The 72,089-nt window shown below is 35.9% G+C and overlaps 4 protein-coding genes and 1 pseudogene across 4 annotated transcripts; 2 read left to right on the forward strand and 3 right to left on the reverse strand.

Annotated features, from left to right (window-relative positions):
- Window positions 1-5,732: 5,732 nt before the first annotated feature.
- Window positions 5,733-14,733, reverse strand: LOC129017008 (olfactory receptor 10R2). Its single transcript, XM_054456979.1, has 2 exons — window positions 14,600-14,733; window positions 5,733-6,726 (listed from the first exon to the last, which is right to left on the reverse strand). The coding sequence occupies exons 1-2, from the start codon at window positions 14,624-14,626 to the stop codon at window positions 5,782-5,784; spliced, it is 972 nt and encodes a 323-aa protein (XP_054312954.1). The 5' UTR covers window positions 14,627-14,733; the 3' UTR covers window positions 5,733-5,781.
- A 3,454-nt stretch (window positions 14,734-18,187) lies between these two features.
- LOC129017408 (olfactory receptor 10K1) lies at window positions 18,188-23,855 on the reverse strand. The gene is made up of 2 exons (XM_054457967.1): window positions 23,785-23,855; window positions 18,188-20,236 (listed from the first exon to the last, which is right to left on the reverse strand). Exon 2 carries the CDS (start codon window positions 20,078-20,080, stop codon window positions 19,067-19,069), a length of 1,014 nt encoding a protein of 337 aa, XP_054313942.1. The 5' UTR covers window positions 20,081-20,236; window positions 23,785-23,855; the 3' UTR covers window positions 18,188-19,066.
- Window positions 23,856-31,950: 8,095 nt separating this feature from the next.
- On the reverse strand, window positions 31,951-32,990 carry LOC129011456 (etoposide-induced protein 2.4 homolog; annotated as a pseudogene).
- Window positions 32,991-41,820: 8,830 nt separating this feature from the next.
- LOC129034034 (olfactory receptor 10T2-like) lies at window positions 41,821-42,765 on the forward strand. The gene has a single exon (XM_054483411.1). The coding sequence runs from the start codon at window positions 41,821-41,823 to the stop codon at window positions 42,763-42,765; it is 945 nt and encodes a 314-aa protein (XP_054339386.1).
- Window positions 42,766-61,601: 18,836 nt separating this feature from the next.
- LOC129015712 (olfactory receptor 10K2) lies at window positions 61,602-69,654 on the forward strand. Its single transcript, XM_054454186.1, has 2 exons — window positions 61,602-61,906; window positions 66,936-69,654. Exon 2 carries the CDS (start codon window positions 66,997-66,999, stop codon window positions 67,933-67,935), a length of 939 nt encoding a protein of 312 aa, XP_054310161.1. The 5' UTR covers window positions 61,602-61,906; window positions 66,936-66,996; the 3' UTR covers window positions 67,936-69,654.
- Window positions 69,655-72,089: the final 2,435 nt, after the last annotated feature.

Here is a 72,089-nt window from a genome sequence, read left to right on the forward strand (position 1 = left end):
TAAAGAATAGAGGATAGAATATTAGAATGGCAGAATCTTTCAGATACATTAGAAACAGGTTTGCTTCTGGAATATAATGTGAATTTGGTAAATATTCCCTCAGTATATGAATACGGTTTGGGTTATAGAGAAAAGTGTGACAGTGCCTTCATGTAGGTTTTCACAAAGCGCATCAGCTTTCTCCCCGTTTCAGCTCACATATCGATTCTTTCTGACAGTGAGTCCATCCACTTGGGCTGGAAATAGGTCAAATGCTAGACACGCATGGACGTCTTTCTGAGGTGCTCACGTGAACTGCTCTTGTATAAGTCAGGTCCCGCATGTTCTCACTTATAAGTCAGAGCTGAACAATGAGAATGCATGGACACAGGGAGGGGAATAACACATACTGGGGCCTGTGGTTGGGGGGCAGGGGAAGGGAGAGCATCAGGATAAATAGCTAATGCAGCTGGGCTTAATACCTAGGTGATGAGTTGATGGGTGCAGCACACCACCATGGCACATGTTTACCTATGTAACAAACCTGCACATCCTGCACATGGATCCCAGAACTTTAAATTAAATTAAATTTTTTTTAAAAAAAAGATGCTGCAGGGATGAGAAAACAAGAGAAAAGCCCAAGTAATTAACCCAGACAGGCACTTTTGGTGGCTTCCTCCTTCCCCTGAATCCAGATAGGAAGAGTGACTACTTTGACCAATAAATTATAATAAATGTAAGACTGTATCCGTTTATTAACCCTAGTCTCTAAAGTCTTGTAGCTGCTACTTATAGAGTGTTGAATCATCCACTTTTGTACCCTAGTAACCATGTTTTGAGGAAGCCCAAGCAGCCCTTGGAGAATCTATATGGTAAAAAACCAAGGCTCCTGGCCAATAGCCCCAGCTGAGCAAACAGCCAATAGCTAACATGAATAAAACAGGCACATACGTGAGCAGTCTTGAAAGTAAATCCTTCAGCCCCAGTTGAATCATCCAACCTGATGGCACAAAGAACAGATTCCAGCTGTCCCCACTGAGCCCTGCCAAAATTGCAGACTTGTGTGCAAAATAATTACAGCTCATTTAAGCAACTAAAGTTGTAGATAGTTGATTATGCAGCAGTAAATAATGAGAACAGAATTTGGTATCTAAAGGCAGGGTGCTGTTATAATCAACATTTAAAACATTTGGCATTAATTTTGCAATTAGTGGTATAAATAATCCATAAGGGCTTAAGGAGTCTCTTACCAAAAGGTGAAAGGATCATGAGGCAACTCTTGGTAAGGCTTTGAAGCACAGAGAGAAAAATATTTGAAGGACAGAGAGGAAACTGCTATCATAGTTAGGTAAAACATGGATACTTTTTATCCACTGCTGGAAAGTTTGGCAGCAGGGCCACATGCTACAGCCTGGAAAATAGACTATTTAGTAATCTCATTATCTTCCTGGGTAAATTTCTAGTAAGATTATAGAAAATTCCAACCAATGATAAAATATGAAAAGAGAGTAGAAAGCAGGATACTAGAGGAAGGGAAGAGTAAAGAAAAGGGAAGGATAGGTGGAGATTTGCTAAAGGATACAAAATTACAGCTAGATAAAGGAATAAGTTACAGTGTTCTATACCACTGTAGGATGACTATAGTTAACAATAATATATAGATTCAAATTGCCAGAAGGAGGGTGTTGAACATTCCCAACACGAAGAAATGATAAATGTTTGAGATGATGATATACTAATTACCTTGATCTGATCCCTATAACATTATTTATATCAAAATATTACTATGCACCTAAGGAATATGCACAATTACTATTTGTCAATTAAAAAGTACATAATTTTTTTAAAATTTCTTAAGTTTCTGAGAATTTAGAAGAAACAGAAAGAGCGAGTTAATGGGTACAGCACACCAGCATGGCACATGTATACATATGTAACTAACCTGCACATTGTGCACATGTACCCTAAAACTTAAAGTATAATAATAATAAAAAAAAAACTTGTTGGGTTTGCAAATAAAGATGTTTCTCATGCACAGTCTCTCTCAACAAAGACTCTCAAGGTACAAAATGGCTTCAAGGAAGAAATCAAATCCAAGGTGCTATCAGGAAACCAATGCCTCAGGGTAAACCTCTTAAGAATGTAGCTGTAATACTTTTTGTTAGAACTCAGAAATATTTTAGGCTATACCCAACAAGATTTATAAATATCTTAAGGGCCTGAATCCTTAAAGTTAAGCAATAAGTCTTTTTAAGAATCTTAAGGGAATTGCCATACAGCAATTATTAATACTGCTACCTCACAAGTGACCCATAATAAAGAAATGAATATGGATGTGACTTTTATCTAATGGAATTAATTTATAAACTGAAACATGAGAAACCCACCAAGTTTTTAAAAGGCATTCTGTCAACATGCGCTAAAGGCCACAGAGCAAACAGAAATGAATAGACCTTTAGACCCTCAACTTCTTCCATGGAGGTATCAGACTGAGGAACGACATGTCTGCAAATTGTAGCTATGTCTTGCAGATAAAAAAGGATGATCAGAAAGTGGGGAAATGGCATCACAGGTTAGATCTAAGAGTCGTGAAATTCATTCCCAGAAAATAGGACTGGCAACATGTCTCCAGATGAATTTCAGAATTTCTATGGACCAATGACTGCGATGTGTCTAATTTCCTCCTTTTTCACAAGGGAATGTCCATTGCTATTTCTATGCCCATCACATCATCGTCTTTTTGAGTGTCAGGAGCAGACAACCTGCGGGTATTATGCCTTAAAAGACTAGCAGCTTCCTCTTTCTGTTTCTTGGAATATTTAGTGTTTGAAACCAGTCATGATGTTGTGAGAAAGTGTATAGAACCCCATGGAAAGGGCCACATGGAGAGAAACTGACTCTCACAACCTATAGCCATGACTCAGCTCCACCACAAATCAGCATCATTTTGCCAGCCGTGTAAATGAGCCAAATGGAAGTGGGTCCCTCAATTCTAGTTGAGCAGCTCAGTTGACATTGTATGGAGTTGAGACAAGCCAATCTTATAAGCCCTCTCCCATTTAAGAGATTAATGAGCAAAATAAATTATCATTGTCATTGTTATTTTTAATTACTGTTATGGGGGACATAAATATTGCTACACTTTCATGTGTAGTTTCAGATGTTTTACTTAGCTAGACCAAGCAGTCATTTATTCAATTAAAGTTAAGAGACATGTATTAGTTATCTACTGAATGTCAGGGATATAGAAGACATTTAGGAGGAGTTAATGTATCGGTATAATAAATTACTTCCTTTCACATTGTTGATTGTCATTAGAGAAAATAAGATACGTACATAATCAGCTCAATATGTCAGAACTCAGTAAGAAGTATAAGTAAAGCTTACATTGCTATGGTGTTTTGAAGAATGGAAATCAGGTAATACTTCATGAAATAGGTTAAAATAAAAAAAAAATTTGATGGTAGACATCGGACAAAGAAGGAGATAATCTTTTCATATAAGATTTTTTTTATTCTTAGTCCAGTACAGGACCATTCTCCATAGGATCCCACTTTATAAGCTGTAAGTAAAGGAATGTGGTGCACAGAATGGCAAATGTAGGTTTATCTTCTACTGCCTTTTTAATTAATGATGGCTATAGTATGATGATGGCAAACAAGGCCTTTTTGTCATTGCAAATTATTTTCCTGTAGAAGTATTATTCTACTGTTTATACTACCTTTTAAACGTAATTTTAACTCTTTCTTGTTTCTAATAATAAAAAAAGGAATTCAGGAGACCTATATGCCAGGATGGTAGGAAGCTAGAGCCATATAGTAGATAGAAAAAAATGTTTTGAATCACATTCATGTCGGCATGCTGCAGAAAATATTCTATACATTAGTGTTGGACACAAAAATCAGCTACTTTTTATGAAAGTTGATCAAGATGTTAAGTGTAGTTTATTTCTGAAACTTCCTGCTTACTTTTAATTTCTTTTCACGGTATAGAGTTTAGTTTTCCTAACGTATACATATTCTGTATTTAAAAACCTCAAATGTTAGACCACACAGTACCTTCTCCTAAATTTTTAATGAATGTGACATAAAATAGCAATACTCTAGTTAATTGAATATGCTATCTTGACCAGGATAGTTTCTCTGCTTACCTTGTGGTAAATTTTTCTGCAATTTGATATTAAAAAGGAAATTAAATCCATTAAAGGGATCTAGAAGATAGCAGCAGGGATGTCTATTAGTCTATTCTGCTGTTATAATAAAATTATAAAACATGTAAACTCTGTGACATGATGATATAAATAATCTTTCAATCAGGTAAAAAAAGTTACAACAAATTGTTAAAAGTAAAAAAGAAAAGATAAAATGATGAAAGCAAATTTAAATGGATTATATGACTTTGGCCATGAACAAGTACTCCCATGAATTGGATTTAGGGATGGACTTTGTATACTATGTAAACTCCTTAGATTGTAAGCAAGTTTTTTTTTCCTGTATCTGTGCATGAGGAGAGTTTCATGTATTAGATACACAGCTTTCAACAGATTCTCAAAAAACCATGTGCTGCAAAATGTGATCTAGAGTGATTAAGGTGATTATTTATGGCTATACCACTGGTCAGGCCAACTACTTGACTCTGTATACATATAGTAACTTTATGAACTAAATATTTACCAATCAACACCATCATAACACCTTAAACTATAGGAAAAACATGCAGCAATGTCATAAAAGGCAGTTTTTCTTAGTTTCAGTTGAGGCACAAAAGCTGAGAGAATAAAATATGTGAACTTCTCTTAAAAAATAAAAATTTTGAGAAAAAAGGGGAGAAAAATATAATCTTTGGAGGAAGCTCTTGACTTTCTTAATGTTTTATCTCTCCCCAAGAGTAGAAAACTGCTTCAAGATATTGATATATATCTGCTGGAGGTAAAGGAACACAGTGGATTGGTATCTGAGCTCACCTGAGAAATCTGAATGTAGAAATCTGCAGTTATGGCCTGAAATACCAGTACACAGAGAAAGATGTCAGCACTTCAACTGACTATGGGTAGCAAGGATTGTCAAAATTTTCTTTTGGATCACATATTGACCATTTAGGAGAAATTGTCATTGTGGAATCACTTAAAAATAACATTTTGTCCAATAAGACCTTTAAAAAACATGGGACCCAGATAAATGTTGAAACCTCAGAATTAAGAGGAAAATTTACAAGCTGTCAGCTAGAGGCAGATTCAACCATATCACAGGAAATGTGGTAGAAGTTCTGAGTAAGGAATTGTTTCAGCAGCCATGAAAGCTCCCTGCATAAGAAAGACTCAGTGTGCAACATCTGAAAGCACTATTGCCAGAGCATGACTATGGCAATGAAGCAAGACGTTCCCTCCACCTATCCCTCCCTCCCCAGTATAATGCTTGAAGGGACAGTCACTGAAATAAGTAGAGAGAAAAGTGTTTGCCGAAAGAGCTAATACATAAGTCAACCTTCACTGGTACCAATGAAGGCTTCCCAATTCAAAATTCAACACCCAGAAAAGGCAGAAATTTTAGCTTTAAATTAAGTTTAAATTTTCAGTTATCACAGTGGACTAGGCATTTAAATTTGAGGAGTTCCCTGAGATTCCATATGAGAAAATGAAAAACATTAGCCTGTGGATTAAATTTAAAGAGACTCTAAGGAGAAAAACATATTTTATGACATGCATCTTAAGGACTCCTATTATTTCAATGAATTTGTTACAGTTACAATATGCATGTGATAAAAAGGCATTATTTATTGAGAAATCTAAAATGTAATAATATTTCAGTTATATAGTTTTAGAGAACCTTTCTTGCCCAACACTTTTCTGATAGCAAGTTGGACATCCTTGTTTCTGAGGCTATAAACCATGGAGTTTAATAATGGAGTGACAATCGTGTATGTCACCGTCACCAGCCTGTCTTTGTTGGACACATAGTTTGCTGTAGGCCTCAGGTAGATGAAGGATGCACAGCCATAATGAACAATAACAACAGTGAGGTGAGAGGCGCAGGTGGAAAACGCTTTCCGTCTGCCTTCAGCTGAGGGAATCTTCAGGATAGTCCTCAGAATGCAGAGATAAGAAACACAGATAAACAGAAAGGGAACCACAAGTACAAGAACCCCACAAATGAATATCACAAATTCGTTAACATCTGTGTTGGTACAAGCCAGACAAATGACTGGTGAGATGTCACAGAAGTAATGGTTGACCTTGTTGGCGCTACAAAAAGGGAGGCGGAAAACTAAGTTTACTACTGTAAGAGAGGCCAAGAAGCCACCAATTGCACAGGCAGCTACCAGTTTTCCACACACCTGCCAGCTCATAAGAATGGGGTAATGCAGAGGGTGACAAATGGCAGCATAGCGATCATAACCCATCACACCCAATAGCAGGCAGTTGGTAATGGCAAAACCAAGGAAGAACATTTGAGGAGCACAACAGGTGAAGGAGATTGTCCTGGCCACAGAAAGTAGATTGATGAGCATCTTGGGTAGAATGACAAAGGTGTAGAAGGTCTCAGATGTTGAGAGAATGCCAAGGAAGAGGTACATTGGTGTGTGGAGGCTTTTATCCAGGTGGATGACACTGATAATGGTGACATTGCCACTAAGAATGACTAGATACAGAAAAAGAAAAACTACAAAGAGGGCCAGTTGAATCTCACCAAGGCTGGAAAAACCTAGCAACAGGAATTCAGTGACCATGGTGAGGTTTTCTGCCAAGATCTGCAAAGGGGGAAAGAAGTAAAACATATTCAGGTATGTGAATATAAGAATTTGGGGCATGCACTCCTTTGTTCCTTTCAGGTGGTGACAAAGAAGAATCTTGCCTTTTATTTGCCTTTTCCGGTTCCTAACTACCTCTCATGTTCATTGTTTCATGGTCCCCTTCTTCCATCTTCAAAGTCAACAAAGTTACATCTCTTTCTCTGACTTTCTGATTCTCTCTCCCAATTTTAAGAACCCTTATGATTACTTTGGGCCCACCAGAATAACACAGGATAATATCTCTATTTTATTGTCAGTTGACTTTTCCTTCTGCAGCCTTAATTCCTCTTGCTTGTATAATCTAACATATTCTCAGGTTCCATGATTAAAACATAGACATCTTTGGGAGCTCATTATTTGGCCTACTACAACAAGCAACAAACAATCTAAAAATGATATTAAGAAAACAATTCAATTCACAATATCATAAAAAAGCTTAGTGTCAGATTTAACAAAAAAGTGTGAGACATATACAGAGAAATCTCTCAAATATTGCTGGGTTAAATTATAAAATATATGACTAAGTGAAGAACACACATGTTCATGAGTTTAAAGACGTAATAAAATAAAGAGCAATTCTGACCAAATTGGTCTACGTAGTCAACATAATTCTTAACAAATCCCAGCAGGCTTTTCTTCTAAAGATTGATAAGATGATTATAAAATTTATATGAAAAGAAATCAGAATTGCCCAAATGTGTCTAGTTTAATCACTAAATAGAGGCCTTTGGAGCATTGTGATCCATTTAATTGTCACCATTTTAGTCCTACTCTAGGATCTTTAAGTGTTTCTGGAACACATCACAGCTCTTTGAAGATTGTTGATAGAAATAATTGTAAGCTGATTATTTGCATGCTCAGGCTGATAAAGTTTACCACTCTAGTAATGCCCAGTTATGTTTGTAATAATAATTAAAATAACCATAAACACATTTTACAAAAGAAGATATTATATACCTGAACAGAGGGTTGGGAGATAGGTTCTGTTGAGCTCAATATTGATGGATTGAATTAGGTTAATATCACTTATTCCCCACTTTGAACAACAATAACGTAGACATTTAAGAAAAATAAGCAAACAGATTGTGACTAATTATCTGTATTTATATGCAGAATAAGTATTTTCTGAAGTGACTAGAATTATCCTTATCACCTTCCTTCTTTCCTTACCCATCATCTTTATCTATAGACACACATGGAGTCCAGCATGCCTTAAATAAAACATGGTCCATTGTAGAGTCATTGAATTCTGATACATAAACTGCTTTTAGGAAAAACTTTGTGTATGGTTTATGAAAAAATGAAAATTGGGGTTTAAAACTTACAATAGTTTTTTTCTGCAGTAAATAGTCAAAGCAATGTAGTATACCTTTGATTTTCTAGTAACAGTTAATTAAATCTTAGTATAAGAGAAGACAAGAATACTTTTTAGTCAGGTAGAATCCCATTAAATAAAATTAGCTTATATGAAATTTATTCTAATTACTGCACGTAAACCTCCCTTCAGGTTCTAACAAGTAGAAATAGGAATCTCTTCTCTCTGTCAATAGTTTCTTTTGCTGTGCAGAAGCTCTAGTTTAATTAGCTCCCACTTATGAATTTTTGTTTTTGCTGCAATTGCTTTTGGGAACTTAACCAAAAATTCTTTGCCAAGGCTGATATTGAGAATAGTATTCCCCAGGTTTTCGTCTAGGATTTTTAGAGTTTGAGGTTTTACATTTAAATTTTTAATCCACTTTGAGTTAATCTTTGTATATGGTGAAATGTGAGGGTCCAGTTTCCCTCTTCTGCAGATGGCTAGCCAGCTATTCCCGCACCATTTATTGAATAGGGAGTCCTTGTTCCATTGTTTGCTTTTGTCAGCCTTGTTGAAGATCAGATGATTGTAGGTATGCAGCTTGCTTTCTACGTTTTTCATTATGTTCCTTTGGTCTATGTGTCTGTTTCTGCACCAGAACCATGCTGTTTGGGTTACTGTAACATTATAGTATAGTTTGAAGTTGGCTAGTATGATGCTTCTCTCTGGCTTTGTTCTTTTTCTTTAGGGTTACTTGGGCTATTTGAGTGCTTTTTTGGTTTCATATGAATTTTATAATAGTTTTGCTAATTCTGATAAAATTACATTGGTAGTTTGATAGGAATAGCATTGAATCTGTAAATTGCTTTGAACAGTGTGGCCATTTTAACAATATTGATTATTCCAGTTCATGAGCATGGAATGTTTTTCCATTTATTTGTGTTATCTCTGATTTCTTTGAGCAGTGTTTTTTAGTTCTCCTTGTAGAGACCTTTCTCCTCTTTTATTAGGTACATTTCTAGATATTTTATTTTCTTTGTGGTTATTGAAATATAATTGTGTTCTTGATTTGACCCTCAGTCTGGACATTACTGATGTATAGAAATACTATCAATTTTTTAAGATTTATTTTGTATCCTAAAATTTTACTAAAGTCATTTATCAGTTCTAGGAGCCTTTTGGCAGAGTCTTTAAATTAGTCTTCTAGATATGGAATAATATCAACAATGGAGACAAATAGTTTGACATTTTCTTCCTATTTGGATGCCTTTAATTTCTTTCTCTTGCCTTGAATAGGAGTGGTAAGAATGGGTATCCTTGTGTTGTTTCAGTTCTCAAGAATAGTTCCAGCTTTTGCTTGTTGAATATGATGTTGGCTGTGGATTTGTCACAGATGGCTCTTATTATTTTGAGATCTGTTCCTTAAAGCCTAGTCTGTTGAGGGTTTTTATCATGAACGGATGTTAGATTTTACTGAAAATTTTCTTCATCTATTGAGATGATCATATGAATTTCATTTCTAATTGTTTATGTCATGAATTACATTTACTGATTTTCATATATTGAACCAGACAACCTACAGAATGGGAGAAAATATTCAAACTGTGCATCAGACAAAGGCCTAATATTCAGAATCTTTAAGAAACTTAAACAAATCAAGCAAAAAACAATCAACCCCATTTTAAAATGTGCAAAGGATATGAACAGACACCTCTCAAAATAAGACACACAAGCAGCCATGAAACTTGTGAAAAATGCTCATCATCAACAATCATCAGAGAAATGCAAATCAAAACCACAATGAGATACCATTTCACACCAGTCAGAATGCTATGAAATAAAAGACTTGTATCTATACATTGAAATGATCCATCACCCTTTCATCTTATTCATATTCATGACTACCCAAGTGCTCACAAACATTGATCAAAAACTGTAAAGACTAAAATGTATCTTACACATTTATCCTATATATTTAAAGAAGCATTAATTAAAACATTAATTTTTTAAGTTTAATTATTTAAATTTTTTTCCTTTTTTTTTTTTTTTTTTGAGATGTAGTCTCACTCTGTCACCCAGGCTGGAGTGCAGTGGCATGATCTCGGCTCACTGCAAACTCTGCCTCCCAGGTTCAAGCAATTCTCCTGCCTCAGCCTCCTGAGTAGCTGGGACTACAGTCACCTGCCACCACGCTCAGCTAGTTTTTTTGTACTTTTAGTAGAGACGGGCTTTCACTGTGTTAGCCAGGATGGTCTCGATCTCCTGACCTCATGATCTGCCCACCTCAGACTCCCAAAGTGCTGGGGTTACAGGCATGAACCACCGCGACCGGCCTACTTAAAATTTTTTAATTTTAATTTTTTTAAAAATATAGAAAACTTATCTGTACATTTGAGCAAAACCATTGATCAGTAACAATAAAAATAAAAACATATGAAAATTATATTTTTGAAAGCTCTTCCCTATGATAATTTGAAAATACTATTAAACAAGTGTTGGGTCAAAGGGAAAATATAATGTAAAATAAAATAAGTTCTAGAAAATAATGTCAGCTATATATATTAGACTATATGGCTAAATTTAAAGCAGTTATCAGAAGAAAGTTTATACCTTAATTCTTTACCTAAACAAAAATTTAATTATTTTTAAAATATAAAACATCTCAATGCCATCTAAACTGTTTCTGACATATAATAGTAACTTAATAAATACATCTTTAATACATTTTAAATATCAGTTTAAATTTTCAATGCATACATTCAAAATTTATTTTATATGTTAATAAAATACAAAAAAAATGTAAAGGATTAGAAAACATTGTATTACTGGACAGAAAATTTGAAAAGCCAAACTTAAACAATAATGAGATATTATCAAAGAGTATTAAGCAACAATTTGTATAAAATAAAATATTTATTTACAGAAAGGCACAATTAGAAATAATAGGAAGCAAACAACAAATGGAAAACTACCAAAAATATTCTTCAGATGTTAATATTAATAAAAAATGTATTACAAGCCGATGGAGAAAATAACAAACTTTGAAGAAGAAAACAGATAAAAGCATACAGTTTATAAAATAGAAGTAGAATGCATCAAACATATAAAAATTTATGTTAAAAATATATTTTAACTTGAAGTGTATTTCAAATAAAGTAAGGTAGAGATGTTATTTACACTCATCAAATTAGCTGTGGTGGTGTTATATGACTAGTAACAAAAAATTTACTAATAAGATTATAATTTGGTTTTGTTTATGCCAAGAAATTTAGCAAAATATATCAACATCCTTAAATATATTTATCTAATTTATTCCAATATTCTATTTCTTAAAAGTTGCCTATAGAAATTTATATATAAAAATGTATTTTTAATAAGGAAAAATTGAAAATCATAACACAAACTAATAGTACTTGTTTTAAGAAAGGCAGGATTATTGTGTAATGAATGACAGTATGGAATCTAGAGGAAGGTAACTTGGCTTTGGGTCCCAGTTCTTCCATTGGGTGACTGTAACCTTAGACAATTTATTTAACCTCGCTATATTGTAGTTGTCTCATCTATGAAACAGGCTGTGATTAATATTAAATGTATTAATTTATATAAAGTGCTGAGAACAGCACCTGCTACATAATAAGTGCTCTATCTAGTGGTATTATTTTCTTAACTATTATTAATTTTTTATGGCTGGTCTCTTTGTCTTGTAGACAAATATGTTTTAAGACAGTGATTTTGAAACTTTATGTTTATTACATCACTGAGGTTATAGAATCAAATTAGGGTTCAACCCCAGCAGTTTTTAAATTTAAATGGAGAGCAGATATAAGAAGAGAAGATTAGAATGAAGCATATCCGGTCTGAATAGCCCTTATTTAAAGCGAATATTTTATTTCAATTTGTGTATGTGGGCATGAATACTAGGTGTCAATTAAAATACATTTGTACTTTTTCTTGCAGACAGAACTATGAAAACAGAATACACACTCAATGGGCTGACCAACTGATTCATAACATCTTTATTGGAGAATGAACTTTCTTTTTCTCTCCAGGCCCCCCGTAACCCATATCTGGTGTTTTCTACATGACTGATTCCTCTCTAGAGCCAGAACTATGGAATCTGAAGAGAATCTGTATTTCTTTAAAAAGAATAAATATCTTATGACACTCTTTATTTTTGTTTGCCTTTCCTCTCTTGTATCCAGCCTGAAGGGAGAAATTAGAAGAAACAAATTTATTCAAAGTAGGAAGCTACCGGGTTTTGTTTGTTTCATTCTGTTTTTCATTTTTACCTCCACTCCTGTTGACTTGGGAAAGGCAATTGGAGGAGATTATTTTCCAGAGTGATTTGGGCAGCAGAGATATAGGGACCTGAGAATAGGAGGCATGGCATTGCGAACACAGAGAACAGCTGGGAGAAGATGGGAGAGGATAGGAGAATAAATGGTAAGGTGGGTGTTGAAACAGTTCAACTCAGAAGAAGCAGCAATCACAGAGACATTTAAATTTACATTTAACCAAGTACCTTCTTACTCAGAACCCTATAATAATCCCTGCAAACGTTGTAAAATTCCAATTTTCTTAGAAAGAAAGAAAGAAGAAAGAAAGGAAGAAAGGAAGAAAGGGAGAAAGGAAGAAAGAGAAAAAAAGAAAGAAAGAAAGAAAGAAAAGAAAGAAAGAGAAAGGAAGGAAGGATGGAACAAAGAAAGAAAGAAAGAAAAAGAAAGAGAGAGAAAGGAAGGAAGGAAGGATGGAACAAAGAAAGAAAGAAAGAAAGAGAAAGGAAGGAAGGAAGGATGGAACAAAGAAAGAAAGAAAGAAAGAGAAAGGAAGGAAGGAAGGATGGAACAAAGAAAGAAAGAAAGAAAAAGAAAGAGAGAGAAAGGAAGGAAGGAAGGATGGAACAAAGAAAGAAAGAAAGAAAGAAAAGAAAAAGAAAGAGAGAGAAAGGAAGGAAGGAAGGATGGAACAAAGAAAGAAAGAAAGGGGGGAGGGAGGGAGAGGGAGGGAGGGAAGGAAGGAAGCAGAGAGGGAAAGAGAGAAGGAGGGAGGAAGGAAGCAGAGAGGGAAAGAGAGAAGGAGGGAGGAAGGAAGGAAGGAGGGAGGGAGGGAGGAAGGAAGGAAAGAAGGACGGAAAAAGAAAGGGAGGGAAAGGGAAGGAAAGAAAAGGAAGAAAAAGGGAAGGAAAGACAAGGAAAAAGGCTGTTAGATCTCTCACAACACTGAAAACATTTATTCCAGTTCCCAGATTTTATCCCAATGTTTTAATCATATGGAACTTCTTAGTTCATTGAACATGCAAAGAGCCATGTCTTATAACAACAATGCCTTTTCCTGTGTTAGGGCAGATCCTCTAATCTTTCAAATCACTTCCCTGTAAGTCAGGTTTCCAAGCAAAGTTTCAATTTAAAAACTATTTATTGTATACATTACTAAATCTGAGACACCTTATTTGGTGTTTGAGATACAACAGTGAACAAACCAAAGATCTTTACCCTTGTGAAACATACATGAACTTCTTACATTTTAGATCATTCTATACAATGATCATTCTTACCTGGTACAATTTAAGCTCTTAGAATCAAAGACTATGTTGTTCATTTGACAAAAGTTTCTATACCATGCACCAAACATTTATATACATCTCTCTAACCACATCAGCATCAGAGTTTCTAGCAAGAACAAATATTCAAAATCTGACAAAATTATAATTAAACAAATTAATACCTAAATAAATCATTGCAACTAATTTGTAGGTATTTTTCATGTAGTTGGTAAAGATACTTCCAGCAAGTGATCAAGGGAGCTAGATAAAAATTTATGTTATGAAGAAAGCATTCAAGATGGAGTTCACATTCTTATTTCAGCATTTTCTTTGAGCAAATAAATTAATCCTCCTGAATCTTAGTTTTCTCTTCTGTAATATGGGATATTATAAAGATGAATGGACAACATAAGTAAAAAACGTAGCCCAGAATTGTAAGAGGCCCTAATTAAATATTTCCTTCCTTTCTTCCATCATTCCTTCTTAAGGCTGGTGCCAGGGATAGCCTTTTTGACCATTCTGTAATATCTCTAATGTTCTTTTTTCTTGACCTTAAGACCTCAACCTGAGCATTATTTTGTCTCCCCATCCAGCTACTTTTCCTATTACCACCTTCCAATCCTTTGCTGTCATGTATTTGTAGATTGCAATTTGAAGAAAATCTCAACAATTTCTGAATTAAACATAAGATAAAAGGCATAACTAGCTAACATCTTTGAAATGACATAAATATGTCCTAAGATGGTAGATAATTTAATTTCTGCAAGCCATCTATGGAATAAAGACCAAATCTCCAATTTGAAAGAGTTTCACATTCTTTAAAATACGAATTCTGGGGGTACAGAGGAATGCAGTTGCCCTATATCTTAATCATGGCCCAGGCCGTTTAAGGAAAAGTCTAAGTAATTCACCAAAACTAGCATGTTCCCAATATATTACACATCTTCCTGCTAGTCTCTTAAAATTTTTCAAGACAGCAACAAATGACTTACTACTTCGCTCCCCAGAACAGTGGTCATTGTGCCTCTTCTATATGGGCTGGATCAGCTATAGCCCTAATGAGTATAATTAATGAGCTTTTTTTTCTGGTTCACATTAGCATCAATGCCTGCTTGGTAATTTTACTATCTAGCACCCTAGGGAGCCATGACCACATTGCTTCTGACACATTCTGTCCTCCCTCAATTAGCAACTACGATCCAAAGGGAAAACGCTCCTCAAGGCTTTTTTGCCAGATAGATAAACTACGTAATAGACTCAGGAAATTAGTTGGTTTCCTATTTTAGATTCTTTCGTGAAGTGACTCATTAAAAATTGAGAAGCTACTGGAAACACAATCAGCAGAAAAACTTCCCATGGGCTTCCTCCTATAGTTTCTGATTTTTGCCCTTTTGCTGGAGACAAGAATGTTCACTCCTTAAGTCAAGCATCTATTTCAAGGGAAGGAATATATTTTGAGAAATGGCAGAGCAATGGACTGACAGGTGCTTGTAGATCTAGCAGTGACAGCAGCAAGGAGCAAATATGGGAGATGAGGCAGAGTGTGGGAGAACTCAGTTATAGTGCCCAGAGACAGAATTGATGTATTTATTTATTACAACGTTTAGTTTCAGTCATGAACTGTGTTATGTTTAGGCGATCTAAGCTCAAATAATTGGTAGTTTTTACCTTAAGAAATTAACCCTCCAGCCAGGCACAGTAGCTCATGCCTCTAATCCCAGCACTTTGAGAGGCCGAGGCAGGCAGATCACCTGAGATCAGGAGTTCGAGACCAGCCAGGCCAACATGGTGAAACCCCGTCTCTACTAAAAATACAAAAATTAGCCGGTCGTGGTGGCAGGCACGGGTAGCTGTAATCCCAGCTACCTGGGAGGCTGAGGCAGGAGAATCACTTGAACCCGGGAGGTGGAGGTTGCAGTGAGCCGAGACTGCACCATTGCACTCCAGCCTGGGTGACAGAGTGAGTCCATCTCAAAAGAAAAAAAAAGAAAACATTAACTCCCAGAGGAGGAAACATAGAAAGCAGTGACTGCTGCACATTTCGATGGGGGATTATGAGAGCTATGCATATGTCACTATAAACAAATATGGAAAATAAATACAAATTGGATTATGGAGGTCAATAACTACTTAGAGGTGGTTATGCTTGAGTGAAGTTTTGAAATCTGAGTAGTGGGTAGAAAATAATAAGAAATCATAAATTTTGGGAAAATACACGTAAAGGTAAAGAGGCATGAAACAATGCATTTTATTGGAACAACAAGTACTTTGTAGAATTTTTAACAGAGTTAAAATGTACCTTCAGATCTGCTAGGAACTATTGAAAGTTTTATAACCTGGGACATTATTTAATTAGATTTTTATTTTAGAAAGATGATGACGACCATGATAATAAAAATCAACATTAAAATAGTGCTCGGTATATGCCAGACAACTGTTGTTAAGTGTTTAACACATATTTTCTAATTTAACCATCACAACAACCCTAAGACTTCCCTGGCAGCAGTGTGAAGAATGGACTGGGGACAACAGGACTTAAAGTTTTTACAGTAATCCAGAGAAGACAGGATGATCTTGTAAAAATAGAAAAGGAATGTGATTGAGGAACTTTTAGCCAGTGGAATCCATAAGACACAATGGGTGGTATGAGGATTAGAAAACAAAGTGGTGAAGATGACTTCCATGTGCTTGGCTTGGTTGCTAGGATGGATGGAATTAATATTCACCAAGATAAGGCATGAAGGTGGCGGAGCAAGATTGGGGGGGCATAAAATTGCAGGATGGTCATGGCCATTCATAAAACAGATATTTCTGTTATGCCAGGCACCATACCAGGAACTGGGTCAACAAAGTTGTGTCTGATACATAAACCCATGCTGTCAGTAAATTCAAATTCATTCCAGAGAGAAAGCAGAAAAAGAATTCATACCCCAAAAGCTCAGGTAATTGAAGCCAAAATAGACAAATGTGATTACATCAAACCAAAAACCTTCTGCACAGAAAAAGTAACAATCAAAAGAATAAAGAGACAGCGTATGTAATGAGAGAAAATATTTGCAAACCATATATCTGATAATGGGTTAACATTCACAATATCTAAAGAACTTTAAAAACTCAATAGTAAAATAACAAATAACCCAATTAGAAATGGGCAAAGAATCTGAATAGACATTTCCCAAGACATATAAATGGACAGTAGGTAGATGAAAAAATGCTCAACCCCACCATTCATCAGAAAATGCATATTAAAACCACAATGGGATACCACCTCACACCTGTTAGAATGGCTATTATCAAAAAGACAAAAGATGTAAAGTGTTAGGGAGGATTTGGAGAAAAGGGAACCCCTACACACTGTTGACAGTTGTAAATTAGTACAGCCATTATGGAACTCAGTAAGGGGTTTCTCAAAAAACTGAAAATATAACTACCATATGATCTTGTAATTCCACTACTTGATGTATAGTGATATAAAGTCAGAATGTCAAAGAGATAGCTGCACTCCCATGTTTATGTAGCATTATTCACAATAGTCAAGGTGTGGAATCAACCTAAGTGTCTATTAATGGACCAATGTATTAGGTTGGTGCAAAAGTTATTGCAGTTTTTGCCATTGAAAGTAATGGCAAAAAAAACCACAATTACTTTTGCACCAACCTAATATAAGAAAATGTGGTATACATACACAATAAAATATTATTCAGCCATATAAAGAAAGAAGTCCTGTTTGCAATAAGATGGATGAACCTGGATGATATTACGCTAAGCGAAATAAGCCAGGCACAGAAAGACAAACACTGTGTGATCTCACACATATGTGGAATCTAAAAAAGTCAAACTCATAAAAGCAGAGAGTAGAATGTTGGTTACCAGAGGCTGAAATTGGGTGAGCAGTTGAAGGGAGAGTTTTGAAGATGTTTATCAAAGGATACAAAATTTCAGTTAGATAGGAGAAATAATTTTAAAAGCTCTATTGCATATCTTTGTGACTATAGTTAAAAACAATGTATTATATACTTGAAAATTGCTAACAGTAGATTGTAAGTGTTCTCACCACAAAAAAATAAGTACATGAGCTAAAGGTATATGTTAATTAACTTTAGCCATTCTACAATACATATGTATATCAAAATATCATGTTTTACACCATAAATATATATAATTTTGTCAATTAAAAAGCATTTTTAAAACAGCATTTATACATGCCTTCTTTGCTTGTCTCCAACTCATCCAGTTCTTGCTTCAGGGGTTTTGTACACATTGTTTCTTCTGTCCTAAAGGATATCCCCTTTACCTGAAGACTTTTACTTACCCTTCAGGTTACATGGAGATTAACTCTCAGTTTCTCTGGGGAACCAACCCTATGTTATTCGATCTAAATTAGGTTTATCTTAGTATTCTCTCCTCTATCCCCTGCATGCACTTTTTCTTCAGAGAATCAACTTAAACTGGTAAAGTATTTTCCCTCATTTTTATGTTTACTGGGACTATCTTGAACCAGACAATAAGGTCTATGAGGGCAGAGACCACATTTACTTTGTTCATCACATTTATTTGTTTTAAAACAAGCAAATAGTTGGTTAGCTTCAGAGTGTACAAGAAGGCATATAGAAAATGGAGAATAACAAAATTAGAACTGATAATACTGAAGAGGTAGGTGGAAACTAGATGATAGATTCATGACAATGAAGGACTCTTGGCATTATCTTGTAGGGCAAAGGGAGTCACTGGAGGGTTTTCCATGAGTTTTCTGGTCATTCTAGGAATCTAGCCTTCTATTAATATTAACTCAAGCCCTTTGCTTGGAATTACTTGAGATATTTCAGCAAGTAGGCAATGCTAGTAGCTTCCTTGAAGAGAGCAAATTAGTATGGTGTTTCAGGAACAAATGTGGGGGCTAAGACACACGAGTATGTGAAGGACATACATGTGCATCAGGAAGAGAACCATAAAGTGGCTCCACCTCAAACAAAGGAAGAAAAAAACAACCCCAAGTAAAGGCAAAGATATTTCAATATGTAGGTTAAGGAAATGAATTGGGGACAAAAACGACCACCAAGATTTGTAGCAGAATGTGTGGGACCAAAGTTTTCTGTTGTCTTTAGGAAAAGAAAAGTACAGATAGATGGATTTCCTGCTTTTTTTCCTTTCTTTTCTTTTTCTTTCTTTTTTTTTTTTTTGGATACATCTTTTCTTTCCTGATGTATCCAAGCTGTCTACTTCAAGACACAGCTCTCATCAGTTTAGATGCATCTTTGCTCTCATATTGGTTTTTAAATTAGCAATATTTAAAGCAGTAAAATATAATTAAATTTGTTATCAAACTGTGTGCTCTGTTCACATATCTGATTAGTCTCATTAAAGTATCGTGGACAGTAGAAAGCCAGACTGTCTTAACTTCTGTAAGTCTCATTCTTTTCATATGTAAAATGTTCTTATGTTACAGTGGAGCTGGACAATTAAATGAAAAAAAATGTATAAAACACACATTTTGCCTGGCAAGTACTAGGCATTAGCAGTTTAAAAAATGGCTCTTTAATTAAGAGGATACAATGTTTGGCTGATCTTTGTAGGGCTGATTTGAATTCCTTATTTCTCCGACTATAAATCATTGGATTTAACAATGGGGTAAGGATGGTATATGACACAGATATTAGGGTGTCTTGGCTTGAAGTGTAAATGGTCTTGGGCCTTAAGTAGATGAAAGAGGCACAACTGTAGTGAACAGTTACCACAATGAGATGGGAGGCACAGATGGAGAAGGTCTTGTATCTTCCAATGGAGGAAGGGATTTTTAGAGTGGCAGAGATGATGCGGATGTAGGAGACTAGGATAAGTAGCAGAGGAATGACCAAGGCAAATACACCAAGCATGAATATGACCAGCTGACTGAAGCCGGAGTGCTGAGATGCCAGTTTAAGGACAGGGGAGATGTCACAGAAGAAGTGATGGAGATGGTTGGAGGAGTAGAAAGGCAGATGAAATACTAGGGAGGTGGTGACCAGGGAGACAGTGAAGCCACAGGCACAGGCAGCAGCCACTAGTCCCATACACACCCCATGTCCCATGAGCACTGAGTAGCGCAGTGGGTTACAGATGGCCATGTAGCGATCATAGCCCATGGCTGCCAGCAGGAAGGAGTGAGAGCAGCCAAGGAAGAGGAAGGAAAACATTTGGATGGCACAGCCCAGGAAAGAAACGGTCTTCTTCTGGGACAGCAGGTCAACCAGCATCTTGGGTACAATGACAAAGGTGTAGCAAGTCTCAGAGCAAGAGAGGATGGCAAGGAAGAAGTACATAGGAGTACGAAGGGCTCTGTCCAGCACAATGGTGGAATTGATGATTGCATTTGTGCCCAGTGTGAACAGGTAGAGGAGCAGGAAGATAACAAAGAGCAGCTGCTGCAGCCTGGCCAGGGATGAGAAGCCGAGGAAGACGAACTCTCTCACCACAGTCTCATTGACCCACTCCATGGAGAGCACTTCTACACAGAAGAGTCAGGGACAGAAGTAGAAATCAAGATCCAGAAAGGAGAGTGGAAATGTACAGGAAATTTCACACAAAGTTTGCAGGTGGCAGGCATTTCCAGATATTTGATGGAATTCTTCATTCCCCCATTAAAATGCCTGCTGAAAGAAGAATTAGGCAAAATATGCAAAAGAATAACTGATAGCCAGTTTGGAGGCCTTCTCTAATGTGAAGAACAGGTTATCTCTCTGTCCAAGAATTAGGAAACTTGCTAATAGTTTTCTTTCTTATGTAACATATAGATTGTCGTTTTTGTCACTTACTAAAAAGCCAAGGCAACTCACTCTCCAAAGTGAAAAACGTTAGCTTCAGCTACCTGAAGCTGATCAGAATATAGAATGAAAGAATGAATAATGTTCAGACATAATCATGTGGAATTCAGTTTATCCAACCATGAAATGAGAAAGGAGATAAAGTATTCCAGATCTCTAAGTAAAGATGTGAGCACACATCTATTTATTGGGAACTTTTTATATCTCCAAGAGAACAATAAGAAATACTACTGGACGTTCCACAAGTTGAAACATTGAGTCAACAGTGAAACAAAAAATAACATTAGCCGGATGCGGTGGCTCACACCCGTAATCCCAGCACTTTGAGAAGCCAAGGTAGGTGGATTGCTTGAGGCCAGGGGTTCAAGACCAGCCTGGGCAACATGGGGAAACCTCTTCTTCACTAAAAGTACAAAAGTTAGCCAGGTGTGGCAGCACATGCCTGTAATCCCAGCTACTCGGGAGGCTGAGGCATGAGATTCACTTGAGCCCAGGAGGCGGAGGTTGCAGTAAGCTAAGATTGTGCCTCTGCACTCCAGACTGGGTGACACAGTGAGAATCTGTCTCAAAAATAAATAAATAAAGTAAAATAAAAATAAATAACATTAGTGCATTAGTATAAAGAAAAAAAATTCTTTTTTCAGGAAGAGAACAGTCACCAGGATGGTAAAGAGAGATGATTGATTTTGTGGCATTTTGTAACACACTTCACTTGTCCATGCTGAGATAACTTGGAGAAACTCAGAGAAATAAGAGTTTTGCAGAAATGACAGAGCTTGCTACAGAGTGTGAGAGAGAATGGCACACTTGGGAATTTTGCAGTTTCTCCTCTCCTGCTCTAAACCATAGGCTTTGTATCTTTTGTATATTGTTATGTAAATAAGATTTCTCTTGAACATTCTTCCACTAAGAATATTTTGCAAACTGCTATAACAAATTATTTCTAAAGTCATCTTAGGCCTAATTTTTTTCCCAGGAACATTTTTCAGTAACCCAAACTAATAAGTAAAAAAAGCACTATCTGGATAGAAAATCATCCAGTATGTCTTGCTGGTATCCAGTCTTCATATATATACCTCCGAAGTTACTACATCATTTTGTTTTGGGAAATTATTGGCGTCTGCTACCAGAATTTTGTTGCTGTTACTTTTCCATTTTTCTGTTCAATAGCAACTTTTTTTTTGTTTTCTGAACCCTAAGTGAATTCATCAGGCATTCCTGAAATTCATTATATCTATTCATATAATTTGGAGATGATTTTTTTTCTTTCTTACTTACTAGAAACTGGTCCTAAACTTAGTTAATACAATTATTTATTTTAATAACATTAGTATAACTATAAAGATATTACTAGTATACATAAACATAGAGAAAGTAAACACAATGTATACCTCCATTTATATTTGTGTATATGAGTGTGTGTGTATTAGTTATATGTTTTTATACACAGAAAGGTAAAAGTTTCCCTACATAATACCTCCTCCTGGACAAATGAATTCCTGTCTATTCAAAACAGTGAAGAAATCTAAACTTACGGTCATTGCTTAGCCTTGCCTCATTGCTTTCCCAAAAGACTTTCATTTGAACCTTCTTTCAACTAATCAACCTCTAACCACCACTAGGCCCTCACTTGACTGGATATGATGAATAATGTAAACCACGGAAGCTGGAATTCTCTGATTCTGAAGGAGTACCTGTATCTAACTGATACCAAAGAAAATTGTTTGGATTATTTTTTGTTCAGGCACATGAAGACAGCTGATTCTAGTCCAGTGGATTCTTACACTGTATTAATATAAATCCATAGCCTAGATGAATTGTGTGATCGATATAATTGCCCTTTTATGATCTATGGATTCAGCTCCACTGTGCATCTGAGAAGGCAGCCCCCATCTGCTCAAGATGCCATTAGGGACCACCATAGTGTGTTGTCATCTGTACTGTTAGAAAGACATAAGACCAGGAAAATAAAAATTCTCATCCTACCAAATACCTTCAAGCTGTAAAATGAAGATGAAAGATCTTTAGGGTGACGTGAAAAGATTTAGGTTTCAGGTCTAGCCTTGTGTGACTTTAGATGAGGTACCTACCTTCAATATTTAGTTTTTTTTTTTAATTAAAGGGATAGCATATTCCATAATTAATGGAATAAACTGTTGGGATATGTGGAAGGCACTGAAGCAGAGGATCCCTGAATATTTTACAGAGGAATTTTGACTAAGATAGTATCCGAGTAATGACCCCTAGGAGCCTTTCTTGCTCAGAGAATCAAAGACTCTCTAGTTAGATGATCTCAAAATCCCCTTAATTGTGATATTTTAGAACCTATGAATAGAATTCAGGCTATGATCCTTGGAGATGCTACTTCAGTGTTTTATTTTTCTAATTCCTCAGATGCTCCACTGGGATTTTATGTAATCTGGATTTAAATAGAAACAAAGTACTTGAGGGTGCTGGGTTCCCCCAAAAGAAGGCAATCTACAGAGGTTTCACATGTAAAACTTTTAAGAAATACAAATATTTATTTTAAGGAAAACATTAATCAGTTAACTGAGAGAAATTATGTAGGCAGCTTCAGATAATAAAGGAGTGGAATTTTTAACTTCTTAGATATGAATAAAAATCTTTAATTTCTCCATATTGCCATATTAAAATGGAGTTTAAGTACTAGATTTCAATTATACCTAAAAGTATACATCCAGGAGTACACAGCAGAAAGAGAAGTAGAAGAGTGAGAGATGAGAGACAAGCGGAGTATCTGTTTCATTTAATCCATGAGTCCACCAAGGAACAAAAAAGAGAAGTAGAGGAGGAAGGAAGGAAGGAAAGAAGGAAGGGAGGAAGGAAATAAGGAAGAAAGGAAGGAAATAAGGAAGAAAGGAAGGAAGGAAATAAGGAAGAAAGGAAGGAAGGAAGGAAAATAAAAAAGAAAATAAAATCTAGCTATGAGTAAGAATGACCCAATATGATCTTCAAGAACAATTCAGATAATTTTTTTTTTCAGATGGAGTCTCACTCTGTCGCCCAGGCTGGAGTGCAATGGCATGGTCTCAGCTCACTGCAACCTCTGCCTCCCAGGTTCAAGCAATTCTCCTGCCTCAGCCTCCCGAGTAGCTGGGATTACAGGTGCATGCCACCATGCCTAGCTAATTTTTTTTATTTTTAGTAGAGACGGGGTTTCATCATGTTGGCCAGGCTGGTCTCAAACTCCTGACCTCAGGTGATTCACCCTCCTAGGCCTCCCAAAGTGTTGGGATTACAGGGGTGAGCCACTACACCCAGCCAAATTCAGAGAATTATAAAGTCCATTCCCAGTCACTGTTAGTACCTTCAGTGAAAGGTAGCCTCTGATTCTCCTTTTTAACTCTGCTACTTACCAGAAATGCCATCACTGATCTCCATGGGGGGCACAGAAAGAGGCTTTCTCAAACACTACTCATCATTCAAGTCCAGTCCCCACAAATCCCCAAGCTAGGTCAATGTTCCCACTGCTCAATAAGTACTTACATTGCTCTCTCCCTTCTAATTTAGAAAGAAGCAGCTATTCAGTATTTGGAAGTCTCCTGACAAGTAGCACCACAGCCACAAATCAGAGCCTGAGGAAATAACAGCAAATGAGAGGGAAGCTGCCTTGAGATAGAAACTCTCATCTGAATCAACAGAGCTAGCCTCCTCCATCTATCAGGACTCCCAGCTTCTCCAGATAAGTCACCATCTTCAGAAGTTCTGATGACCAACATGGGCTGTGGTTATTAGAAGCATGTACTGTAATCACTGGACTCCTGAGGTTAGAGCTACTGCCCTGGAGCTGTTGTCTTGGGGTTAATTAGGAGTCAAGTTCATTTTGGAAAAAATAATGTCACCAGTTTCTCAACGGTGGCCTCAGTTGAGGAGCCTGGGGAGTTGAAGTCATGAGAATAATTAGCCCATGTATGCTTTGAAAGTTGAGTCCATTTGAAAGTTGTGATGGATTCTGAAGGAGAGCCCACCACAATTAAGACTGTAATGCAACAGACGAAGTGGAAAATTTTTACTGAATTTTAATCAGAAGACTGAGGTATTTGTCCAATGACACTCAACTTCAGTGTTTCTAAGAATCAAAACAGGGTTGAATTATATTTTCCAGGGCGCTGCCCCTAGAAACTCTAATTAAGAATATTAAGATGTTTTGCAAAAGCCTAAAATTTTAGTAAGTATACCAAATCTAGTGGAGCTCTATCATCAAACAGTGTGTTATCTTATGAATGCATTTTACCAGAATGACAAAATAATATAGAGTTGTGAATTTTGTTCAAGCTAATCTATAAAGCCAATATAATTCCAACCCAAATCCCTGCATAAATTTTGAAGTCACCCTGACAATCAGATTTCCAAAATTTTCATGAAATTATAAAACAATTTTGTAAAGGGCAAGTAATATAGGCCCTCACTCTTCCTAGTTTAAAAAAAAAAAAACTATGCTTTAGTAATAAAAAAGAGCATGCTGTTGGTGCAGGAAGAAGTAAGTAGTATAGAGACAGAAAGGAAAGCTCAGAAATTAATGTACGTGTATTTGAGACCTTGGTCTTTGGCAGAAGTGACCTCACAAGTCAGTGAGATAATTATAATTATGTACTAAATAATACTGGGAAGCCTCTGTGTATTCCACCACTCAGAAGGAGGTGACCTGGTAGAATATGAAACGGTTTACCTGAGGCTCAGTTACCGCACTGGCTCTGTGCCAACACCTAGTACAGCCCCATGTGTCTGCCCAAAGCAGAATATACTGTGAACCAACAGCCAAAGGATTGTGTCCATTCTCTAATAACAAGAATGTATAAGTCTGAGAACTGACGTAAGGGGAGATGAAATGAATCCTTCTGTTATTACTCCTAATGACTTATATGCATAAGTTTGAGCTTTGTGGATTAGAAGTGTTATTTCACAAAGGAGTGTTACTTCCACCAGAAAACACAAAAATCGAGATTGAGATGGCCCCTTGGCCACTTCAGTCTACTTTGTCCTTCTGTACCAGTAATCTACAGACAGAAATGAATCCTGTTTTTTAATGAAAAATAGGGTGTTGCCACTACATTACCAAGGCAGAAAATAGCATGTCTAGAATCTAGATGTTCTAGGGCATTTTTTATTACTTCATATATAAAGGCAAAATTTAATAGAAGACTAAAACAACCTAATTTAGGCAGTCACTAATAGTTCAATCCCTTCAGAAATGTTGGGGTATTAGGTGAGTTCAAAAGAATATAAACAGATGAAATTTTAAAAAATCATAAGCATCAGTGATAGTCATGTTTACTTACAGAAACAAGGATGGCAGTAGCTGTTTTATTTTACTGCTTGCTTTATTATGTATATATGTGTATGTTGATCATTTTCCCATCTTGTCTTAACCTACCGGTATATATAAGGTGTGTTGATGGTACAAAACATTATAATTCCATCTACAAAGAAAAGGCTATCAAATAATTTATTGTTTCATTCTTAGAGATAAATGTGGGTACCTCTTTATGTGAGATGTATTTTCATTATATTCATTATTACTCTTTGGAAATTTAAACATCAACAGAAGGATGTGTATGGATGGTGAATATCTAAAAGGGAAACCTGTGCTGACTATATTTTACTGATATTTAGTATCATACTTACACTTCTAAGTTCTCTGTACCACAATGTAGGAATAAAATTCTGGAAATCCTGATGTGTGTTTTCCATATCACCTTGCCAAAAGGGTTTTACGAAAAAGCATTCATGAAATATGTGGATGCAGAAGAGGGAAGCCAGTTGTTTGGGGCAGCGTGATATGCCAGCACTTATCAGATGATAGATGTGGACTTTAGCCCTTCACGTTCTGATTTCCTGAGAATCATCCATCAATACTGAAGCAGCCAAGATCATCTGTGAGGGCTTCCTGTGATCCTTGCAATTCGGAAAATCAAGAGCAGCTTTCCTGACATTTATTCTCCTAATCTTCCAATACATACATAAGCCTCTATTTTCTCTATCAAACCTATTATTTTAAATTCGTAGACTCTCAAAAAGTAACAACATGTAAACCTACCTCAATCTTTGCAATAGATGCTAGAGTTGTGATTTTTCTTGTCTATAGTTGGAATAACTTTATAAATGCCATTTTATTAATTTTTATAAATTTCTCAGAGTTTGGGTAAATGAAATAGTTTTTTGAAAAATTGCGCATTACCCACAAAATGAAATTGCTGAGTGAAAATCTATTCTTATTTCAAATTTTAATATGCATTGTGTTGGCACATAATCTCCACAAAGGTTATAAAACTTATACTTTCATTAACAATATGTGAAGATGCCAATTTCTCCATAATGTATATGATGTTACTTTAAATATTTTAAATTCTAGCCAAGACGAAATATAAAAATCATACCGTGCTTCCATTTACATTTCTTTGATTAACAGCAGAGGTAAGCACTTTTTAAAAAATTATCAGACACTGTTATCCAACTTTTGAAAATTATCTATTTATTTTATTTTCCTATTACATTTTTTCTTTATAGATTTGAGAGACTACTTGGTTCAATAATTGTGTTTGATCTTTGAATTAAAAGTGTTCCACCTTGTCTTTTTTTTTTTTTGAGCCATATTATTTTCAATTTATGAACCTTTGTCACAGTAGGACATTGACAACAAAGCATTCCATATTCTTTTTTTTTTTTTTTTTACAAGCTGTTCTATTATTTATTCCATTAGTTTTTTTTTTTTTTTTTTTTTTTTTTTTAGCATTAGGTATATCTCCCAATGCTATCCCTCCCCCCTCCCCCCACCCCACAACAGTCCCCAAAGTGTGATGTTCCCCTTCCTGTGTCCATGTGTTCTCATTGTTCAATTCCCACCTATGAGTGAGAATATGCGGTGTTTGGTTTTTTGTTCTTGCGATAGTTTACTGAGAATCATGATTTCCAATTTCATCCATGTCCCTACAAAGGACATGAACTCATCATTTTTTATGGCTGCATAGTATTCCATGGTGTATATGTGCCACATTTTCTTAATCCAATCTATCATTGTTGGACATTTGGGTTGGTTCCAAGTCTTTGCTATTGTGAATAATGCTGCAATAAACATACGTGTGCATGTGTCTTTATAGCAGCATGATTTATAGTCCTTTGGGTATATACCCAGTAATGGGATGGCTGGGTCAAATGGAATTTCTAGTTCTAGATTCCCAAGGTAATTTACAGATTCAATGCCATCCCCATCAAGTTACCAATGACTTTCTTCACAGAATTGGAAAAAACTACTTTAAAGTTCATATGGAACCAAAAAAGAGCCCGCATCGCCAAGTCAATCCTAAGCCAAAAGAACAAAGCTGGAGGCATCACACTACCTGACTTCAAACTATACTAAAAGGCTACAGTAACCAAAACAGCATGGTACTGGTACCAAAACAGAGATATAGATCAATGGAACAGAACAGAGCCGTCAGAAGTAATGCCACATATCTACAACTATCTGATCTTTGACAAACCTGACAAAAACAAGAAATGGGGAAAGGATTCCCTATTTAATAAATGGTGCTGGGAAAACTGGCTAGCCATATGTAGAAAGCTGAAACTGGATCCCTTCCTTACACCTTATACAAAAATCAATTCAAGATGGATTAAAGACTTAAATGTTAGACCTAAAACCATAAAAACCCTAGAAGAAAACCTAGGCAATACCATTCAGGACATAGGCATGGGCAAGGACTTCATGTCTAAAACACCAAAGGCAATGGCAACAAAAGCCAAAATTGACAAATGGGATCTAATTAAACTAAAGAGCTTCTGCACAGCAAAGGAAACTACCATCAGAGTGAACAGGCAACCTACAAAATGGGAGAAAATTTTTGCAACCTACTCATCTGACAAAGGGCTGATATCCAGAATCTACAATGAACTCCAACAAATTTACAAGAAAAAAACAAACAACCCCATCAAAAAGTGGGCGAAGGACATGAACAGACACTTCTCAAAAGAAGACATTTATGCAGCCAAAAAACACATGAAAAAATGTTCACCATCACTGGCCATCAGAGAAATGCAAATCAAAACCACAATGAGATACCATCTCACACCAGTTAGAATGGCAATCATTAAAAAGTCTTTTATTTTTATTAGAAAACTTTTAATACTAACAATTAACCTTATTGAGGATTAACTTACATCACATAAAATGTTCCCAACTTAAATGTACAGTTTGGTACATTTAAGCAATACTAAGCAACAACACTCCAATCAAATTACGAAGCATTTCTACAATGCCAGAAGTCTCCCCCTCCAACCCTGTGGTCAGTTCTACCCAGCCTTGGTCTCAGAAACACTCCAATCAAATTACAGAGCATTTCTACAATGCCAGAACTCTCCCCCTCCCCACTTGTGGTCAATTCTACTCAGTCTTCGTCCCAGAAAAACAGTAATCTGTTTTCTGTTAATATGGTTTGGCCTTTTCCAGAATTTCATGTAAATTGAATCATACAGTATGATAATTTTTGTATCTAGTTTCTTTCACTTAGTGTATTTCTGAGATTCACTCATGTTGTGTCATTTGTCAGTTCATTCTTTTTATTGCTTAATAGTATTCCATTTTATGAATACACTGCAATTTATTCAGTGAAGGATAAATTGAACTGTTGAAAGATATTTGGATTGTTTCTAGTTGGAGGCTAATAGGAATAAAACTGTTATGAACATAAGTTTCCCAGTCATTGTATAGACATATATGTTCATTTATCTTTGGTACATACCTAGGAGTGGAGTGACTCTGCCACATCATAGATATAAATTTAGCTATTTATAAGCCTCCAAGCTGTTTTTCAAAGAAGTTGTATCATAATTCAATCTTACCAACAATATTGTAAAAATCCCAATGGTTTCTTATCTTATTCACCTCTAGGCATTGTCAATTTTTTAATTTATCACATGTATAGTTATCTATCCTTTTAGTTTTATTAGGCATTCTTTTGAAGAATAATTATATTGAGCATTTGTATGTGCTCTGTGGCTATTTGTATATCTTGTTTTTTGAAGTGTGTGTTCAAACCTTTGACCATCTTTTAATTATGTGTCTTCCTTTTTTATATAAGAGATATATATTTATTCTGGATACAAGCTCTTTATTAGGTATGTATTTCGTAAATATGTTAGCCTAGCATGTGAATTACCTTTCCATTTCATTAATCATTCGTTTTTATATAAATTTTTGAGCTATAATTTTATATCATAAAAGCTATACTTTTTATTTATGTCGTTCAGTGATTTTTAGTATTTTCACAGAGTTCTACACCCATCAAATTGCCTAACTTTTTAAATGCAGAAGTTTTTAATTTTGGCATAGTTCAATTTATCATTTTTTTCTTTTTATGATTCATGTTTTCTGTCTCCTGTCTAATAAGTCTTTGTCTACTCCAAGTTGAATAAATTTTCCCCTGTGCTTTCTTTAAAATGTGTACAGTTTTGACATTTTTAAGTTGCAATGTCTGTATGAGGTGTAATTATGTATGTGGTGATGTAAGGATCAAGTTTAATTTTTTTTTGGATAGGTATCCAATATTTCCAGAACAGTATGTTGAAAAACTATTCTCTCCTTATCAAACTACCTTGACAACTTTATTGAAAATCTATTAAGCATATATGCATAAGACTATTTCTATAATATACATTCTGTTCCATTGATTTGTATGTCTATTTTTATGATAATATCACTTAGTCAATGTCATTATATAGTATGTCTTGAAATCGTGTGCTAATATATTTTAAATGTTTTTCTATATTTCTAAATTGCTTTGATTATTTTACATTCTTTGCATTTTCATATACATTTTGTAATCAATGTGTCAATTTCTAGAGAAACTCACACCAGGATTTATATTGTGATTGTGTTTAACTATAGATCAAACTTGGAGGTAATTGCCATCCTGACTATTTTGGGTTTTTCGATCTATGAAAATTGTATACCTTTACATTTATTCAGGTCTCCTTTAATTTTTCTCAACAACTTTTATTTTGGTTTTCAGTTCACTTAACTATTTCATGGTTTTGAGAGCATTTTATAGAGCTTTTCTAATTTTGATTTTTACTTTTTGGTGCTATTCTAAACAAATACAATTGAGTTTTGTACTGTTATAAACTTATGACCTTTTATTCTTGTATTTATTTCATTTTATTGCAGTTTCAAGGTGTACATATGCAGGATTGTTGCATGGATAGATTGTGTACTGATGTGATTTGGACTTCCAGTGTAACCATCACCCAAATAGTGAACATTGTACCCAATAGATAACTTTTCAAACTTCATGTCCTTTCCACCCTCCCTTTTGTTGGAGTCTCTGATGTCTATCATTTCCATCTTTATGTCCATGTGTACCCAATGTTTAGCTCTCACTTATAAGTGAAAATATGTGAGATTTGGTTTTCTGTTTCTGAGTTATTTTACTTAGGATAGTGGCCTCCAGCTCCCTTCATGCTGCTAAATAGGACACAATTTTATTCTTGTTATGGCTGCATAGTATTCCACAGTGTATATATACATTTTGTGTGTGTGTGTGTGGAAAACCAGCTCACGTTTAATTGTGGCATTTTAAAATTGTACAAGTATTTTGACAACTGCCCCCCACATTTAGTCTCTTAAAATGACAGGAAAACATTAATCAATCACATGTTTAATACATTTACCCCTTCAGTTCCTATTTTCACCATCCAATATTCCTTTGAAATATGAAACAGACCTGGCAGTGGCCAACAGCCCATTTCTGCTCACCGCCTCCCACCCCCAACGGAGTTGAAAAGTTCAGGTTTAGTGTTGTAGCAGTGGCACTTGTCCAGAATTGGTACCTCTCCATGGTTGGAGGACTTTAAATGTACAAGTGAAAATAGCTTTTCCCCCTTCAAGGGGAAGAAAAAATATCACTCCTCAAAACCCAGCAGATCTGGCTGTGAGATCTTTCCTCCTATCTCATCTCGTCAGGCATTTTTTTTTTTTTTTTTTTGCAGTGGAGCAGGACAGACCAAAACCTAACCTGAGTTACAAGAAACAAGACAGTAATGGCTATAAAGGGAGTGACCAGAAGCAACTGCGACACTCCTTTACCTCCCATACCCAATGTATATGCTTAGCAGAAAACCAACAAAAATAACAAATCCACAAAATACAACAGTTGGAATTACAAAATCCATTTATCTAAGGGTGGTAGAAGGCAGGATGGAAAGGTGGGAGGGTAGATGGCACAGAGAGAAAAACAAAGTATTCAAATCAGTCCAGGCACAGGGACTGGCAAATGCTAGAAAATAGCTGCAGTGAAACCTGTGGTCCTTTTAGACTCATGGTGATGTTAAAAATCCACACACTAGTGTCAGGGAACATTATGCCTCACGTGCACCAGAGACAAAAATTCCAATTCCTCAGAGAGAAGGGAACACGCAGAGGGCCCTTGGCAGAGTGGGTCCTGTCTTCCTTGGCAGGGAGAGGTGAACAGGAAAAAGAGCTGCGACAGCCTCCTTCCAATCCCGCCCATTCCCTTTGGATGGCAGGCAACTCAGTGGCCTGCAGCAGCCTTCAGTTTGGCAAGAGATGGATGAGGTGAAGGGAACTTCTCTGCAGAAGTGGAGCTGCTCAGGGCAGACTGCAGGTAGACTGTCTTGTGGAAGAGTCTGTTGCTTAAGAAGACCACCAAGGAGGAGAGGCACAACTGGAAGAGATACACTTTTCCAGGGGTCTTTGCTTCATTGGCGCTGATAATGAATAAAGGAAAGAGGATAGAGAAAAGGCAGCCGCTGATAGTATATGAGGACTGCATTGCTATGAGAAAAGCCAAGGGCAAACCAAACCCAAAGTAGTAAGGCCAGTTGCTCTCTATGTTAGACAACTGCTGGTGTATTTCAATTCCTTTATTGAGCCAACAATATTCAAAGCAGTACAGTGAGTAGAGAAGGGACATATGCAGGAGACTAACCAGCTGACAGACAAGATGGATGAGAAAGAGAATCACAAACATTCCTGCAGCAAAAGGTTGAAGAGCATGTCAGCAATTATTTTGCTGACACTAGGGAATGGGTGAGGCTTCCTCCCTGATACCTCAATTGTCAGGTCAGCTATATCCTGAAACCAAATGGCATTCACTACTTTGCTAAGCACAAACAAGGGGAGCACCCAAAGAGCATTGAAAATTGACCTGAGGAAGAATTCCAGCCACTACCAAACATCTCCGTGTAGTGATGGATCACCTATAATTTGGGCTGTTACTGACTGAAGCACAGGAATAAATATTTGATAATACAAAAGGAGACTGAACAAGAACACTCCACCATTCCAAGCACAACACTGGAAAATTCTACTAACAACACATGGCTCATTCTCTTGCCTCCACTCTATACGCTGGGCTCTTCTTTGGGCCAAGACACTACTTGCCCTTCTTCAAGGCTGCTCCTCTCTCTTTTCCTGGATTTGAGCATCTAGCTTTGAGATGGTACAAATACCCCAGATGGAGTCTTTGATTCCTCTGGCAAGGTCCTGAAGAAAGGTTTTGACACTGTCAGCCATCTCTTCACCAGCAAACTATCAACTACACAGAGGAGAGAGAAGTGTCTCCAAATCTCTCATCATGAAGGACCCGCAGCTCCGCCATGAAGGCTCCGGCCCAGCCGGTCGCCAACCACAGGCTCGCTCCACCAGGGTGCTCATATTTTCTTAATTCAATCCACCAGTGATGGACACTTTGGTTAATTCCATGACTTTCCTATTGTGAATAGTGTTGTGATAAACATTCAAATGGAGGTGTCTTTTCTTTTTTATAAAATAGCTTTTTTTTTTCCCTCTTAGGTAGATTCCTGGAAGCGGGATTGCTGGGTTAAAGGATGGTTCTATTTTTAGTTCTTTGAGAAATCTCCATACTCTTTACCACACAGGTTGAACTAATTTACATTCCCACCAGTAGTGTATAAGCATTTCCTTTTTGCATTCATGCTAATATCTGTTGTTTTCTGACTTTTTAATAATAATCATTTTGACTGGTGCAAGATGATATCTCATTGAGGTTTTAATTTGTATTCCTCTGATGATTAGTACTGTTGATTTTTTTTTTATGTTTGTCGTATATTTGCATGTCTTCTCTTGGGAGATGTCAGTTCGTGTCTTTTGCCCAGTTTTTATTGGGGTTGTTTTTTGTTTCATTGTTGAATTGTTTGAGTTTCTTATAGATTCTGCATATTAGTCTTTTAAAAATATTTCATTTCATTCTGTAGGTTTTTTGTTTACTCTGTTGATTATTTATTTTGTTGTGCAGAAGCTTTTTAGTTAAATTAAGTCCTATATGTCTATTTTTGGTTTTGTCATATTTGCTTTTGGGATCTTAGTCATAAATTTTTGGTTTGGGGGTTTTTCTGTGTTTTTGTTTTTGTTGTTGTTTGTTTGTTTTTAGGTAGAGAAGAGATTCACCATGTTGCCTGGGCTGGTCTTGAACTCCTGGACTCAAGCGATCTGCCTGTCTCCACCTCTCAAAGTGCCCAGATTATAGGCATGAGCCACCCTCTCCAGCATAGTCATAAATTATTTCCCTAGGCCAATGTCTGGAAGAGTTTTTCTGGGTTTTCTTCTAGGATTTTTATAGTTTCAGGTTTTACATTTAAGTCTTTAATTTATCTTCATTTAATTTTTTTATATGGTGAAAGCTAGGAATCTACTTTCATTATTCTGCATATGACTGGATAATCTTCCCAGCACCATTTATTGAATAGAATGTACTTTCTATGTTTGTTGTTTATGTTTATGTTTGTTGACTTTGTTGGACATCAGTTGGTTGTATGTATTTGGCTTTATTTCTGGGTTCTCTATTCTGTTCCATTGCTTGACGTGTCTATTTTTGTACCAGTATCATGTCATTTTATTTACTATGGCCTAGTAGGGTAATTTGAAGTCAGATAATATGATGCCTCTGTATTTGTTCTTTTTTTAAAAATTTCTAAAAACGGAGCAAATACAGAGGCATCACATTATTTGTTCTTTTTGTAGGATTGCTTTGGCTGTTCAGGCTCTTTATGGTTTCACTTGAACTTCAGAATGTTTTTCTAATTCTTGGAAAGAAGACTTTGGTAATTTAACAGGAATTGCTAGAATCTATAGACTGCTTTTAGCATGATGATCATTTTAACAATATTGATTATTTTAATCTATAACCTTGGGATTTTTTAAATTAGTTTGTATCATCTGTAATTACTTTTATCAGTGTTTCATACTTCTTGTAGATTTTTTACCTCCTTTTTAAAATGTATTACCAGCTATTTTATTTTTGTAGCTTTTATAATGAATTTGAGTTGTTGATTTGCTTATCAGCTTGCATGCAAAAATCAGAAATGCCACTGATTTTTTACATTGATTTTGTATCCTGAAACTTTACTGAAGTCATTTCACAAATCTAGGTGTCTTTAGGGTTTTCTAGGTTACAATATTTCAACTTCACTAGCTTTATTTTTTTCTTATTCAGTATGACTTCAGCAGTGGGGTTGTCATATACGGCTCTTACTATTTTGAGATATGTTACTTCAATGCCTAGTTTGTTGAGAGTTTTTATCATAAAGGAATGTCAGATTTTATCAAATGCTTTATCTGGATTTATTAAGATGATCATTTTTTTTCTTAATTCTGCTTAAGTGGTGAATTACATTTATTGATTTGCATATGTTCAGCCATCCTTGCGTTCCTGGAATAAAACTCAATTCCTTGTGATGAATTATCATTCCTTGTGATGTTGGATTTTGTTTGCTAGTGTTTTGTTAAGAATTTTTGCACCTATATTCATCAGGGATATTTGCTTGTAGTTATCTTCTTTGTTTTTCTGTCCTTGACTGATTTTGGCATCAAGGTAATATTGTTTTCATAGAATGAATTAGGAAGGAATACCTTCTCCTTGATTTTTTGGAATAGTTTCAGTAAAATTGGCACCAGCTCTTTTTTGTATATCTGGTACAATTTGACTGTTAATCCATCTGGTCCTGGGCTTTTTTCTGTTGGAAGATTTTTTTTATTACTGATCTATTTCATTGCTCGTTATTAGTCTGTTCAGGATTTCTGTTTCTTCTTGGTTCAATCTTGGGAGTTTGTATGTTTTCAGGAATTCTAGTTTGTGCACAAAGAGATAGTCAAAGTAGTCTCTGATGATCTTTTTTATTTCTGTAATATCAGATGTAATGTCACCAATACCATTTTTATTGTGTTCATTTTAATCTTCTTTTTTCCTGGTTAATCTAGCTATTGGCCTATCAATTTTATTTATTCTTTCAAAAAAATCAACTTTTCATGTTGTCAATACTAAGTATTATTTTTGTTTTGTTGTTGCTGTTGTCCTTTTCATCTAAATCTCATTTGGTTCTCCTCTGATCTTTGTTATTTCTTTTCTTCTGCTAGCTTTGGGCTTGATGTGTTCTCATTTTTCTACTTCCTTGATGTGCAACATCGGGTTGCCAATTTGAGATATTTCTGTATTTTTATGTAGGTGTTTAATGCTTTAAATTTGTCTCAGCACTGTTTTTGCTGCCTCTCAGAGCTTTTGTTTTGTTGGGTCCCTATTTTTATTCCTTGAAATTTTTTTAACTTCTGCCTTAATTTAATTATTTACCAAAAAGTCATTCAGGAGCAAATTGTTTAGTTTCCATGTACTTCTGTACTTTTGAGAGTTCCTTTTGGCATTGACATTTAATTTTATTCCACTGAGGTCCAAGAATATATGTGATATTATTTTGATATTTTTGAATTTATTAAAACTTTCTTTATGGTCAAGCATATGGTCAATTTTGGAGAATGATCCATGCACACATGAGAAAAATGTATATTCTGCAGTTGTTGGATAGAATGTTCTGTAAATATCTGTTAGGTCCGTATGGTCTAGAGTCAAGTTTAAATCCAGAGTTTCTTTATTGATATTCTGCCTCAATGATCTGTCTGATATTGTCAGTAAAATGTTGAAGTCCCTCATTATAATTGTATTTCTGTCAAACTGTTTTCTTAGGTCTACTACTACTTGTATTATTTTTATATTGCTGGACCTGCTAAATTCATTTACTAGTCTTTATAATATTTTTCTTTGTTTATTTAGGATTTTGTATGTAAACATTCACATTTTCTGTGAATAAATACAAATTTGCATCTTTTTAATATAAATTATTCTTTCTTTTTTTGCTTATTACATTGGCTAGGAATTCTCATACAGCATTGAATTGAAGTAATGAAACCAGATGTTCTTGTTTTGCTCTGGGTATAGAAATTACTTAACCTATATATTTGATTACCCAGGAAGTGCTATACCTTTATAAACAGCCTATGTGCACTTGATAAAAAATAATTTTCTGCTTTTTTTATGTGCATCTTTTTATAAATAGTAATTATGTCAAGCCTGTTATTGTTTGCATCTTATCATTCTTATGATTTTTTTTCTACTTATTTTATCAATTACATAAGAAAATATGTAGAAATATTTATAGTTTGGATTTGGTTACTTCCTTTTCTGTCTTGTCACTTTGGGCTTCCTGTTTTTTTGACTTTTTATGAAATGCATATTTATATTTGACAATTAGAATTTTGTATTAAATTTTTTATTATTAGCAAATGTCCATCTTTAGTTCTGTTAATATTTATTGTGCTGAAGTCCACTTGTCTCATGTTAATATATTCTTTCTGCCTTTCTAATAGTTAGAGTTTTGTGCTTTTTTTCTAGAACATTACTGTTATCTGAGACTTAAGATTTATAGTGGGTCTTTTGCAGAAAATATATAATTGCTTTGTTTATACAAATCGGGCAATCTCTTTTTATTGAAGTGTAAATAATTTACAGTCAATGTAAGTTTCATTTTGAGTGTGTTTAAGTCTACTATTGTTCTATGTGATGTCTCTTTGTTTCATTTATTTCTTGTTACTGTTTTTCTATTTTCTTGACTTCCATTGGATTAATCGAGTAATTATTAATATTCTGTTGTATCTCCTCTATTGTTTTATTAGCAATACATTTGTTTAATTTTTGTGTTTTGTGAGATATAAAATATGCATTTTTAACTCATCACAGTCAACCTTCAAATAATATTGTAGCACTTTATTTATGTTGTGATTTTCTTATAGTATGCTTTCATTTCTCCCTACTGAGTTTTGTCCTAGTTTTGTCATGTATTCTACTTATAAACTTATAAAAGAAATATTGTTGGATTGAAAAGGTATAAGAGGAGTTTGAGACCCACTCATTTTGGTACTAAATGTGAGAACTGTACTTCCTCTCAGTAATGCTGTCGTGCCCTGCGCTTGTCCCTAGCTTAACCCTCTATGCTTGTTGTAATTATTCACTTATTTCTTTATCTCATCTTCTAAACATCAAGCTTTTATCAGAAAGAAGTCAGTAGCTCTAAACTTTCTGAAAATCGAATAAATTACATAAACTGATTGCAAACTATTGCAAGCTGCACCTAAAATATTTCTTATTTAGGAGATCCTAGGGTAAAGCCCCAAAATATGCATCTTCACATGCACCTCAGGAAGCTCAAGTGTATATGGGTCCATACGTCACCACTGGCACAGACTAAGCCACCATTGTGCCACCTTCCCCACTAAAATACTCACCAGAGTGCTTGGAGTACTCAATGCATATTGATTAAATTAATGAACTAATGAAAGCCCTGACAAAAGTCTACATTGATTAATATATTTGAAGAGATAAATCGAGCAGGTAGAGGAATGTAGAAAAGGTTAGACTGTGTGCCCTCTTATGATGCCAGTATAACTTATTCATAAATCAAGAGAGTTATAGAAAAAAATAATCTCGTAATTCAATTAGCAACTTTAAGAAGGAAGAAAAAATTTGTCAAGAAAGTCATTTATTTTATCCCTTAAAACAGTCCATCTATGTTTAGCATCCAAAAAGCTAATGACTAAGAAAGGAACAGTCATCACTTTATTCAGCAAATGTAACCTTTCTCCAAAATGAATGATCAATGTAAAAAATTATAGTATTTAAAGCTATTCATCTTTTACACAGATCAAGTAAACCACATAATTTATCTACCATTTCTTTTCTTTCTTTAAGGTTGAATATTACATTTTTAATGCCTAGAGTCCAAGGAAGAACCTCCCTCCAAAGCCTCAATCCCCTGAGGCACCCCAAATATATAAGACCCAGGGATTTTGCTGGAGTATGTGCTGTCAAGGCCACAAAGCTGCTAAGATTGGGGCTGTACAGTTACTTTCAGCTCAGACACCAGGCAGAGCTGTCTTTCATCTTTAAAAGCGAGTGGCCCCTGGACTTTCCCCAGTAAGATCTGGGAGAAATATGCTACATTATATTTTTTTAATGTTTGTTTATTTCTCTCTCCTTTTTAGACTTTGATGGGATATGAGAAAAAAAGGAACATGGGATTGTGCTAAAACTGCCTGTGGATGTAAGTGTCTCCTTTGTACTAGAGTTGTAGGACCACTCTTTCTTATGAGTAATATCTGTCAATTTTCTCTAAAAATACTTTGAATACCAAAGAAAGATTCAGAGGCAGAAGAACTCATGGAAACCATGCACTGGTGAAGTGTGGGCCATAGCATCAGAATCTAGAGTGAGAGACAGGACAGAGACCATATGGAGAGGGTAAAGATGCAGCTGAACAAACCCTGACCATGTGAGCATGGGAGATATAGTAAATGAAGAGAATAACTAAGAGTGTAAACAGCAAAATATTCCTAAAATAGACCTAAACTAGGAAATAGGGAGAAACTGCCTAATATGTACCTTAGCATAAGGAAAAATATATGATGGGTTAAGGTGGAAGAATAAGAGATAGGAGTGAATGGAAGAGTGGAACAGAAAGCCTTGTGGGGATCATACAGAGTAAAGAAGACATTGATCTATTTCCTAAGTCACTGGTGTATAAGCACGCAGTGCAAAGGAAATATTAAAACTAGAACCCAGATAATTCAAAAGACAAAACCTTAGATGGGAGACTTAAGGTATTTGGGATACAGTTCCTGCCTCATAGCTTATGCAATCTACATCTTGATATTTTACTTCTCTGGGCCTCTGTTTCTCCATTTGTAACATGAGGGGGCTTGACTAGATATTTAACAGCCTGCCTGTATTGACCACTTATGCATCAGGAAATTCATTGTGGGCATTTGGTGCTCACACAAACTTTTTGGCTTATGCTATTATTGTTGCCATTTTAGAGATTAAATCATGAGACCCAAAGTGATTTCCCCAACATTGTACATTGGCAGAGCCATGGTCTCAACCTAGGCAGTCTGACTCCAGAGCCTGTGTCCATCCAGCCTCACTATGTTGCCATTCTAACCAATGATCTCAGAGCAAACTGACAGGGAAATGAATTCAAACAGGAATCAGTCATTGAGAGCTACATAGGGAAGCCTCTCAGGAGATGAATAGTGAGTTGAGGTTTTGTAGGAAAGATAAATATTAATTCTGAAAGATAACAAAAATAGGAAAGAAAATGTAATGTTATGTGTAGAAGCAGAGAGACAAAGTTAGTTATGTTTGATGGCTGCAGCCAACCAGCTTGTCTACAGCTGAGGGGCAGATGCATGACCTAATGCTGAGGACAAACACACCTAAGATGGTGATGAGGACAGAGAAAATTCCAGAAACATTGCCATAAGCTATGTATTAAATAATTAGCTAGAAGGAAAATAAGACCCATAAAGATATATGATCATTTTATTTCAATAACTAAAGGCTAGCCGTCATTCATAGAAATAATTTTTTTTTCTTTTATTATTATTATTATTATTATTATTATCATTATTATACTTTAGGTTTTATGGTACATGTGCACAATGTGCAGGTAAGTTACATATGTATACATGTGCCATGCTGGTGCGCTGCACCCACCAACTTGTCATCTAGCATTAGGTATATCTCCCAATGCTATCCCTCCCCCCTCCCCCCACCCCACAACAGTCCCCGAAGTGTGATGTTCCCCTTCCTGTGTCCATGTGTTCTCATTGTTCAATTCCCATCTATGAGTGAGAATATGCGGTGTTTGGTTTTAACATTATTGTGAGTATCTGCAGAGGATAAATCAAGAACAATGGGTGACTATTTCAAGGAGGCATAGTTCAGCTCAGAAGTAGCCAAATAAACTACCTAGCAAGGGAACAACAGCCTGTTTTGGAAGAGAGTGACTTCTTAAAATTTGTGCTTGACTATGGAGGTTGGACAATACTTCCTACATTGCTATAAAGAGGTTCACAGAATTGTATGCAGGTTGAGTTAGAAGATTTCTGATCTTTTTTCCAAAATAAAAACAATCTGATTGTCTAAGTCTGATATGAAGGTTTTAGCATTTATTTGATCTCCCAATGAAACCACAGATCTTCTCACAGATAATGATGAAAGTTCTTAGAACATTATGGAGGCAATGGAGATTGAGGCATAGGCCAGAAGAGTGGAGATCTCAGCCCAAGCCTCGTAATGCTCTGAGGTTAATTGAGCTTTAATTAAGTTCTTAATCTCAGATTCCCATGCACTGATGACAAGGGAAACCCCAATATGTGAGCCATCCCAAAGTCTTCACAATCGATCATGGGTAAATAGAATCTGAATACTTTTAAGTACATTAAAATAGTTCCCTACATCTGAACAAGCATTATTTGAGTTATGTATATGAGAGACTGGGTACATCACTTTTTACTTGTTTTGTTTGTTTTCCTGAATCAGATTTTTTTTTTATCTTGAACTTTTATTAATTGTTTCTCTTGAAACCATTATAGAAGTAAACAGATGCTTAACTAATTTTGACTAAATCTTTCTTCTTTACGTTTTTCAATTTCAATAACCTTTATAGTCTTTTTTTTATTATTATTATACTTTAGGTTTTATGGTACATGTGCACAATGTGCAGGTTAGTTACATATGTATACATGTGCCATGCTGGTGCGCTGCACCCACTAACTCATCATCTAGCATTAGGTATATCTCCCAATGCTATGAATCAGATTTTTATAAGGTGTTAGCAAAGATAGGTGATTCTTAAGGACTGTTACTGTCATGTGGATAAGCAAATGGTTTAATCTTATTGAGCCTCATTTTCTTCTTCCATAAAATTAGAGTATTTAATGAGATGAGGTCTAAATCACATTTTGATTTTACAGTATGAACTTTCTAGGCACATAGGAATACAGAGAATGGAAATAACTTACAAAAATAAAAATAAATAATTTCAGATATCTTTGAATTGGGGTATGTCACTATTCATATCCCTTGATCCTTCCCTATACTCTGATCTATGTACTTGATGTGTGTTATGTATTTTTTCAGACCAGTATTATCAGCTTTTTACAGAAATGAGAACTGAGTGTCTCTAGGGTAATTTTGCTTTTATCAAATTCTCTCTCTTCTCAATTTCAGGTTACCTAAGTCTAGTTACACTGACCAATGAAAAGACAGAACCAGAGCGTGATCACTGAGTTCATCCTTATAGGCTTCTCAAACCTGGGGGATCTGCAGATCCTTCTCTTCTTTATCTTCCTATTAGTCTACCTGACTACTCTGATGGCCAATGCCACCATCATGATGGTCATTCGCCTGGACAGGGCTTTGCACACTCCTATGTACTTCTTCCTCTTTGTCCTTTCATGTTGTGAAACCTGCTACACCTTAGTCATTGTACCCAAAATGCTTACCAACCTGCTATCTACAATTCCAACTATTTCTTTCTCTGGGTGTGTGGTCCAGCTCTGTTTATTTGTGGGCTTGGCTTGTACCAACTGTTTTCTCATTGCTGTGATGAGCTATGATCGCTATGTTGCCATCTGCAACCCTCTTAACTACACACTCATTGTCAGCCGAGCCACCTGCATGCAGCTGGTTCTAGCCTCCAGCTTTTGTGGCTTCCTGATCTCTGTGATTGTCAATATCCTGGTGTTCAGTGTGCCCTTCTGTGCCTCCAATCGGATCAACCACTTTTTCTGTGATATTTCCCCTGTCATAAAACTGAGCTGCACGGACACCAACCTGAAGCAGATGGTCATCTTTTTCCTCAGCATTCTGGTATTGCTGGTTCCCCTTGTGTTGATATTCATCTCCTACGTCTTCATAGTTTCCACCATCCTCAAGATCTCCTCGGTGGAAGGACAGTGCAAAGCCTTCGCCACCTGTGCTTCCCACCTCACAGTGGTCATCATCCACTATGGCTGTGCTTCCTTTACCTACTTGAGACCCAAATCCCTGTACTTTTCAGATAAGGACCGGCTTGTGGCAGTGACTTATACTGTGATTACCCCACTACTCAACCTCCTTGTCTATACACTGAGAAATAAAGAAGTAAAGATGGCTCTGAGAAAGGTTCTGAGTAGATGCTCATATTCCAAAACTGTATGAGTGGGCTGATACAGCAGTAAATTACATTCATGAAAGTTTCCTAGATAGCACTTCAGATCTATAAACAGATTTGTACTTTTCTTAAGACTCCTTGACAAAAAAAAAAAGAGAGATAGAGAGAAAAGAAAAGAAATAAGGACTTTAGGTGACCTTGATTGTTTATATCAAAAAATTTTTTTCATGTTAGCCTGTATCCAGTGCAAAAGTTATACCAATTTGTCTCCAGAAAATTATTTGAACATTGAAACTTTCAATAACACAAGCTACGTTGTTTTTATGCAAAACAAGTGTTTGCTTTGTCAGATCAAAACTGCAAATGCTGCATTATCTTTTTGAGAATTCCCGGATTGCTGATACTCCTTTTACAGTGAAAAAACAATATTTTCTAGAAATAATTTACTGCAGTTATTCTTTATTAAACTTATATATACATACACATACCTACATATGTGTGTGTATATATATATGAATGTATATATATATATACATGTGTGTGTATATTTATATAAAGTTTAACCCATTTCCCATTTAGGAAAAAAAAAGTGCAGTTCTGTGCCATTGTGGAATTCTCGGGGCAAACGGGAAATGGGTTAAAGCAAATGGTTTAATCTTTTTGAGCCTCATTTTCTTCTTCCATAAAATGACAATATTCAATGAGATGAGCTCACATCATAGTTTGACTTTTCTGTACAAACCTTCTATGCACATAGTAATACAAAGAATAGAAATAACTTGCAAAAATAAAGATAAATTACTTCAGATATCTTTAAATTGGGGTATGTCACTATTCATGTCTCCTGATTCTTCTCTATCCCCTGATCTACATATGTATATATATACACACATATATTATATATATGTTTAAAAAGAAATATATGCAGTAAATTATTTCTAAATAATAAACATAAATTTGCTTCTGGAAAAATGAGGGGGGTGGTGATTAAAGTTCTAAGAGGTCGATGATAGAATAGAAAACACAGACTTTGGAGTCACAAAGACCTGGATTTTAATCTTTATTTGGATCATTTTTCAGCTAAGCGCCTTGTGCCAGGTTTAACTTCTTTTACTGTTAGTTATTTATTATGTAACAAAGGACCTTTAATACCTCCTCAGTGGGCCATTGCAAAATCTAGTTAAATTAGTAGATGTAAAACAATTCCATGCTTGCCTGATAGAAGGTATTGAAAAATTACTTCTATTTTTACTTCTCTTTCATTTTCCTTTCTTTATTCTATAATCTAGAGTTAGGCTCTATGTCAGATAAAGTGTAAAAGTAAGTTGACCATTCAAGAGCCCTGCACTGTTTATGCATCTGCTACCATATGCAAGGCATTGAAGCAAGCACTGTAGCAAGTACAATGAAGAGTAAAGCACAGTCCCTTCTTTTCCTCATGCCTCACTGAAAGAAAGGGTCAAATTTTAGTCACCTAATATAGGTGCACCATATACATTTGAATGAGTTTACTGTGGCTTTTGCTAAAGGTGTGTTTCAATAAAACAATGGAATTATGTTAATATCAAACAATTTCATTTCTTAGCTTTTCACTTGAGCAACATGCAGTTTAATAACTCTTGCTTGGGAAATAGATTATGTGGATTTAGAAGGAGGTTTCTTCACATACTCGTAAGTATGAAACAATAACTTAAACATTATACATTGAAAATGATCAAAATAGGGTTGCTGTAAGAATTAAATGGGGAAATTCCTTAGAGTATTTAGCACATGGTTTGAAACATATGTATTTGATATATTTTAATTATTATTTGTATGTTATATGTAATGTTGAGAGATAAGGAAAGACATTAGAATGCAGAATATAAGGAGAAGGAAGAAGAAGAAAAAAAGCTAGGATTGAAAGAAGGGAGAAAAAGAAAACAAATAAATAAAGGAGTGATAGAAGCCTTAGTTGAATTTACTAAATGCTAACATGATTTTTTTTTTACTACCTGGAAAAAAATGCTACCTGTAGCATTTTTTACATGCCACACCCAACAGTTTGGCAATGAGTGTCCCAAGGATAAAACTGAGTTGCTAATGTATTCCTAGTTTATCGGAATATGATTATTAAAACCTCCTTAGGACATTTCTTTGATTAAGACAGCTAAATTAGAACATGATCATTTATTTTACATTTTTTTTATTCAAGGATTTGAGCTCTGTTTGTTGAGATAAAGTTGACACCACCCATTGGTGAGAGTAGTTTGGGGTTTCCATGATTGCTTCTACTACAGGAAAGATTAAGCTGAGAGGCAACTTTCAGCTTCATTCCCTGTGACCTCAGAATTCCCAGAACACCACTTTTCCTCAACTCCACCTACTCAACACACACCCAAACAAACACACATCTGTAAAATGTACTTCCCTCTGATTTGCATATGATATATATACTTCTTTGTTTGCTACAGATGTGAGAGTGTTCATAAGTTCGTTTTAAACACTGAATCCTTAGATGGCTTGCCATTTTTTTCAGAGAATAACACAACTGGTACTGAATTGGCATTTGAGGATGACCATGATGGTGATGGTGATATTAATGAAGAGCTACACCTGTCATATATTAGGCTTTCAAAATCATTTTTAAATTAATTAATGAAAATAAATGTTGGGTAATCCAAGGTTCTCTATCTGTAGATAAAAATTATCACAAAACTGAATGGACTTTTTTTCTGCATCTTTAATGGTTCTTTTAATATTGATTTAATTTATAGTGATTGAAGACTTATTCTAAAGCAGGTAGGTTGTCCTTTGCCTGTTCTCCCAGTTATTCCAGAGGCTCAAACAGGAAAGGTTGCTTGAGCCCAGAAGTTCAAGGCCAGCCTGGGCAACACAGTACGATCCATCTCTAAAAAAGAAAGACAGAAAATACTTATTCTATGTTCTAATATAGTCTATATTCTTCTTCATTTATTTATCTAACAATTACCTACTTGGCATGTATCACTCACTAGGCATGGTGAGAGTAAATAAGACAAAGAAAGGAAAAATATTGCAGACAAATAAAGAGACAATTACAGTGCAGTGTAATAAGTAATTAACTGTGATGCAGAGGCTGAATATAGTATAAGGACCTAACTGAATTGTGGAGAATCGAGAAAGACTTCTCAGAATAAGTGACACTTAAATTTAAACTTGAAAAACAAGTAAAAACTAAGAAGTTAAAGAGTGTTTCAGGCACTTTTCATTGTGTACACAGATGCAAAGAAAGAGTTCATCCCCTAGATGAGTAAATTTAAGTGTCTTATGCGCCTAAAAATAGACCTCTGGAATGACAGAAGTTAATAAAGTTAAGGCAGAAAATGTAAACCTATTGGGAAGGGCTTTTGTAGGTTAAGTTAAAGAGGTCAGATTGGGCCAGGTGCCATGGCTCACGCCTGAAATCTCAGCATGTTGGAAGGCGAAGGTGGGTGGATCGCTTGAGCCCAGGAGTTTGAGACCAGGTTGGGCAACATGGTGAAACCCTGTCTGTAGAAAGAATGTGGTGGCACATGCATGTAATCCCAGCTACTGGGGGGCAATGAGGAGGAAGGATCACGTGGTTCCAGGAGGTGGAGACGGCAGTGAGCTGAGAAGGCACCACTGCATTCCAGCCTGCGTGATAGAGACACTGTCTCAAAAACAAAACAAAACAAAACAGGTCAGATTGAATTCATTGACATGAAAAAGTAGGTTTTGTCCAACTGTGGCTTGGCTTAATATATTTTACACATTAAAGTTACCATATATATAAAACAAAAAAAAGAAAAATAGATTGATAGACTTTTTGATGACTGCTAGATGCATGAATAGATAGATGGATGATAGGCCATACAGTGGATAGGTACAGATTATAAATTCTATGTGTAAATATATAGAATATTATTGTATCAATAGATGCAGAAAAAAATCTCTAATTTAAACATGCAAATATAATTGAGAAAACATAAAACTGAAAATAGTAGAAACTGTCTTCATTTGAGAGTATCTTTGAAAATCTATAATAAATAAACTTAATGATGAAATAGAGGAAAATTTTCCATTAATATCAGCAATGAGACAATAGTGCCCATTATCTCTGCTTCTATTCAATATTTTATTAGAGTTATTTCTTAATATAAGGAAAACACACAAAAGAGTAGTAGTTTGTTTGTAACATAGAAATTACCTAATAATATTCTGATTGTTTTCTTCTTCTTTTTTTTTTTTTTTTTTTTTTTTGTTTGAAGATGGAGTTTCACTCTTGATGCCCAGACTGGAGTGCAATGGCACAATCTCAGTTCACAGCAACCTCCCCCTCCTAGGTTCAAGTGATTCTCCTGCCTCAGCCTCCCAAGTAACTGGGATTACAGGTGCCTGACACCACACTAAGCTAATTTTTTTTATTTTTAGTAGAGACCAGGTTTCACCATGTTGGCCTGGATGGTCTCGAACTCCTGACCTCAGGTGATCCACCCACCTCGGCCTCCCAAAGTGCTGGGATTACCGATGTGAGCCACTACACCCCACCGCTGATTGTTTTCTTTGCTGTTCAGAAACCATTTAGTTTGATGCAGTCCCAGTTTCTTATTTTTGCTTTCATTGTCTTTACTTTTGGTACCGTATCCAAAATACCACTGCCATAGCCAATGTCATGGAACTTTTCCGTATCTTTTCTTCTAGAAGTTTTACAGTTTATGCCCTTAATGAAGTCTGACATTTAAGCCTTTAATCAATTTTGAGTTGATTTTTTATGTATAGTATAAAAGTCAGTTTTCATTATTTTGCATGTGGAGATCTCATATTCCTAGCACCATTTGTTGAAGAGACTGCCCTTTCCCCACTGTGTATTCTTCACACCCTTGACAAAGATCAATTAACCACAGATGCCTGGATTTATTTCTGGGCTTTCTATTGTGTTTCAGTGATAAATGCATCTGCTTTTATGACAGTACCACACAGTTTTGACTACTATAGCTTTATAATATAAATGGAAATCAGGAACAGTGATTCTTCCAGCTTTGTTGTTTCTGCTCAAGGTTTCTTTAGCTATTTAGAATCTTTTTCTGGTTCCATATAAATTTTAGAATTCTTTTTCTATTTCTGTGAAAAATGCCATTGGAATTTTGATAACAGTTTCACTGAATCTGTGGATCACTTTAGGTAATATGGACATTTTGACAATATTAATTCTTCCAGTCCATGAGCATAGGATGTCTTTTCATTTGTTTTTTCTTCCTCAATTTTTTCCATCAGTGTTTTATAGATTTCAGTTTATAGATTTTTAATCTCCTTAAATTTATTTTTAAATATTGTATTCTTCTTATGGCATTTTTAATTTTTTTCTCAGATAGTTTGCTGTTAATATATAGAAATGTAACTGATTTTTAACATTTCTTTTTTCTTAATTTTAGACAAAGGTAGTACATGTGCAGGTTTGTTACACGAGCATACTATGTGATGCTGAGCTTTGGAGTACAGATCCCATCACCCAGCTAGTGAGCATAGTAATCAACAGGAAGTTTTTAAGCTCATGACCCCCTTTTTCACTTCCTCCTCTAGTAGTTTACAGTGAATATTGTTCCATGTTATGTCCATGTGTGTTCAATATTTTAGCTCCCACTTATAAGTGAGAACATGCAGTATTTGGTTTTCTGTTCCTAAATTAATTTGCTTAGGATTATGACCTCTAGCTGCATCTATGTTGTTGCAAAGGACATCTGTCATGCAAAGGATATTATTTCCTTCTATTTGTGGCTGCATAGCATTCTTTGGTGTATATGTACCACATTTTCTTTATCCATTTCAACACTGATAGACATCTAGGTTTAGTCCATGTCTTTGCTATTGTGAATAGCATGGCAATGAACATACAAGTTCATGCGTCTTTTTGGTAGAATGACTTATATATGTCCATTTTGTACCTTGCAACTTTACTGAATTCATTTTTTTATATTAATAGTTTTCTGGTGAAGTTTTTATTTTCTAGATATAATACTATGTAATTTTCAAACAGAAATAATTTTACTTCTTTATTTTTGATTTGGATGACTTTTATTTCTTTTCCTTCCCTAATTGCTCTGGCTAAGACTTTCAGCACTATGTTGAGTAGAACTGATGAGAGTGGACATCCTTGCCTTGTTCCAGATCTTAGAAGAAAAGCTTTTTATTATGGAGTGTAATGTTAGCTGTGAGCTTGCCATATATGACCTATATTGTACTAAGGTACATTTCTTCTATCCTTAATTTGTTAAGGACACAGAAAAAGAAATGCTCAACAAGATGAAAAGGCAACCTACAGAAGGAGAAAAAATATTTGTAGTCCATACATCTGATAAAGGGTTAATATCCAAAATACATAAGGAACTCATATTGCCCTATAGAAATATAAATAAACAACGTCATTTTAAAGTGGCTAAAGGATCTGAGTAGACATATTTTTCCAAAGAAGACAAACAAATGGCCAAAAGGTATATGAATAGTGTTCAACATGACTAATCAGGGAAACGCAGATGACCACAATGATATGTTACCTCACGCCTGCTAGAATGGCTATTGTCAAAAAATCAAAAGAAAACAAGTGTTGGAAAGAATGCAAAAAAAAAGGGAACCCCTGTACATTGTTAGTGGCAAAGTAAATTGGTATAGCCATTAAAGAAAATCGTATAGAATGTCCTCAAAAAATTAAAAATAAAATCACCATATGATGTAGCAGTCCCACTTCTGAGTGTATATCCAATGAAAATAAAATCACTATCTCAAAGAGAGATCTGAATTCCCATGTTCATTGCAACATTATTTACAATAGTTAAGATACGAAATAATGAAATGTCCTTCAACAGACAAAGGGCTAAAGTAAATGTGGTATATACTTTTATACAATGGAATACCATTCAGCCTTTAAAAAGAAGGAAATTCTGCCATTTACAACAACATGGATGAACCTAGAGGACATTTTGCTAAATACAATAAATCAGGCACAGAAAGATAAATACTGCATGATCTAACTTATATGTGGAATCTAAAATATTCAAACTTATAAGAACAGAGTAGAAGGGTGGTTGCTAGAGGCAAGGAGGTGGGGGAAATGAGAACATTTTGGTCAAAAGTTACAAACTTTCAGTTATAAGATAAATAAGCTTTAGATACTTTAATGTATAGAATGTTGACTATGGTCAATAATGTATTTTAAACTTGAAAAGTTGTTGACAGAGTAAGTATTCTCACCACACACACATGAAAAAAAGGTAACTATGTGAGCTGACAGGTATATTAATTAGTTTGATTGTACCGATTATTGAACAATGTATTTGTATACCAAAACTTCACATTGGATATGAAATATATATATATATATATATAATTTCTGTCAATTATACCTTAACAAATACATAAACAATACAGAGATACAAAAACAAAATTACATGAGAATAGGCAGATAAATATAAGAATTAAAAATGAAATGTATTTACATGATTGCCTTATACAAAGTTGGTAATACAAAAATAAATTCTATTTCTGTATGTCAGCAGAAAGAATTACTATGCCTAGGAATATGAAATATGAAAACACAAGAAGTCAAAGAGTACAGAAGTAATCTTTTGTTTAAAAAGTCAAAGAGAACAAAAGTCTAAGTCAAATACCACGTGTTCTTACTTATAAGTGACAGCTAAACAATAGGTAAACATGTTCATCAAAAGACATCTTCAATAGAGTGAAAATGAAATTTGCAAAGTCACATAAAACATTTGAAGTACATGTAATCAATAAAGTATTGATATTATATAAAATATTTTGAATCAATAATAAAAATGAATATCCCTATAGTGCACAAAATATCAAACAAGACTTTCAAGAAAGAGGAAATTCAGGTGGCTGGTAAACATGAAAATGTGCTCAATGTCATTAATATCATGAAAAGAAAAGTCTAATTACACATACTCATCAGAATTTCTCAAATTAAAATGAGTTACAATAGCAAATGTTACAGATGAGAAGCAACTGGAATTTCCATACAATGCTGGCATGAGTGTAAATTTATACAGCCACTTTGAAAAACAATTTGGCAGAGAATAGTATACTAGAACACGTATATACTTTTATTTACCTTTTGCTGTGTAACAAACCACTTCCAAACACAACAAGTTAAAGTCCTTGCTTGTCTTTTTGTGGCTGTTCTATTTCACTTAGGAAAAGAGAAGTTGTTTAATAGGTGCAGAGTTTCTGATTTGCAAGATGAGCAAGTTCTGGAGATCTATTTTACAGTAATAGGAATATACTTGACACTACTGAACTTTACATTTAAAATGGCTGAGTTGGTAAATTTTACATTATTTGGTTTTTAACCACATTTTTAAATTTTTTTATTTGCTTTTGTGTCTGCAAGTCAATTTAGAGATCTAAGCTGGGCTTAGAATAGTGGCTCTCCTTCAAGCTGCATGTCTCTTGGGTTTGACTCCTTTTGGTAGATTGGGGTTAGATTTGCATCAGATATATTAATCCTAGAGCTCAGGTTAAAAGAACAGAAGCTACTTGGGAAAAAAGCTCTTTTCATGGTGATGGCAGAAAACTTGCAATGTTTCTTTTGTCCAAGGTTTGAAACTGGCTATGACTTCTGCCCACATTTCATTGGTTAATATAAATCCCATAAAAGCCCAAAGTTTAGCGGTAGAAAGTTACACTCTGCCTCTCATAAGAGAAACTGCAAAGTCATATAGCAAACGACATAGAAAGGAATAAAGAATTGTGGCTAAAAATTTAATCTACAGCAGTATGCTATGACTCAGTGGTTTCCCTGTTAGTGGATACCAAATAAATTGAGTCATATGTTACTTAAAGCATACAAGTATGTTCCCAGCACTGCTTTCCACTATAGCCCAAACCTGGAAATAACCTAAATATCCATCAATGGTAGAACAAATAAATTGAAGTACACTCATATAATTTATTTTTGTACAACAGTGAAATTTTACTATTATATTTACTAACATGGGTAAATCTCACAAACATTATTTAAGTGAAAGAAAACTAAACAAAAATCTTATATACTCTGTAATTCCACCATGATAAATTTCAAAAACTGGAAAAACCAACATATGATCATAGAAGTTCAGAATAATGGTTTCTCAGGCAAGAAAGTGGGTAATGTTCTACTTCTAAATTTCATTATGGATTGGTGTGTGTCACTTTGTGAATCCAGGTATAGACTTTGATTTGTGTACTTTTGTGTATGTTACACTATAATAAAAGTTTCTTAAAATTTAGGAAAGAATCAGATTGAAAGGCTAAGTTGAAAATACAAAGGCAAAGGAATAATGGACAATTTCTAGTTTATGGATATAAATTGTTAGTTTAATATACAGAATACTATTGTTTTCTAATTGTTTCATACTCCATAAATATATTAAAACTCCATGAGGACAAGAACTGTATCTCATTTATCTTTACATCCCCAGAACTATCAGAATTGTCTAAGTCATAGAGTAGTTATTCAGTAAATACATATTTAATAAAATGTTTAACCTTCTGTTTATAGCAAAAGTATCTAACAAATAAATGAATAAATACATTTCTACAATGATTTTGATTATTTTTATAATCGATGATCATGTGTCAGTTACTTCTTATTTTGAAAAATGAACTTATACCAATATCCATTTGTATGCTGGCATTATGCATTTCTCTCTGTTATTTTTCACAACCTACCCTCAACCTAAAAACACACTGGGGGCCTGGCTGTGAGCCATCTGGTCCACAGCCCAGAGACAAAATTGAACTTCAGAGATCTGACACTTAGAATGAATTACTTATTTCCTCCCCTCCTCTCCTTTTCAACTATTCTTATTTCAGGCTGAGACCTATTATCCTGACTGTGCAGGAGGACGAATATAGAGGATGTGGAAGGAGAAAAACTGAGCAAAAGAGGGATATTTGGCTTTCATCCTTTTAGTTCTTCTTGGAGAGATGCCTGTAGAGCAAGGAAGTGAGATAGGTCTCTGGAATTCAGACCACAAGAAAGAAGAACAAGCAAAGATGTGAAGGAATGCCAGGCATAATTTTAAAAGAAGGAACTATTGAGAAGAGAAGAGAAAAATAAGGTGGGTGGTATGGAAATGTCAGGTTATTTTGAAATGCTCTTTGGAGCGAAATAACAGAAGTTGAGGTTATTCAGTTCAAGGGCTGCAGAACCACACTCTTGTGTCTGTTTTATGGAAGGGAGAGGAAATATGGGTTAATGGGCTGGGATGTTTGGAAATAAGTCACAGTAAGTCCTCATGTCTTGTCATTTGTCATCTCGAACTCCTGAGGCCCTGAAGAGGTTGGAGAGTGGGAATTGTACTGGGGAAGGTCTGGACAATCTTCATCCAGAGTAATGATTCACATAAACCAGAGAACTGGGTGGGCTGAGGCAAGATAAATAAACCTATGCTTTTCACTTAGGCTATAAATCTGATATTTGAGGTGTGGTACATCTACATTGTTCCATAGTACTTCTTCTGTTCCACTCAGATATCCAATAATTACTTAGGGTTTCATTAATATGGCCAATACTTCCCTATTAGAAATCACATTCCTCGCATGTTTTATACCTGTGAACAACATGACTTTTACATATTTATATTGTCTATTGAATTAGCTAGTGTGAAATTTGCTGTTTAATTTTTGGTCTAAAAATTAATAAATAAATTGGGCCTCATGGAATATATTTCTATGTCATGATTCCTCCAAAATTCACCTTATTAGTACATCATTACTTTACCTTTGCCCTAATTTGTTAACATATCTTTGTAATATATTTATTCTTGCCTTAATAGTACCTATTTTAAATCATCTCAAATCCTTTCTGAAATGAGATATGTTCTTATTATTTAGGAATTTTTGGGTTGTAAATAACAGATAATCCAATTCAAACTGGCACTAGCAAGCAATAAATCTATTGTCCCACATAAGCTAAGAAATCTAGTGGTATAATGGTTTCAGGTACAGCTTGATTCAAAGTTCATACTATTATCCGGATGCATCTCATAGCTCTGCTTCTTGTGACTTGGTTCTATTTTTAGGCTAAACACAGTAGTCTCGACACTTTCAGCTTATAAAATCTAGTCAAGAAGAAGAGAGAATTTGTTTCATCAGATGTTAAAACAAGCATCATGAGATGGAATTTTTTTGTTCCTGATTGTCCAGAGTTGGAGCATATGCCTATCCTGAACCTGATATTTTAGCAAAGAAACTCCAATGTCCTGACCACCTGAGTTAGTGCATGGCACCTATTGCTGTCTGAAACTTTAGGATGAAGCAATCAGATGAGACTGGAGACAAAACAAACCAAAATAAATTTGGGCCACTATTATGATAAGTAGTGGGAGTGAACCTTGAGAATAAATAACAAAAACCAAATGTCCAGCATTTTGGTATATTAAATCCCACTCTTCTTGCTTCTTACTTCTATGGGCATCATTTGTTGCTCTCTGTAACATTTTTGTTTTTGGTATCATTATTTCTTCATCAACCAGATTATTGGTGAGCTCTCACTATGCACCGAAGTATTGTTAGGGGTCTTTAACACCCACTGACATAGGGATGGAAAGTGATGTTGAAATTACATTAATTAGGTGGCTGGCAAGATGGCTGAATAGGAACAGCTCCAATCTACAGCTCCCAGCGAGATCAGCACAGAAGGTGGGTGATTTCTGCATTTCCAACTGAGGTACCTGGCTCATCTCAATGGGTCGGGTTAGACAGTGAGTGAAGCCCACAGAGGGTGAGCCAAAGCAGGGTGGGGCATTGCTTCACCTGGGAAGGGCAAGGGGTTGGGGAGCTCCCTCCCCTAGGCAAGGGAAGCCCTGAGGGACCGTGTCATGAGAGATGGTGCATTCCCACCCAGATACTATGCTTTTCCCACAGTCTTCACAACCCACAGACCAGGAGATTCCCTCAGGTGCCTACACCACCAGGGCCCTGGGTTTCAAGCACAAAACTGGGCAGCTGTTTGGGCAGACACCTAGCTAGCTGCAGGAGTTTTTTTTTTTTTTTTTCCATACCCCAGTGGTGCCGGGAACACCAGTGAGACATAACTGTTCCCTCCGTGGAAAGAGAGCTGAAGCCAGCAAGCCAAGTGGTCTAGCTCAGCGGATCCCACCTCCACAGAGTCCAGCAAGCTAAGATCCACTGGCTTGAAATTCTCACTGCCCGCACAGCAGTCTGAAGTCGACCTGGGACACTCGAGCTTGGTGGGGGGAGGGTTGTCCACCATTACTGAGGTTTGAGTAGGTGGTTTTCCCCTCACAGTGTAAGCAAAGCCACTGGCAAGTTCTAACTGGGTGGAGCCCACTACAGCTCGGCAAAGCCACTGTAGCCAGGTTGCCTCTCTAGATTCCTCATCTCTGGGCAGGGCATCTCTGAAAGAAAGTCAGCAGCCCCATTCAAGGGTTATAGACAAAACTCCTATCTCCCTGGGACAGAGCACCTGGGAGAAGGGGCAGCTGTGGGTGCAGCTTCAGCAGACGGAAACTTTCCTGCCTGCCAGCTCTGAAGAGAGCAGCAGATCTCCCAGCAGAGCCCTTGAGCTCTGCTAAGGGTCAGACTGCCTCCTCAAGTGGGTCCCTGTCCCCCATAGCTCCTGACTAGAAGACACCTCACAGCAGGGGTTGACAGACACGTCATACAGGACAGCCCTGGCTGGTATCTGGTGCCCCTCTGGGATGAAGCTTCCAGAGGAAGGAACAAGCAACAATCTTTGCTGTTTTGCAGACTCTGCTGGTGATACCCAGGCAAACAGGGTCTGGAATGAACCTCCAGCAAACTCCAGCAGACCTGCAACAGAGGGGCCTGACTGTTAGAAGGAAAACTAACAAACAGAAAGGAATAGCATCAACATCAACAAAAACAACATCCACACAGAAACCCCATCCAAAGGACACCAACATCAAAGACCAAAGGTAGATAAACCTGCGAAGATGTGGAAAAACCAGTGCAAAAAGGCTGAAAATTCCAGAAACCCAAATGCTTCTTCTCCTCTAAAGGATCACAACTCCCTGCCAGCAAGGGAAAAAAACCGGACAGAGAATGACTTTGACAAATTGACAGAAGTAGGCTTTAGAAGGTGGGTAACAACAAACTCCTCCGAGCTAAAGGAGCATGTTCTAACCCAATGCAAGGAAGCTAAGAAGCTTGAAAGAAGGTTAGAGTAATTGCTAACTAGAATAACCAGTTTTGAGAAGAACATAAATGACCTGATGGAGCTGAAAAACACAGCAGGAGAACTTTGTGAAGCATACACAAATATCAATAGATGAATTGATCAACTGGAAGAAAGGATATCAGAGATTGAAGATCAACTTAATGAAATAAAGCGTGAAGACAAGATTAGAGAAAAAAGAATGAAAAGTAACGAACAAAGTCTCCAAAAAATCTGGGACTATGTGAAAAGACCAAATCTACATTTGACTGGTGTACCTGAAAGTGACAGGGCGAAGGGAACCAAGTTGGAAAACATTCTTGAGGATATTATCCAGGAGAACTTCCCCAACCTAGCAAGACAGGCCAACATTCAAATTCAGGAAATACAGAGAACACCACAAAGATACTCCTCGAGAAGAGCAACCCCAAGACACATAATTATCAGATTCACTAAGGTTGAAATGAAGGAAAAAATGTAAAGGGCAGCCAGAGAGAAAAGTCGGGTTACCCACAAAGGGAGTCCCATCAGACAAGGAGCAGACATCTCAGCAGAAACCCTACAAGCCAGAAGAGAGTGGGGGCCAATATTCAACATTCTTAAAGAAAAGAATTTTCAACCCAGAATTTTATATCCAACCAAACTAAGCTTCATAAGCAAAGGAGAAGTAAAAGCCTTTACAGACAAACAAATGCTGAGAGATATTGTCACCACCCAGTCTGCCTTACAAGAGCACCTGAAGGAAGCAATATATATGCAAAGGAAAAACTGGTACCAGCCACTGCAAAAACATACCAAATTGTAAAGTCCATCGGCACTATGAAGAAACTGCATCAATTAAGGAGCAAAAAAAAAAAAAGAAAGAAAGAAAGAAAAAAAAACAGCTAGCATCATAATGACAGAATCAAATTCACATAAAACAATATTTACCTTAAATGTAAATGGGCTAAGTACCCTCACTTAAAAGACACAGACTGGCAAATTGGATAAAGAGTCAAGAATCATTGGTGTACTGTATTCAGAAGACCCATCTCATGTGTAAAGACACACATAGGCTCAAAATAAAAGGATTGAAGAATATTTACCAAGCAAATGGAAAGCAAAAAAGCAGAGATTACAATTGTAGTCTCTGATAAAACAGACTTTAAACCAAGAAAGAACAAAAAAGACAAAGAAGGGCATTACATAATGGTAAAGGGATCAATGCAACAGCAAGAGCTAACTATCCTAAATATATATGCACCCAAAATACAGGAGCACCCAGATTCATAAAGCAAGTTCTTAGAGACCTACAAAAAGACTTAGACTCCAACACAATAATACTGGGAGACTTTAACACCCCATGGTCAATATTAGACAGATCAACGAGACAGAAAATAAACAAGGATATTCAGGACTTGAACTCAGCTCTAGACCAAGCAGAACTAATAGACATCCACAGAACTCTCCACCCCAAATCAACAGAATATACATTCTTCTCAGCACCATGTCTCCCTTATTCTAAAATTGACCACATAATTGGAAGTAAAATATTCCTCAGCAAGTGCAAGAGAACAGATTTCATAACAAATGGTCTCTCAGACCACAGGGCAATCAAAAGAGAACTCAGGATTAAGAAACTCACACAAAACCACACAACTACAAGGAAACTAAACAACCTGTTCCTGAATGACTACTGGGTAAATAACAAAATTAAGGCAGAAATAAATACGTTATTTGTAACCAATGAGAACAAAGACACAGTGTACCAGAATCTCTGGGACACAGCTAAAGCAGTGTTTAAAGGAAAATTTATAGCACTAAATGTCTACAGGAGAAAGCAGGAAAGATCTAAAATCAACACCTAACATCACAATTAAAAGAACTAGAGAAGCAAGAGCAAACAAATTCAAAAGCTAGCAGAAGGCAAGAAATAACTAAGATCAAAGCAGAACTGAAGGAGATAGATACATGAAAAATCCTTCAAAAAATCAATGAATCAAGGAGGTGGATTTTTGAAAAGATCAACAAAATTGATAGACCGCTAGCAAGACTATTAAAGAAGAAAAGAAAGAAGAATCAAATAGACGCAATACAAATGATGAAGGGAGTATCACCACTAATCCCACAGAAATTCAAACTACCATCAGAGAATACTATAAACACTTCTATGCAAATAAAATAAAAAATCTAGAAAAAATGGATAAATTCCTGGAAACATACACCCTCCCAAGACTAAACCAGGAAGAAGTCGAATCCCTGAATAGACCAATAACAAGTTCTGAAATTGAGGCAGTCATTAATAGCCCACCAACCAAAAAAAAGCCCAGGACCAGACAGACTCATAGCAAAATTCTACCAGAGGTACAAAGAGGAACTGGTACCGTTCCTTCTGACACTATTCCAAACAACAGAAAAAAGAGGGACTCTCCCTAACTCATTTTATAAGGCCAACATCATTCTGTTACCAAAACCTGGCAGAGACACAACAAAAAAAGAAAATTTCAGGCCAATATCCCTGATGAACATCGATGCAAAAATCCTCAATAAAATATTGGAAAACCAAATCCAGCAGCACATAGAAAAGCTTATCCACCACAATCAAGTCGGCTTCATCCCTGGTATACAAGGCTGGTTCAACAAATGCAAACGTAATTCATCACATAAACACAACCAATGACAAAAACCATATGATTATCTCAATAGATGCAGAAAAGGCCTTTGATAAAATTCAACACTGCTTCATGCTAAAAACTCTCAATAAACTAGGTATTGATGGAACGTATCTCAAAATAATAAGAGCTATTTATGACAAACCCACAGACAATATCATACTGAATAGGCAAAACTGGAATCATTCCCTTTGAAAACCGGCACAAGACAAGGATTCCCTCTCTCACCACTGCTATTCAACATAGTATTGGAAGTTCTGGCCACGGCAATCAGGCAAGAGAAAGAAATAAAGGATATTCAAATAGAAAGAGAGGGAGTCAAATTGTCTCTGTTTACAGGTGACATGACTGTATATTTAGAAAACCCAATTGTCTCAGCCCAAAATCTCGTTAAACTGATGAGAAACTTCAGCAAAGTCTCAGGATACAAAATCAGTGTGCAAAAACCACAAGCATTCCTATACACCAATAATAGACAGAGAGTCAAATCATAAATGAGCTCCCATTCACAATTGCTGCAAAGAGAATAAAATACCTAGGAATACAACTTACAAGGGATGTGAAGGACCTCTTCAAGGAGAACTACAAACCACTGCTCAAGGAAATAAGAGAGGACACAAAAAATGAAAAAGCATTCCATGTTCATGAATAGGAAGAATCAATATTGTGAATATGGCCATACTGCCCAAAATTTATAGATTCAATGCTATCCCCATCAAGCTACCATTGACTTTCTTACAGAATTAGAAAAAAACTACTTGATCTTTCATATGGAACTGAAAAAGAGCCCGTATAGCCAAGACAATCCTAAGCAAAAAGAACAAAGCTAGAGGAATCACACTATCTGACTTCAAACTATATTACAAGGCTACAGTAACCAAAACAGCATGGTACTGGTACCAAAACAGATATATAGACCAATGGAACAGAACAGTGGCCTCAGAAATAATGCCACACATCTACAACCATCTGATCTTTAACAAAACTGACAAGAACACACAATGGGGAAAGCATTCCCTATTTAATAAATGGTGTTGGGAAAACTGGCTAGCCATATGCAGAAAACTGAAACTGGACCCCTTCCTTACACCTTATACAAAAATTAACTCAAGGTGGATTAAAGACTTAAATGTAAGACCTAAAACCATTAAAACCTAGAAGAAAACCTAGGCAATACCATTCAGGACATAGACATATGCAAAGACTTCATGACTAAAACACCAAATGCAATGGAAACAAGAGCCAAATTTGACAAATGGGATCTAATTAAACTAAAGAGCTTCTGAACAGCAAATGAAACTATCATCAGAGTGAACAGGCAACCTACAGAATGTGAGAAAATTTTTGCAATCTATCCATCTGACAAAGGGCTAATATCCAGAATCTACAAAGAACTTAAACAGATTTACAAGAAAAAAAAACAAACAATCCCGTCAAAAAGTGGCCAAAGGTTATAAACAGACACTTCTCAAACGAAGACATTTATGCGGCCAACAAACATATGGAAAAGAGCCCATCATCGCTGGTCATTAGAGAAATGCAAATCAAAACCACAATGAGATACCATCTCATGCCAGTTAGAATGCCAATCATTAAAAAGTCAGGAAACAACATATGCTGGAGATGATGTGGAGAAATAGGAACACATTTACATTGCTGGTAGGAGTGTAAATTAGTTCAACCATTGTGGAAGACGGTATGGCGATTCCTCAGGGATCTAGAACCAGAAATACCATTTAACCCAGCAATCCTATTGCTGGGTATATGTCCAAAGGATTAAGAATCATTCTACTATAAAGACTCATGCACATGTATGTTTATTGCAGCACTATTCACAATAGCAAAGACTTGGAACCAACCCAAATGCTAATCAATGATAGACTGGATAAAGAAAATGTGGCACATATACACCATGGAATACTATGCAGCCATAAAAAAGATGAGTTTATGTCCTTTGTAGGGACATGGATGAAACTGGAAACCACCATTCTCAGTAAACTAACACAGGAACAGAAAACCAAAAACTGCATGTTCTCACTCGTAAGTGGTAGTTGAACAATGAGAACACATGGACACAGGGAGGGGAACATCACACATTGGGGCCTGTCAGGGGTTGGGGGCTAGGGGAGGGATAGCATTATGAGAAATACCTAATATAGATGATGGGTTGATGGGTAAAGCAAACCACCATGGCACACATATACCTATATATCAAACCTGCACGTTCTGCACAAGTATCCCGGAACTCAAAGTATAGTAAAAAAAGAAATTATATTAATTGCCAGTTGAACCATGAGGAAAGTGGAAACCAGAAATATTGGAGATTAGAAAATGAATGATGGTATTTTTATTTAGCTGAGGTATTTATGTAGTTCGGGTATTGTTGAATACGACCATTTATTCACTCAACATTCAGCACATGTTTATTTAGTGTCTCATACATATAACAGCACACTATATTCATTTATGGATGATGGAGTAGAAAGATAGAAAAAATCAACTCAGGGGTTAAGACAGTGAAATGAATCTTCCTCCAGCTTATTCTGAGCACAATCTTCACTCTAAAAAGCCATTGCCCAGTTTACCTTCTCAGCCTAACAAAGAACTATCTTTCAATTATGAGTACAAAATCAGATTTTCAGTTAAACCAACATGTTTTACAATGCATCTATTATTATAAAATGTCTGCATAAAAATTCTTTTATCTCTTCAATAACATAACAAAATGAGAAATAAGCTTAAAATTAGTCACATTTTCTAAAATTGCTGCATCTGAGGATGGCTTAGAGACTTCTGCTCCCTAAGCCCTAATGTCTGGGCCCCGTTTTGAGCAATTGGGCATTTAGTGACTTGCCTCTATTTCCCACAATCAACTCAGTAGTTAATTAAACCCAGTGCAATGTCTCCATGGCAATGGCTTTGGCATCAGGAGACCCACAGAAGAACCACATGCTGCCAACAAATATAATGAAAATTCCTACTGCTTTATGGTCACTGTCAGCTGTGGCTTGTGATCTTTGGTCAATTGACATAAAATGGCAGGAGACTGGTTACATTTGACTTTGGTCTGGGTCTAAGACCCTAGACCATCATCACATCTCTACCTCTGAGTAAAGCTCAGTAGCCTGTGACCCATTTTGACCTTTTTCCATTCTACACGTCAACTTGAATTCTGTCTCTTGTAGCCTCTGTGTCCTTGGCTTCTCTTAGGGAAAGGCAGAGGAAAATGGAAGCACTCTATGAATAACAGACATCCATCTTGCTTGGACTAAGCATTTACAACATTGAGAAACTGGGCAATGGACAGGAAATGAACGTAAACATCTATCTTCCGGCAGGACTTATGTTTTCACATTTCAGGTAAGAGAAGAAGGGTGATGAGCCCATGCAAATGTACTACCAGTAACAGAAAGAGAGACTCACAATTAAAAGTACATCAAATAATGTTAATCAGGATTATTTAAGTTTTAAAGTGTTTTTCTGCAAAATTGTGCATATAAATTTTATATTTTTTTAAATAAACTGATTCATTTTTCTTTCTAAATTTATATATGCACTCTCTTGGTTCTGATTTAATTTGACAGGGCACTCAACAATATTTTAATTAAAAATTTTAAATAATGACGTTTTTGTAGAAAGGACTGTATCGGATAGGACCTACACAAAGATATAATACCTAATACATGGCTGAGAACTTAATAAATGCTCTGAAAATAGTTATAATTGACAGATATAAAGACTAAGAAACCCTGCCCTCTGGGAACCCAAAAACAGAAACAGGCAAAAACACTAGCACAAGGACATAGACTTAGGAAAAGAACACCATAAGTAACTGCTGCCAAAAAAGAGAAAGTAATTATCGGTGAAATAAATATCTTCAGAGGGCAGGCTAATACTGTTGAAATCACATTCTTCTGAAAAAGACCTCTGTTCCATTGCTAACACATCCACTCAGTTGTTTTCTAGTCTTAGAAACTTCATAGCACTCTCTGAAGCTCAATTTCTTCATCTGTCCGATGAAACTACTAACCTAGATCTTTAAGACCATATGCAACTGTAACTGTGACTCTGGCTTTCTGGAGACCTCTTGAGTAAGAGACAAGAACTACTGCAACATACCTTTCCCCGTCCTGAAAAGTGAAATGATCTTTATTTTATTAAATCCCTCCCAAAACCAACAAAGGTACGGGAAGCAGTGTGAAAGGTATGTTCTTCTCAAAACTAGCAGCACTCTCTGCCTGTTTTCAATTCCAATTATACTTACATAAATAATATCTGTGAAACCACTCAACTGTTACAAACGCATTGTCTCATCCATTTTAAAGAAATCTTAAAGTTAGGTTAGCTGACATCAGAATGAATGAACCCCATTACAAAGATGAGAAAATTGATTCAGACACATCAAAGTCCTGTAGCTAATACATAGCAAAGTTGAAAACAGCCCATAACAAAATTGTAGCAGAAGTCTTTTCCTTGAAATGGCTTTATTTGGAAGGAAAGTGTTGAATACTGCTTTCCCTTTCTCACCACACACACACACACACACACACACACGGATTGTACTGTAGTCTAGTGTTGGTTCCACCAGCTGTGTGAACTTAAGAGGAGTCCCCAAACTCTGATTCTCAAATTTCTTATCTTTATAATAAAGATATTAAAAGTAATAAATACTTCATAAGGTTGTTGTGAGGACCAAATGAGAGAATATATGTAACAGTATTTTCACCAAATCTAGAACAAACAGAGCATGTAATAAATGTCAACTTGCCACATATTATTACAAGATGATTCTAAATTTTGATTAATAAACTGATACCAAAATTGTGTTCTATTTTTTCTTCCTGGAAACATCAAAAGCAATATTGAGAGACTGATACAATGGAATAATGCTCCCCAAAAAACATAACTGAGTTTTTTTCTTCTTTGTTTTTGTCTACTTGTTTGCTAGTTTTTTGAGTGTGTGACCTCAACATGAAACATGAAGTTTATTGTAAGGAAACAGAAGAAGAGAAAAGAGAAAACAATTAGTGTCTCTTGTTTCATGGGCCTTTGTAAACTTACATTTTAATTCTGAAAGGCCAATCAACATTAAAGAAAAGATTAGTTAGTTCAATCAAAATATCTAGAAAAGTAATGTCATTTAGACTCAGCCAGTACTTTTATTAAAATTCTTACAGGTGAAATTCAAATACTACTTGTTCTTCAAAGCCTTCCCTAAAATTATTGGGTTTTTCCTCCAGATTTTCAGGACATTTTGTTTATACTTATTTTATAATGTTTATAGGCTGTTTTATAATATGAATAGGTGTTTGATTCTTTCTTCTCTGAGAAAAGGGCAATGATTTTATTCATAATTGTATCTATAGTGCTTAGACAGTAACAGAAATCATGAAATCATAAAACATGAGAATTGTTAGACAATCTGCTCCAGTCTTTAGGAGCATTGTTGAGATTGATGCCTAAATATGTATGGCCTCCCTCCAAGAGCAAAACAGAACTCCATGGAAAACCAAGTTACTTTCAGTCAGGTTCGGAGAGCCTCAAGGGAAGAATAATTTCTCTTAAATTTTCTCTTCCTGGGAAAATACAGAAAAATCAGTTTCAATAACTTGCCATGAGTTAAATGCTTATTACCTCACTGATGAAAACATTTCTGATACCAATACCTATAGAACAACAATGAAGTAATAAAACAGAAGGACTTACTAAGCACTCCTTATTTATGGGACAAATCTCTTTCATATATATTACCTGAATTAATTCTCATGATAGCCCAAGAGGCAGGAATTATTCTTACTGTACAAATGAGAAAATAGGCCTTAGAGAATTTATTAAGGTTTTGCCACTAGAACTTGCCAGAGTCAGGATTAAAGCCTACATCTGTCTAAATTTAAAGCCTATTTTATTCCTACATTTCTCAACTTTGCATGTACTTGTGAGAGTAAAATTTCAGATTCTGTATGTAGAAATTTATTAGTAGTAATAAAAACTATAGATTATAGAATTTGAAAGTTAATAGTATATTAGTAATAAATATGCCAACGACCTAGGCAATAAAAAAAAAAAAAAAAAACCTTGTGCTAGATACTGGGCGAAGAACCAGAGGAATAAGATAGAGGAGGAGGAGAGTATTTGTCCCTTTCATAGGGTTGAGGAAGAGAGTGATATAAAGTAGAATATGCAAGCAGAAAACATCCTTGCAACTCTTCCAGGAGCAAGGAGAAGCAAATGTACTTACTTGCCCTATTTATATATTTAGATTAAAAGTTTCAGAAACTAAATAGTGCCTGTGTTGTGATATTTCTCCAAGTACACTTAGTTCAGGCTTTTCATAACATATATAAAGAAACCCAGAAATAAACAAAAAATACATACCATTTTTCAAGGATGTATACAAGATTTGTCTCCTGAGTGCTCCTATAATTTCAAATGCATATCTATTATCTCAATCACCACATTTTTAATACTATCTTCTTCTGAATGTGTCTCACCCTTGAAACATGAACTAGAGGCTCGGGACTGGGTCTTATTTAAATGTGTATCTTTATTGCAGGCCTAGTAGCTGACACATTGTTATAATCACACTGCTTAATACATGTGTACTATCTGATATTCTTGATTCGGTGGTTCTTAGGTAACATAAAAATGCATTGTTATTAATTTTGTTATTAATATTAGTAAAGGTGATTTTAATAATATACTTTTTAATGGGATAATTGTAAGGTTATCGTTATGATTTTTCTCTCACTTATTTGAATTCTAATATGCTCTAAAGAGCAGCAAATATACTAGGAACTGGGAATCATCTTAGGTACACCGAATTCTGATGACCAGATGCTCTCTTCAGTGCCAGTTTTCTATTGTAAACAGAGATTTCTCTTTCAGATTTAAATGGGCCAGACTTAGTTTTATGTGGTGCAGACATTCTTAGCATTCTTGACACTGAGCAATTCTTGTGCCTAGAATGAAATAACACTGAGAATTCTCTTACTCTGTGAGTTCTAAGAAGTCTGTGCTGCCCATGCATAAAATAGATAATGTGGCAAATTAACTCTCTTATTTATATAACAATTATTTATTGAGAAGGTGTTAGGTACTTAATATGGTTCTAGATGCTGAGGAGAGCTCAGGCAAAGATACATACAATTCACATCTTTTCCTCAAAGGTACACAATCTGGTAGAGAAAATAGATATAAGAACAATTCATTAGAATATTTCAAAATTAAGTAAATATCACATAATTTTGGCAATCAATGTCTTATGCGAGTTCTGAGGAAGAAACAACTCCTTTCACCAGGAGGTAGGAAGAAGCTTTCAAAAAGGTAGATTTTAATGGAGGCTTCAGAAGGACTGTAAAATATCTGTAAATAAAAGTGAATAACAAACTAATACGAGCAAGGAATAGAGGCAAGGAAGTACAGAACATATTTGGGCAATAGTGGTATATCCCATAAAGGTCTGAAAATGAGCATAGAAACATAGTTTATTTCCCCAAAGGAAAGACTTTTGGAAACAATGGAGAGTTTGAACTCTATACTATAGCCATAAGTAAAATTTTTGAAGAGTGAAGCAACATAATACAATTTATATTTTAAAAGATTAGGCTGTCATCAGGAGAAAGATGGGTTGCAGAGATATAAGAGTGGCCATGGGAAAGGAGCCATAATGTGACTTCAGAAGGAGTTAAGGGGAAGTGATGAAAATGGGCAGAATCCTGAAGAAAGACTGTGGTCCTCCCTGCCAGAGGAAAGACTCTGATATAGGTATTGGAGAAGGTATAGACATATTACATCTTGAAATTAATGAATAGAAAGAAGAAGAGAATTTTTTTCCACTTTGGGACCAGGATAAAGCTACAGAAACAAGAGCCAGCATAATAAAAGTATAACTGACAATTCCTGCCAGGAGGTAAGGAAAACAGTGTTGAAGAGAATTTGCATCTAAGTTATGGAGAGATTAAAACTAAGAGTGGGGATTTAGGTGTAACGAGAATGACAATTAAGAACCATTGAGTTATAGATAACTATGGTATATTCCAATGGTTTACTTTGCAACTGTAGGAAAGATTTTTTTTGAGAGAGAATATGGATACAAGAAAGCCAAAAAGACAAGCTCTGCAAGATAATCTAAGAGTGAAAGGCTAAGAATCTGTGTAACAGCCTCATCATGGGAATGGAGGTGAAGGGTTGTTTGAATCTGAAAATATCAAGAACTTTTTGGCTATGGTGTTAGAACTACTATGGAGACTCAAAGTTTGATGAACGCTTGCCTGATTTTAGCAACATCATGTCTTGGAAAAACAAGAGGGAGGAGAAAAGATGAGTTCAGAACTCAAAATCTGAGAACACATGCTGATGATCAATTTTCTGTGAATCTATTTATTTTCAGGGATTTCTTTTTGTGCTGACTCCTCTTCTCTCCCTAATTGTCTCCTGATGATGTATGCTCCATGGAGCGGGTCAATGAGACTGTGGTGAGAGAGTTCATCTTCCTCGGCTTCTCATCCCTGGCCAGGCTGCAGCAGCTGCTCTTTGTTATCTTCCTGCTCCTCTACCTGTTCACTCTGGGCACCAATGCAATCATCATTTCCACCATTGTCCTGGACAGGGCCCTTCATATCCCCATGTACTTCTTCCTTGCCATCCTCTCCTGCTCTGAGATTTGCTACACCTTCGTCACTGTACCCAAGATGCTGATTGACCTGCTGTCCCAGAAGAAGACCATTTCTTTCCTGGGCTGTGCCATCCAAATGTTTTCCTTCCTCTTCCTTGGCTGCTCTCACTCCTTCCTGCTGGCAGTCATGGGTTATGATCGTTACATAGCCATCTGTAACCCACTGCGCTACTCAGTGCTCATGGGACATGGGGCGTGTATGGGACTAGTGGCTGCTGCCTGTGCCTGTGGCTTCACTGTTGCACAGATCATCACATCCTTGGTATTTCACCTGCCGTTTTATTCCTCCAATCAACTACATCACTTCTTCTGTGACATTGCTCCTGTCCTCAAGCTGGCATCTCACCATAACCACTTTAGTCAGATTGTCATCTTCATGCTCTGTACATTGGTCCTGGCTATCCCCTTATTGTTGATCTTGGTGTCCTATGTTCACATCCTCTCTGCCATACTTCAGTTTCCTTCCACACTGGGTAGGTGCAAAGCTTTTTCCACCTGTGTATCTCACCTCATTATTGTCACTGTCCACTATGGCTGTGCCTCCTTTGTCTACTTAAGGCCTCAGTCCAACTACTCCTCAAGCCAGGATGCTCTAATATCAGTATCTTACACTATTATAACTCCATTGTTCAACCCAATGATTTATAGCTTGAGAAATAAAGAGTTCAAATCAGCTCTTTGTAAAATTGTGAGAAGAACAATTTTCCTGTCATAAAATTAATCTTGATTCTGGCCAGGCGCAGTTTCTCATGACTATAATCCAAGCATTTTGGAAGGCTGAGACAGGTGGATCACCTGAGGTCAGGACTTCAAGACCAGCCTGGCCAATGTAGTGAAATCCTGTCTCTACCAAAAAATACACAAATTAACCAGATGCCGTGGTGGGCTCCTGTAATCTCAGCTACTCAGGAGCCTGAGACAGGAGAATCACTTGAACCCAGGAGGCAGAAGGTTGCAGTGAGATTGTGTCACTGCACTCCAGCCTGGGCGACAGAGTAAGACTCTCTCAAAAAAAAAAAAAAAGAAAAAAATCTTGATTCTACTCTTTCCAAACCGTAAACCACAAGTTATACAGGAAAAAATTCCCAGAACACAAATGATCAAGCAATTGAGAATTATGTTCAGGAACAGAGATCATTTCCCTTCATCTCCAAATATAAAATTTAGAAAAACACAACTGCTTGCCATACTCACATGAATTATTGCCTACTGAAGGTTTTTTTTTTCAATCGAGTGAAAAATAACAGATGGCTATTATAGGAAAGCATATGTATATTCAGAATTTTATGCTCTAGTAAATACTGTCACCCAATCTCAGCCAGGCTGAAAACTAACCCTGCAAAATGTGGCACAACCCTAACTCTCTGTTCTAGGGACTCAGGAAGCTTCTATCTCTAGGATTTTTCTAGATGTTTTCTGAACCTCAGTCTTCCAAAATCATCAGATCACAATTGTTAAATGAGATACTTGTTAAGCGCCATTACAATGTTTGATGCATAAGATATATCCAAATAATGTTCAAGTTAGAAAATTATGAAAAGTTATCCATTTCCATGCTTCTAGTGTATTAATGAAATATGATCATTTCTAATTTTGTATGCAGTGGCATACATCTAAATTTCATCAGCGTACCCTGAAGATATTCACAGGGGACTGGATTAATGACAAGACCTAAAATCACCCAAAATGACCAGGCAAGGCAAGTTAAAGCTTAAGTCAATTTCACTAAATATTCACCAAGTGGAAAGCTTTGCATATGGAACAATCAATCTGTTCTCCATGCAACTCAAGAGTTTGCATGTACATTTGAGACCAGAACTTCAATTTGATATTTTCATTCTCTATCCTTTCTGCAGGAGTGATAGCAAAAAGGAAGTTTCACAATAGTGATGTTTTCTCACATTATAACTCTTTTCAAGATCCACCTGTCAATAAAAGTCTCCTGATTGATTTATTTTGTTTCTAAGTTTTTCCTTGTCTTCCACCAGTCTCTTCATCAATGACATATACCTTTTAGGGGTTGAAGCAGGAGGGAAGGAAGTGGAATGTTTTGTTCACAGGCCCTGTTTATTTCAGGATGTCTGCCAAGAATGTAAGTCAATTGCATTTCTTCCATTTCTTTGAAGCTTGAAACTTGCTGCTGATGGGGGTTGAAAATCACAGATTGATGCAAAATTAATTTCAGTGGCCCCCAAGTTGTCTTTTCCTTGGCCATATTGCCCACCCCAGGCCTCCAGCATATCAAGTTGATTCATGAAAAGTAAATAAGCTAAGTTTAATGTGTTAATTATTTATAGCTGCATTGTGTGCTACAGTTTAACAATGTTACTTCATCTAAACTTTAGAGCACCCCTGGGAAGTATATATTATAATCGACATTTTGTAGATGAGAAAAATGACACTCAGACAAATAAAATGACTTGCATACTAATGAATAAAAGAATTAATACTGAGTCCACATGATCTATTTTCTTTATTAATGCTTTTATAATGCTCTCACATGACCTCTTGAAAAGACTGTGATTTTTTTAATTAATGGAGTAGAATGTATAAGTATTCACCTTTAACAATAGAAGATTAAGCCATGGGTCATCTGTGGGAAGATATACTCTTGATGTTAAATAAATAGTCTTTTAAACCTTGTTCCTTTCCAAGAGCTGTGGATACTATTATTTTGGGGTCTGACACCACAACACTGACAAGTGGGCAGGATCACTTTGTGTTAAAAGGTCATGAATATAAAAAATGACTCTCCTGGCACTTCATCCTTCCTCTTATTTTTTCCATGTGAATGAAAAATTAAGTTGACATTGGGCCTGCACTCCCATGTGTTAAAACTGAACATCTTGCTCTCTCTGTTCCTCTTTTCACACATGCACATACAGACATATCTCTATTGTCCAGTCATATGTAATTTGCAGGAGAGGGGTAAGATGTTTAGATTTTTAGTTGGCTTTAGCAACAGAGTAAAGTCCCTTAGGCCTTCTAACTAGGCCACATATGCCTGTTTAGTTTACAGAGAAATCTGCACTTGAGTTTTAAGCATAAACTCAACCAATAATAATAAATTGATGTTTTGAATTCCCATTCATCATAGTCTATTATGTATATATGTTTTTGAATACATTATAGGGAAGAGAAAAAGTTATACCAAGTCAGGATTATGGAATTTCTGTTACCTTGGCCACAAAAAATTATAATAGCACTAAAACTAGATTTGTAGACTATGAGGCTGGCTTTGGACTGATTTTCTAAGACATCCTTTAACATTGAACAGATCGATGACAATCGAAGTCATAAGACAGCTCTCACCAGTGCCAGGACAAGTACACATTTACACTAACAGAAGGCAACCCACATAATAGCTGTTTTCAGTGCCCCATGTAAACCAATATCCAACCCCTCAGATAAATTTTTATTTTCAAAAAAACATTTAGCGAAGAATCACATTCCACTCCAACTATCACCTTTAGATATCTCTTCCCAAATCTCTCCCCTAGACTGCCAGCCTCCTACTCCTTCAATTGATCCTACTTTCTCTTCTTCACACCAAAAGCTTTTTTTAAAATAGATTCAACAGGTACATGTGCAGGTTTGTTATATAGATACATTTTGTGATGCTGAGGTTTGGGCTTCTAGTGTACTCATCACCCAAAGAGTGAACATTGTACCCAATAGATAATTTTTCAACACTAACCTCCCTCTCATCCCTCCTCATTTGGTGTCCTCAGTGTCTGTCATTTCCATCTTTATGTCCATGTGTACCCACTGTTTAGCTCCCACTTGTGAGAACATGTGCCAATCCTGAATCTCTACCAGAGTACCACTTCCGTTACTCACTCCATCTTATGCTGAACATTCCGTTTCTCCCACATATCATGGAAGTCTAAAGTGCTTACCCACACTCAATATTCAATGTTATATTCTTGTATGTCCGAGGCTCTAACTCTCAAGGGGAAGCCAATAAAGCAAAAGTAATGGCAATTATTTCAAACAGAACTGGTTTAATATAGGGAATTGCTTACATGAGTGTGAAAATTTGTAAAAGCAAAAAGGGATGCTAGGGAAACATATTTGTATAATTAAGGAAAATGGCTACTCTGCTTAGACCTGCAATGGATGGAGAAAATGTGGTGTTAATAGAAACCAGGAGTTCAGAGAAGAAACCTTGGAGGTCCAATGCTAGAAACTTCCAGGAGTGGGAGTGGCCAGACAATTGATTAAGTGATCTATTGGGTATACCCAGTGGATGTGGGAGCATGCAGTAGTATCATGATTTCACAGAGGATTGGCATGGATGTGGCTGGTACCTCTGAGGGAACACAGCAAGATTGACACTAAGAGTGTTAAAGGAAACTGGAGGCTGGATCCACAGCTATCTACTGCTGTTAGGAAATGCCAACAGGAGCTGGAAGCAAAAGGGAAGCACCTTCTCTTACATCCTTTTTTTCAGCGCTTAACAAGTATCAAAAGCCAGAAGACAAGAGAGTTAAAGAAAAGGCAATTTGCAAAATATAGAAGAATGGGGTATTGCTGAGGGGCAACAGGTAAATAACTGTCATAGAGGCATTTATACCGAGGAAGATGAGTAGGTTTGTGTTTAGCAATAAAGAGTCTTCTATATCAAGGATATATCTTCCACACAAGTTAGTGAGAGGTTATTTAAAAATACAGTTTATTTTCCTATGCATTAATATATAACAGTCTTAACGGTCACAAAGATCAAGTGTTAATTAGGTTGATTGGGTAGATATACTCAAAGAAAAAATCGAACTCACTTTTTTTGCTTCTTCACTTTCATGTCTTAGGAAAGCTGTTCATTTCCTTTGATTAATCTTTATTAGCAAGGTAGAAAGAACTGGTGTTAAA

Source organism: Pongo pygmaeus, chromosome 1 (assembly GCF_028885625.2).
Source record: "Pongo pygmaeus isolate AG05252 chromosome 1, NHGRI_mPonPyg2-v2.0_pri, whole genome shotgun sequence".
Taxonomy (NCBI): Eukaryota; Metazoa; Chordata; class Mammalia; order Primates; family Hominidae; genus Pongo; species Pongo pygmaeus.

Coding starts and splice junctions, on each gene's coding strand:
- LOC129017008 (XM_054456979.1), bottom strand. CDS start 14,626: ATGACCACTGTTCTGGGGAGCGAAGTA. Junction 6,727..14,599: donor CTGTTCTGGGGAGCGAAGTA/GTAAGTCATTTG, acceptor CCCCCTTTGCAG/ATCTTGGCAGAAAACCTCAC.
- LOC129017408 (XM_054457967.1), bottom strand. CDS start 20,080: ATGGAGTGGGTCAATGAGACTGTGGTGAGAGAGTTCGTCTTCCTCGGC.
- LOC129015712 (XM_054454186.1), top strand. CDS start 66,997: ATGGAGCGGGTCAATGAGACTGTGGTGAGAGAGTTCATCTTCCTCGGC.
- LOC129034034 (XM_054483411.1), top strand. CDS start 41,821: ATGAAAAGACAGAACCAGAGCGTGATCACTGAGTTCATCCTTATAGGC.